Raw genomic sequence first — 60,361 nt, 5'->3', positions numbered from 1 at the left:
CCTTTTGGTTCCCTGATTTTTAACACTGGGGAGTTGATTTCATTAAAAGATAGTCTGAATAATTTGCATTCATAAGTGTTGGGAGTTTCCTTGCTTTGGGGGGGTTCTTCTCAACTGAACTTACTTTGTCCCCTCATCACCCACACCCACATTGATGAGGGGCAACACAGTGGCAGTATAAACAGCTGCTGTGACTCTGATTGGCTTTTCTGCTCTGCCACCCATTAGACAGAGTAAAGGAATCATCACTAGCCTCTGGCAGTTCTGTAAAAGGACACCATTAGAGAAGTGCCTTCGAGTCTTAGTGCCGAAGAGGGAAAGTAGAGGCAGGTGGCGCCATACAGAAAGACACTGCTATCAAAAGCACAAAAGTTCCTCAAATATACTTTGCTAAATAGGACACTCTTAGCTCTTGTCTTCTGTTTTACAGAGTGTTCCTATGAATGAGGACACAGGAGCCCTCTTGTCTGTGGTGTGCCCCTTTTCTTGGAATTACAGTTATTCTGACAGTCCCAGCACAGGCACAACATAATAGCTGCATCACAACCAATCCCCCTTCAGAAAAGAGGAAGAGTATTTCATGAGCGTACCCCTCGGTAAGCAGTAGCTACTGAGAGCCAGACAAGCATGCTCTCAAACCTGCTTTCACTCAAGACAAAAGTTCGGATTCATCAAGCGGAAAGGCGGTGCTGATTTTCAATGGTACAATTCAAGTAGGAGAAAAGACAACCACCCTTGGGAGTCAGCACTGCCTGAGAAACCGGCCGCTTAGAAACCTGGGCCACATACAGCTGCCTTTGCTTCCAACTGTAAAACAGGCAGAAGGAGGGGTTTGCTTCCCTCCCCCCACAGGAGGGCCAGTGAGAAAGTGTGTGAGAAGCTTGTGGAACAAGTAAGTCCCCACACATGCTGGTGAGCAGACTAAGACAGCATCCAAGGGAAGGAACTCAAGACGTGGCTGTGCTGATGCTCTGAGGGCAGGCCAGAAGCCAGGCAGAGGTGCTAGACACGAGGTCTCCTGAGCTTTGGTCGCAGAGTCTGGATTTTCCTTGTGAATGCCCTCCACTTCTCACAACTTTTCACATGCCCCATCTTTAAAAATAGACATTTGTTCTGTTGAATCACAGTCCTAACAGACTTTATTTGTAGGTTTTTTTTTTTTTTTTTTATAAAAAAAAGTATTTGATAACAATGAAAAACTGTACAATACGTGCTATGCTTGGGCAAAGGTATACAAATGGAGGCTTTTCAAAAATAATCCCTCATAACAGCAGGTTTTTGCTCAATTTCATAATCAACCATGTAAGACAGTATGTATATTTGCCTAGTAAACAATGACATGGTTCCATACGCTATGCTGACCACCAGAAAGATGACAGAGTCACAGGATGAAATAATCTAGAACTAAGTGAGCATCTTCAAGGTACGTTTAGGCTCAACCTAACTGTGATTCAGAAAGCCTTCCTGCTTTGTGAATAGATAGGAAGATCTTTGCACATTGTTGAGTATTCTGCACATACAGATGTCAAAAGAGAAAGTCATTATTTCATATGTATTTATTGAGCACCTACTGTGTTCTAGGCACTAGTAACAAAGATGAGTAATTTGATAAAGCTAACGCCACATTAATCTTAAAAACTTTCTACATGGTCTCTGGGACTGTGATAGCTTCTGAAGAAATCTGTGCTTTAAAATAAAATGCACTGCATTAAAGTGATTTTGTTGAAAAAAAAAAAATCTAAAATCTGTGAAGCCTCAAGGAAGCGTGGGGGAAAGACTAGATTGGGAACCTGATTCTAGTCTGTCCTTAAACACATTGCACTGCCCACAGGAGTCCCTGCTCTGACTCCTAGGGCAAGGTGGTAACAACTAACTCATAGGATATTAGAGCCAACAGGAACAGAGGGCCTGTGCTTTTCAAAGGCCTCCACTAAAGGAAACTAAGACAACAGCCTGAGAGCCTCGCTCTGCATCTTCCCAGCCCTGGACTGGTGCATGAGACGGATTCACAGACTATCTGGGAAGACTTATTGAGTCCTGGGTGAGGAAAATAACACAACAGCAGGGATGGCCCTAACTAAAAAAGAGGAGGGTGCTAACCAGGGTAAGAAATTAATTTTTTAAAATCACACATTGTCAAAGGGGAGCCTCATGTTTTCTCTCAAAGTAGTCTCTTTATGAAAGGGAGCTTGAAGGGGGTTTAAGGCAGACAGCCAGCCAGGTACAAAAATGAGAACTACCCCCACAGGGCCTGCTGAGAAGACTGTGACGCACACCACACAGGCCTTTGTAGTTCTTGCATTCGGCCTTGCAATGTCCCAGGCCCGACCATATAAGCACTAGCAATTACAAGAGACATGGAAAATCAGGAACAAGTGTACACAAGTGCCAGCTTCAAGACCCCTTATGGGAGGTAGCCAGCCTCTGGCTCAGAAATGCTAACGAAGTGGGTGTGTCCTTAAAGTGCAGTCAAAATCAGGAGTTTGAGATTTCTTCAGAGGCGTCCTCATCACAGATGAAAACCTAGTTTGCGAGCTTGGCCACCATTAGCCCCAGCAGACCTGAAGTTAAACCAAAAAGTGAAAGCGTGTGGAGCGCTGGACCTATTTGGTCAGGGCTGTGATCTCCTCTGACTTCAAGGCATCGGAGAGAAAGCTGAGCTCATTGCACAGGGTCTCATAGCGGAATGCCATCCGGATCTGCGCAACATTTGTCTTTCGGATATCATTGCCCTCTGGTCCTTCTTTGTAATAATTCTGTCCCAAAAACTTCTGCTTTTCCTGTGGGTCAAGAGAAAGACACGTGAGAGCATAATCATTGCTATGCCTGCGCAGGCAGCTTTGACATGAGCCCAGCACACAGACTCACGTCCCTAAAGCAGATCCGCAACATCTTCCTCCCACGGGACTCCAAATCTCCCTGGCCACTTGGTCATTCCCTTCGTTGTTGTGAAAGAGAAGGAAGGAGAACTGTAAAACGCATGGGTCTACACTGGGTGAGGAGCTGATGTCATGTGTTCCCGGAGAGACTGCATCCCAGAACAACTCACATAGCACTTGGGCCTTTAACTGTCATCTTCCCCAAGACCATGCAAGGCTGCCTCTTCCTGTTCAAATGGCATCCCCTGGGCAGATGTCAGGCTTTCAGTGCCAATTCTTAAAGGAGCCATCCATACAAAAGTGTTGCGTCTCCTGTGCACTGCCTGCTCTGAGCCAGCACTAGTGTAGGGCCTGGGGACATAGCGTGGAGTGAGCCTCTGCACTGAACTTCATCCAAAAGGGAAACTGAAAAGCACACAAGGAAATGCATGGCACTGCATGCTGTGGGGGGGGGGGGGGGGGAGAATAAGGAGAAAGAGGAGAGCAGCCAGAGAAGACGTAGAGAGGTCAGGTCTGAGACAAGTGGCAGCCAAGGTTTCTCCTGGAGACTGAGGGTCAGTGCTCGTGAGCTGGCTGGTTCAGCTTGTCACCCATACCAGTGCCTGGAAGACATCCCGTGCACAGTATTCTGTGTGCTCACTTTTACTGAAGAGGGGGGAGGGACAGACAACCCATCACACACACCTGATGTGAGAGGCCGCTCTGCAGAACACTGTTCCTGGCGATCTCACACAAGTCGCATGTGCTCAGCTTCCACACTTGGGCTGCGATGGCGTACTCCTCCATGAGTGCCTCCTGGTCCCCACCCCAGAGCACACAGTTAGACGAGACAACACCTCAGCCTTACAACGCTTACAACACACATTCTATCCCCCCCCCCCCCCCCCCCCCCGCCTCTGCCTTTCCTCTGCTTGCTCACACCGTCAACTCCCAGCTCCTGAAATCTGTTTGAGTACAACTGTAGGTCACCAAATGGAGATAACTCAGGCGCACTTGTGGCTCTGTTTGCTCACCAGCACCAAGCACCTAGAATGTCAGGAAGCCGGGGTCCTGCTCCCTTGTGACAGCCCTTATTAAAAGGGGGGCTCCTGAGATAAACATAGGAGCAAACAAAACCAGGATCTTTGAGTGCCCCAAGGCAGCAGCCTCTGACACTGACCCACAAAATGATGGAGGTTTTGACAGAAAAACAGAGTAAACTAACATTAAGAACAAGAAGGACTCATGTCAGGAGATGGTGCAATCAGTCCCTAAGGGCTGGGTTTAGCCAAGGTCCTGCTTTGTCTTCTGGCTGGGAACTGTTGGCCGCCCATCACCAGCCCTTTCTTTACCTCCCCACCGCCTCCAGTTGAAGATCTTAAGAGTGTGGTGCAAAGACCTCGGAGACCCAGAACCCTCTCGCCGACTCTGTTTGCCAACTATGTAGCTGTTGTGAGACAGGGGTTGCTTTCGCATGCTGTTGAGCAAATTGAATGCAGAGGCAGAGCTGGGAACCCAGCTGTCTCCTATTAAAAGAGACACTAAAGCCAACTGCAGAACAGTGCCACTCCTCTTGGGGGTTTTGTTTTGGGAAATAGCTATTTTCATAACATTTTTTGCTATTTATACAATATACTTAATGTTTCTGTTACTATTTTGGGGTGGGTGGAGGGGTGTGTGTGTGTGTGTGTGTGTGTGTGTGTGTGTGTGTGTGTGTGTGTGTGTGTGTGTGTGTGTGTGCGTGTGTGTGTAGTGGTGGTGGTGTTTGTTACTGTCATCAGTCTCCTGGATGTTTTTGCTTTGTTTTAATGCAGGGTTTCGCCTGTAGCCCAGGCTGGCCCCCAACTCCAGTGCCTGCCGCCTCAGGCCCCTAGTGCTGGGGTTACAATCATCAAACCAATACATTACTATTTTTAAAGGTGAAAGATTTAAACACTCAGAAGGGGCACCAGAGTTTGTAAGCACGTTTAAAGTGTCTCTGGGTTCTCACACCATGAAGAGCAACAGACACAACAAAGGCGGGAGGAAGCTCCCCGAAGGCTTGCACTCCAGGTGTAAAGGTCCGGATGCTGCATGCCTGAGGAAGCCCTGCCAGAACACATTGGCTTCCAAGCTTTGCCAGTCAGTGGCTGATCTTGTCAGCCCCAGTAGGATGCTCTGGGGACAGTTGTGGCTGTTCCCCATGTATGACATCACCTTTCCCTTCTCTCTTCCCGGAGACCCAAAGCCAGCTGTGGTGGCACATGCCTTTAATCACAGCACTCCAGAGGCATAGGCAGAGAGGGCAGATCCCTCTGATTTCAGGGCTAGCCTAGTCTTCACAGAACCTTCCCTCCCCTCAAAAGGGACAAATAACACTAAAGAGAAAAAACAATTGCCTCAACTTTTGAATGCTTGGCTTATAACCTAGTGGACCTATTAGACTCAAGCTCATTAGCTTATGGAAGAGATGATTTTATGCCCACCTTAAAAATAAAAAGGAACGCAACACAGAGTATTCTATTAACTCTACCAAGACCACGGAGATTCGTCAAAAAGAAAAGGTAGAGTGCTGAGAAAGACACCAGCCGCTCACCCTGTGTCTTCACCAAGCCACACTATTCCCAAAACAAAACTGAGCTATGGGCTGGCATCTTCCCAGTGGTGGGGGTAGGGGAGCAGGCCAGGACCCGTGCCTGCTGGGACGACACTGCACTCCCTCCTTTCCCCCCTCACCCACCCACCCCCCACCTCACCTTAGTGTAGTGGAACTGCATGGGATCATCGGTGGAGAGAGAGACATGAAGTCCCTTGTGCAGGAATTCACGAAGCGGGTTCTTGGAATATTCCAGAAACAGGCTGTTGTTGCTGAGAGGAGACATGGCAATGGGGATCTGCGCAAGGTAGTAGAGATACTGCAGTACAGGGCTCTGCAAAAGAACCAACGAACACTCAGGTGACGTGTGCGGGGGAGGGGGAGTGGTTGCCAGTGCTAATGGAAAGCAGAGGTTGGGCAGTGTCTGGACAGGCCTCTGCCAAGCCCAAGAAAGCTGGGGTGTCCAGACCCACCTTCCTCTACTGCCTGTCCCTCTCATTGCTGTGGGACATGCATGGCCTCATGTCCACTGTTTGTACCCACTCCAGCTTGTAGGGCACAGTGCTGGGCAGGAGGCCACATCTTATACCTCCACAGGCCCTCTGAAGTGGGCAGGCCAGGAGAACCCCCATATGCGTGGGAAACGTTCAAGCTGAGACTTTCATAGGTTTGCATATAAAATGGCCTCCATAGGCTCGTGTGCTTGAGCACTTGCTCTCCGGTTAGTGGCAGTATTTGGAAGGTTCTGGAGCCTTCAGGAGATAGAGCGTCACTGGAGGAAGCAGGTCACTGGCTGTGACTAGAAATGATAAAACTTGAAGTTTCATAATGCCCAGGACCCACTTCCTAACCATTTTCTACTTCCTAGCTGCAGGTGTGACGTAATCAGGTCTCACGGCACCGTGATGGGCTGTATCCTTTATAGTGTGGGTCAAAACAAGCCTTTCCTCCCCAAGATGCTGCTTGTTAGGTGCGTGGACACAGTAGTGAGGAAGGTAACAGGGCTGGACACAGTCTGGCCCCTTGGTGATGCAGCCTGTGGGAGGGAAGTGGCAGGCTTTGTGCTAGGGCAGTCTTCTGATACATACAAGTGTGGCCAGAGAGAGGACCAGAGCAAGGGGACATTTTGGAAGTGACCGATATGTAGGGAGGCTGAGCACCCAGATTCACAGTGACATCACCTGCACAAAGCTAAACCTAGGTGGCCGATGTGCCCACCACTGGGGACTGAGTCCTTTACTGAATGAGGGGCCTAGGAATGTTGCAGCAGAAAACAAGGGCATCACAGCTCTGCACTCAGCACGTTCAAATCAAGCGGTCAACAAAGGTGGGCTGGAGAAATGGCTCCACGCCTCAGCGCACGCAGCACTCCTGTAGAGGGCCTGAGTTCAGTGTGGGGCATTTAACCTGTAACTCCAGCTCCAAGGGATCCCACAGCAGCTGCTGCGGGCACCTGCACCCACTCATGCACAGACCCACACGCAGGCAAGCGTACATGCGCAAGCATAAGAAAAATTAGTCTTTAAAGGGAAAGAAAAAGAGGGCTGGAAATACTAAACAACTGGTAATGCTGTTTCTATAAAGCAAGTAAGGAGAATTCCATTTACGTTTTGTAAATCTAAAATGTAATGTGTTCCGTTATTCTATGGTTAAAAGCGAACCAAATTGCTTTTGTTGTTTCTCCTGCTTTAGTTTTGGTTTTTTGTTTTTGTTTGTTTTGTTTTGTTTTTAGTGAGCAAGAGAGATCAAGATGTTGGGTGGGGAAGTGGGGAGAAGTTGGAAGGGGAAAATAATACAATAAAAATATATTTTAAAAATGTAAATGAAAGTTTTAAGTGAAACCAAGAAGACTACAGCTAGCCCAGCCCTCCAGGCGCGTGGCCCTCCAGCACCACTGACCAGTGCTCTGACGGGGAGAGGATGGGAACCCAGTGCCCTGAGCCCCAGCTCCTAGGAGTGGCCCACTTACCTTCTTGAGGAGCAGCCCGTGGGAAATGTTGTCTGCAGTTAGGAAAGCAGACACGAGGTGGGTGATGGAGCCTGCCTCCCCACAGTGAGGCCGGAACAGGAAGGTGCTTAGGCCTCGCTCCCTGTGAAAGGAAGGCTCCAGGTCAAGACGTGCCCCTGGTTTACCCTGCCCACACCCCAGCCCAGGACCCAGTCTGGGAGAGAAGACCCCATGGCACAGTCAGCTGAATGAGTGCATCCTAGAATCAGCCCCTCCTACAACGCGGAAGCCAAGGGACTTCCAGGGCAGAGGAGACGAGAAACAGAGAGGGGTCCTGGCCTTCCTTCTCCCCTCCTCCCGTCCCTCCATGTGGCCGCCACCCACTGTGAGAAATCGAGTCCAACCTCTCTGCTATAGAAATGAGCAAAGGCGCAGACACAGAGTAGGACAACGGCAGAACTGGAAGGTCCACCTCCCAGAGCTCAGCTCGGGACCACCTCCACCCCCCCCCCCCCCCCCCCCCATCCCAGGCCCTTCTCTCAAGCCCATTTTAAACCTCCACACCACAAATTTGGATCGGCTCGGTGCTAGCCAGTGAGTAGCCACGCCCCCAAAGGAAGGTGAATGGAACATTAGACTTGCAGAGAAGGGAATGTGGCTGTGTCCCGTATTGCGGATATCTGGTATGTGCTGCCAGTATGTGCTTCCTCTGGCTTGGGGAGCCTGAGTCTGCTTCACTCTGACTCTCCTGTGCCTGGACTATGCACTCACATGGTAGTAGCATTTTTCCAAAGCACAAATATATGTGTGCAGATTGCTGCATAGCAGTAAATATGCATGCCTATGTGTTAGCATGTCCTAGGTCTCTCCTGTCTCAGGGATGTTTGTGCTGCTGAGCATGTACATATGAACACGTGTGTGCAAATGTAGGCATCACTGAACACACGATACATATCTGTATTGGCATAAGCCACCTCAAGCATGCCCACATGTATGAGCAGTCATGTGATAGAATTATGCATGTGGGTGTACACACTCGTGTGGAACACGGGCTCACTCCAGGGCCACTTCACCCACCTGCGGAGGTTGTTCAGCACCATAATGTTGGCGTACATATGATACAGGTAGTAGCTGTAGGGAGGGTTCTGCTCGCTGGTCCAGAGCTCCGGGCTGGGGCTCCTGTCCGAGAACATGTGGTCGCTGTGCTTGGACTCATCATCCACACTGTCAAAGCCTGTCACCTGTGCGGGGAGTAAGGATGCTCACTGACGCTGAGCCAGGGCAGGATGGGCCAGGACTCAGCTCAGCTCCCTGCAGTGCTCAGGAGCTCACACTCCTGTTAAGGGACCCTGGGTCTCTGCAGCCTTATCCCTCAAAGGCAGAGAGATAGGGTGCAGTACCTCAGGGCTTCCCAATGAACCCAGTAGGCAGGCCGGGAGAATGTCCAGCCCCTGTGTGGTGGTGGAGACAATGAAGACGCTGAGGCTGGGCCAGATGAGGGGAGGTCTGAGATGCCAGTGTTCCGCTTTGCTGTGTTCTACTGCAGGAACAGCAGCCACTGCCAACAGCGGCTGCAGTGGCATGCTGAGGGGGGAGGGGAGCCTACTTGCTATGCCGCGCAGCCACTACCATCCATCAAGTCCTCCTGGCCTTCAACTCATCAGCCAGTTAGTTCTCAGATGACACTGTGGGGGAGGGGTTGGCTGGAGCCTCCTTTTAAAGCTGAACGAACCAGGACCAAAGTGGTTTAGGAAGGCGTCTGAGTAGGATGGCAGGCTCTAGGTCCATATGGGCTCCGGAGCTGGATTCAAAACTATAGGTAGAAGATTCCTTTGGTATGTCAGGTGTGGCCATGAGACACCAGCTGGATGCCTCACAACAGATCTAGGAGCCCTGGTCAGGTGCAGCTGTGGCCCTAGAGGCACCTCTGCTCCTCTGGAAAGGAACCTAGGAAATCCTTTTTATCTATCAGGTGTCTCCAGGCCAAGAGCTGGTAACTCTTGCCTATGGTCACCCTTCTGTACTAGGGACAGACACAGCCTTCCTCAGCGTTAGCGGTGATCACTACCCTGAGAAGAAACGTCCCTACATCCCTTTCTTTATACAGCTTCTTGGGGTCTAGGAGCTGGGGTGGAAAGCAGAGTGGAAGCAGGAGGAAGCGAACGGACCCCACACCGAGCGCACTAGAGGCCTGCGGCAAGTCACTTACGTATTTGAGGAAGAGATGGAGCTCCCGGTGATCTTGGGGGTTGATGGTAGCCTTGAAGAGGGGCAGGAAGATGTTTTCCAGCATCTTCCCGAAGGTTGGCAGTATTTTCTTTGACCTAAATATGTCACTGGGGAAAAAAAAAATCAAAGACTTGCTTGTTAGGAGGACTTGGCCTTCCAGGTGGACCCCTGTCACCTTCTCGACGGCATACACACACAGAGTGGTCAGTGTTTGTAAACTTGGCATCTTCCTGTGCCCATCGGGGCATTGCCTCAAGCCAGAGGCCACTGAGGGTGAAGTCGTGAGGCTCAGGCTGGGTGAAATCTGATGAGCGAGTCCTCAAGTCTCCAGTGGCCTGGACTCTGTCTCTTGGCTCCTCTAAACCCCATGCCTAGCCCAGCTGGAGATGAGAGTGTCATTCTGAGTGACACACTGGGAGGGGTCAGGAATGTGGGACACCACCAGGTCATCTGGTGTCCCAGGCTCACCCAAATGAGAAGAAAGGGTAGCCCTCCACCAGGACTTTCTCACGTATGTATTCTTCAAAAGCAAGACTGATGTGTGCTGAGAACCAAACACCACCACCCCGCCCACCCCTCAACAGCACCCTCAGGTGTCACATAGGACAGACTGTGGTTCCCCAGAGAAGCCAGAACAGGCAAGGGCACGATACTCACTAGATCCGGGGCACCTGGATGATCCAACGCATGTTGGGTGAATAGACCTTATTCTGAATGAACCAGCGGGCCAGGCTAGACCACTCGTTAGGACTCCGACCATAGATGGAGAGGCGCGGTTCTGAGTACTGGTACTTGCTGTCCTCCAGCTCCCGGGCCACCTCCTAACACAGGAAGAACTGAGTCAGCCCAAAAGCCTCCCAGCTACACAGGACACCCCAATGCCCTGTGAGCCCTGGGATCCGTCAGCTACGGATCTAAATCCCTGGCATTGTCACGTAAGCACCCACTCCTCAGCCGTGGCTTCTCCTGGGAGGGAGCCAGGTCTGACATCAGCATGCTGCAGAACCAAGCTGGATAGCAGCTGTGTCTTCCCCCGGAGCCAGCCACCTGCAGCCAGCCAAGTTCAGGCGGCAAACAGACAGGGGTGGCACCAGGATGCTACATGTGCTTCCCTTCCCTTCCCTGCTGTTGGCCCATACAACACAACACACCTGCCCACATGCTCACAAACAGGAACCAGCACTGGCCTGTGCTGGGCAGTAGACAGAAGGGCCTTCAGAGAGAAAGGAAGGGACAGAGGCCATACATGCCCCTACATTTTTGGAGGCAGACGACATCAGGTCTCTGAAGAGGCTGAGGGCTCACTCACCTTGACCATGCGAGCAAAGTACTCTCCTCCCAGGTAGTTTTCAGTTTTCAAATACAGGTCCCGAAGCTCACTGGCCCCCACGGGGTTGTACTTGGAGTTGAACTTGTCAAAGCGGTGGAATGTCTGCCGGCCCTGTGAGGAGGGACCACCAGCCGGCTCCACCACATTTCTCTGCAGCTACCAACTATGTTTCTCCAGACCTTTACAAGGTGGCCACACTGGAAAATGTTGTCACCTCCCTCCCCAACCTCTACTGCTCCTATCTCTCTCTTCCTCACTTTCTTTCTTTTAGTCAGAATCTCATTGTGTAACGCAAGTTAGCTTTAAACTTGGAATCCTCCTGCCTCATCCTCCATAGTGCTGGGATTACAGGCATGTGTCACCAAGCCTAGCTCTACATAATTTTCTGCATGAAATTCGGCCATCCTGAGGACCATGTCCCCTCATTCAGCCATTGGACTCTTTGGACAGGGCACTAGATCCAGGGCACCTGCTCTGCAGTGGCATATCATGGGCCTGAAGCTCTGAGGAACACAGACCAAAGGGTACATGACCATCAAACAAATGAAAATCAGGAGCTTCGGGGCGGGGAAGATGGCTTACTAAGCATCCTACAGGCCAGATCCCAGAAACCCATATAAATGCCAGGCAGGCATAGTGGCCCCACATGTAATTCCAGCCTCAGGAAGTAGAGAGAGGAGACCCACAAAGAGGCTGGCTAGGACTAGCCATATTGGTGAGCTCTGGGTTTGATTAAGAGGCTGGCTAAGACTAGCCATATTGGTGAGCTCTGGGTTTGATTGAGAGACCCTGCTTCTATGAATGAGGTGGGAGAACCATCCAAGACAATTCTTGGCATCAGTCTCAGGCCTCCACATACGCACATATGTGCCACACATAGGCAAAAACATACATAATCTACACAAAAAAATGGAATCAGAGGAAAAATGAAGTTTTTACTGTGGCTTTTTAAGTCTGATAGTATTTACTGTGTGTATCTGTTACATCTGGGTTACTCGTCTGCAACTGGGTGCTTGTGTTACTTTCCATTTTTGAATGTTGAAGATAACACTGCTATGTGCACCAGTGTGCAAGTGTCTATTGAAGTTCTCATTTTCAGTGCCTTCAAGAGTATGAATAGGAGCAGAGAAGTCTATGAAATTCTATGGCTAACATTTTAAAGAACCACTGCGCTGTCTCCACCGCAACTGCACCATCATTTGGCATTTTAACAGCTTTGAAAATTAACAAGCTGCATGACAGTTATCACCTATAAAATTTTTTTTTTAATTTTTATTTATTTATTTATTTTTTACTCCTATGTGTGTGCATGCTTGGCTGGATGGGCGCCAAGGGCATGCAGTGCCTGTAGTGGCCAGAAGAGGGCGCTGAGTCCCTAGAACTGCCGCTATAGGTGTTAGTGAGCTAGCTACTGACTGTGGGTTCTGGAAACTGAAGGCCTGTCTTCCACAAAGCAGCAAGTGCTCTTAACTTGCTCTCTTAACCATCTCTCCAGTCCCACAGTCATAATTTTGCTGACAAGAAAATAGAAGCACAAGCGAGTCACCCAAGGGAACTTGGGTCCTATGTGATTGGTCCCCCTTGGAACCATCCCCCACTTTGCACCCTATAGTCTTCCTCTGACACATGTCTGGTTTCCCAGTCCCGTTATTCAACACCAGATTTCTTGCGTAGCCTCTACTACAAGCAAAGAAAGATGCTTCCCCAGCCTCCCACTGTTTTAGCACAGCTGTTGGCTTCCATGGGCAGAGCACTTCAGATGGAGGTACCCAGAGCAGAAGCTCACTTACCGCATGGACATCCAGCGAGTCCACGGTGAGGTCGTAGGGGTCCATGTGCAGGCTGTCGAACACCTGCCGCAGGGTGATCTTCCGACCTAGCTTCTCGGCCACGGTTCTGTCCGGCTCTGTCTGATACGTGTGCTTGATGAAGCGCAGCAGGTGCTTCTGATTCATGCAGGCCGCTGCATGGATATGCGTGTCCACCTGGAACGACACATCACCCACTGGGTGATGAGCTGGGTTCCCTTCCCTTGGGACCAAGGAGCCCTAACCCCCGATGGGGAGCACACGGGCACTACACGGGCAGTGGACACAGTACCCACCATCCCCCTTCTGTTTTTCCTCCAAGCCTCAGAGCTAGTCTCCCTCCCGGCAGCTCTGCCATCCAGCCTACATTGAAACAGCATTAAGATAGTTTTGTATTGGTTTATTTTTTCCCTCTTGACAAGTCCTCAGTGGCCCTTGCATCCTCAGGGGGAGGCCTAGCACTTTAACATGGAATTATGGCTGCATACAATCCTAACTGTGCCCTCCCTGCCACACCATCACATGTGGGAACCACCTGTGGCTGCATACAATCCTAACTGCCCTTCCTGCCACCCTGTCACATGTGGGAACCACCTATGGCTGCATACAATCCTAACTGTGCCCTTCTTGCCACCCCGTCACATGTGGAAGCCACCTCTACCCGCTCAGACACCAAGCAGCTCTATGCTGCATCCCGCTGCCCACGCTTGGCCCCAGCCTGCAGGGCTTCTTCCTCCCCACCAAGCTCATCTGTTCCATTCTTTCTCCTCCACGTGGACACCAACCCCATCCCCTGGGCACAGCCAATCCGTTCTCTCTTGCGCAGACAGCCTGGGCACTCGGTCCAGTCATCCGCGTTGATGGGGCACGTCCTCCTGACCCCTCTTGTATGCTTCTATCTGCCTGGGAGCTCTCAAAGACAGAGACCATGTTCAATGTGCCCACTTCAGCACTCACCCCAAGGAATGGTCCAAAGTACCAACGGAGTCAGAGGGTGAATGAATGAACGACTAAACTGGTGCTATCAGTTCCAGTGGTTCCATAACCATTGAAATTCCACCCTTCCCACTGACTTCTCTGGGAATCCCCAAAGCAGTACCCCTGTGAGAGTTAAGAGGATAGCTGCCACACCTTTCCCAGTCAACTCTACCTCACCCTGAACTTGGGGAGTCAGTGCCCCATACAGCAACAGATATCCAGACTGGAAGCCAACATGTGGACTCAGACCTCAGGGAAAATTCTTAACTCACAGATGGTCCCCCCTGCACCCAGTGGGAACATGGATTCCCCAGGGGAGGCCCCAGCAAGGGGTCCAGTGGGACCTCAGCATCCTTGTAGGATGTTTCAGGGCTTCTATATTGGGCTAACCTCCTGTAACATCAAGCTGTCTCTTCATCTCCGACCTCTCCTGTGCTAGCTCATTCTCACCCCAGAACATAGCACCTGTGCCTTTATTTAGGGGGAAGGAAGAGACAGAAAGAGGGAGAGGGGGGGAGGGAGGGGAAAGGAGGAGGAAGAAGAAGAAGAATAAGAAGAAGAAGAAGAAGAAGAGGAGGAGGAGGAGGAGGAGGAGGAGGAGGAGGAGGAGGAGGCCTGAGAAAGAAGAGTCTTGGGGTGGGAGGGGGCAGGAGCAGACACCCAAAGAGGGCATTGGATCCACTGGAGATTAAATTACTTGTGGTTGTGGACTGCCTGCCCTGAGTGCTGGGAACTGAAGTCCAGTCATCTGCAAGACACCAAGAGCTGTTAACCATTGAGCCATCTGTCTAGTCCCCACCTGTTAACCACTGAGCCATCTGTCTAGCCTCCATCTGTGCCTTTAACTTTTCTCTTTAAACCAATAATTCCCAAATGTGGACTATTAGCTGAAAGTTCCAGAACTAATTACCTATCTGACCTCTCTATTTGAAGAACTCAAAGATAGTTCAAATGTAAATACCTCCAAGAACGTACTCTCCGTCTCAGCCCACAACCCAAACCTGACTACCTCCCACAGACCAGTGTCTGAGAAATGACACATTCTGAACTCACATGTTCACCATGAAAAGGTGGGGCACACTCAGCCTTGTCACCCCCTTCTCTCAGCACCAGCCAATCCTGTCAGCTCTATCTTCCAAACAGATGTGCTCCAAACCCACTGTTACCACAAGAACTCTCACTCCTGAATCCAGAATGACCCCTTTCCTAGTCTTACAACGTCTCCCTTTGTCATTGTCAACTGCACCACCATCACACACATACAAGCTGGGGCTGATTAAAACAAACAAACAAACAAACAAACAAACACACACAAATAAACAAGCAAAAACCACACTGTCATTAATCTTAAGATATGGGCACTTCTCATGCTGCCTGGTCCTATCTCTCTGTTAGTCCATTCCTGCTCCCTTTTTACTATGTTTCACCTACAGGCTGTCACCTGGCTAAGCGGAGAGGTGACCTAGAGTCATGGTGGGAGTGCTGGGTCACCTTTCATAAGCCCAAGAAGACCAAGAAAGGTCACAAATCAGGGTGCTCCCAGACACCAGCCTGCACCCTAGAGCTGCAGCAGACCGGGCTGTCTGCCAAGGCTGGGGTGAGGAGGCACTGACCTCAAGCCAGGGAATGCTGTCCACAGCTGGTTGGTCATCTGTAAGACATGCCAAGCCAGACATTTGATCTATTGGACTTCTGTGCACATTATCCCAGCCAGCCCATGGTGTTGGGCACATTGCTCACTCCTCAGGGTCCTTCCTGCCATCAGTTTTTGACACTCCTCCAAGAAAGACAGAAACAACTCAAAGCTGTGAAGCCAGAAACATCACACAGAGGCTCCAGCCCTTCAGATCTGAGAGCAGACAGGAGGTCCACCCGGCTTAGCTTGCCGCAGTGCCGCCTACCTCAGCATGACTCCACACATTCCTCTGCAGCCCTAGCTATGTCTTCCAGCTTCCCAGTCACACACAGCACCTGTTGTGGCTCCCATGAGTCACAGAACACAGAATGAAAACATCCTGGCTATCCAGGAATCACCCAGTCCAAGTTTCAGAATCTCAAAGGCGACTCTTGGGAACTAGTCAAAAGGGTCTCCGTTTGGAGATTAGTGTCTTCAACTCACCAGAAAAATTGACATGAGCACTCTACTGTCACGTGGGACCCAGGTTCACACAAACAGTAGCATTTCAATGCAGGACTGTTTGATGTCCGGGACCTGAGCTAACACTGGCTATTCCCATGCCCACGGCAGACATGAGTAATCGATAATGGTGTTCTCTCTCTAAGCTTGAACAGCTTCTGGGAGCCAATCCCAACTGGTCAGGCTTGGCCCAGATGATACTTATGATGTCTCTGATATGACACTTTATCAAAGTGGGACAATGCCAATTTCTATCCAATATCCAACTTCCTAGTATCAGACACAGGCCTTGTTTCTTAACACCTGGCAGAAACACGTCTCAGGGTCCTGCCGGTTGGTGCTATCAATGCCATAACTCGTCCCTTACTGCCCACACAGACACATGCCATGCCCCAGCCTCCTGCCTTTAGAACCTGGCTCTCAACATGACAAACACTGAGGAAATGGGGGTGCCCCTTCCCTGCCATTGTAGATTGGTGAAGTAAAGCATCTAACACCCCGCAGGCCAGCTCTCCTGCCCTGGAGGACAGCCCAAGGACAGTCGGGAGCAGTCCAGGGATGGCCACAGGACCTAGGACAGCCAGCCAGCCAGGACAGTCAGGAGACAGACCAAGAGCGCCCACATCTGCGGAGGCCAGGGCTGTGCAGGACTGGGTCAGGGGTTTCAGCCAACTGCTCTGGTATGTGTTGAGTTCTCACAGTAACTGAGCCACCACCTGATTGAGCACCTAACCTCCCAGAGAGGAAACAGAGGCTATTGTATCTAGGCAAGCAGTCTAGCCAGGATCTTTCCCCTCTGCCCAGGCAGCTAAGACAATTATAAAAACCTCTCATAAGCCACAATCCCCACTCTCACTTCAGAAGCCTCTTGGTCCAGTCTGAGACTCCTGGCATCCTTTAAGGAGCCCACAGGCTTCCATGGGTCAGAACCTTCCCATAGGCCAGCAGCTTCCCCCTCCCTACCTGGGTGGTGCCTAAGTTCCAACCCCAGCTGCTTGCTCTCTTTCTCCTCCCTCTCCCCGTCTCCTGACACCTGTACATATTGCCCCCCCAATGCTGCTCTGTCTCTTTTTCCTTCCCTATACCACATACCATCTCCGACCTCTCCCTGAAAGCCACTTGTCTCTGGGAATTCTTTGTTTTTTCAAGACAGGGTTTCTCTGTGTAGCCTTGGCTGTCCTGGACTCACTCTGTAGACCAGGTTGGCCTGGAACTCACAGTGATCCACCTGCCTCTGCCTCTGGGATTAAAGGTGTGTGCCACCACTGCCCAGCTGTCTCTGGGAATTCTTATCAGCAGGAAGTATCTCTTGCTCCCCACCAGCCATGCTCAGCATGGTACCAAACTTCAGTGTATCCTGCTTACGTGGAAGAAAGTGGAAAAGCTCCAGGCCACAATCCTTTAACTAACACACACACACACACACACACACACACACACACACACACACACACACACACACCTGTCCTTGCTGTCGCCCCTACAGGTAGAAGGTACCAGAGCCACTCGGCCATTCTGGGGTGGGGAGGGGTGGGAGGGTTGAGGAAGAGAGGCAGAGACAGGAGCATCTCAGGGCTCTGTTTTAGGACACCGACTCCAAACTCCTAAGTCCAAAGAGGCCCTAACACTAAGAAACTGTGGTACATTTACATGATGAAATACTACTCAGCTATTAAAAACAAGGAATTCCCAAAATATGTGGACAAATGGATTGATCTAGAAATTATCATAATGAGTGAGTTCACCCAGAAGCAAAAAGAGACAAACGGTATATACTCACTTATATCAAAACACTAGTCCAAGGGATATGTACCATGAAAAACTTTACTTACCAAGAAAGTGGGTCAGAGGAGAGGACATCCTATTGAGACTTTAGGTGATAGAAGCATGGAAGAATGGAGAAATAGTAGGACCCACAGGGTCCTGGAAACCTACAAGAAGAACTTTATGACAGGCAGATCTGGGTCCTGGGGTCTTCCTCAAACTAAGGCACCAGCCAAGGAGAATATAGGCAGTAAACTTCGAACCCCTACCAAGACCTAGCTGACGAACAGGATATTCTCCACCGTTGAGTGGAGAGTGAGATCTGACTCTCACACGAACTCTGGTGCCCCTTTTCTGACCACGTCCCCTGGATGGGGAGACCTGGTGGCACTCAGAGGAAGGATAGCAAGTTACCAAGAAGAGACCGGATATTCTAAGAGCATATATAGGGGGAGGAGGTCTCCCTCAATCACAGACATAGGGGAGGGGAGAAGGGGGAAAGTGGGAGGGAGGGAAGAATGGGAGGAAACAGGGGAAGGGCTAACAATCGAGATGTAATATGAATAAATTAATTTAAAAAACCAAAAAACCAAACCAAAACAAACAAACAAACAAAAAACCAAAGAGGCCCTAACAGCTTTCCCTCTGAGCTGAGTCTGAACACATCCACCAACCTAAAGACCCCACTGCTAGGACCAATCAGCACGCTGTATTCTCACACTGGAGGAAGGGACTAACACCAACAGTGGCATACCGCCACAGACTAGAGTGGTACCATGGTGTCCGAGGCACAACCAAGGATGCAGTTTACCAGCCTCTCTTCTGTACATGCAGACCTTATCACACAGGCTCCTATGGCCGAGAAGTGTCCAGCCAGGAAACCTGATGCTCACCCAGCTCTGGCCCTGGACTGACTCAAGACATCTTTCCCTGGGCCCAATATGGCTTGAGCACTGGCCATCACGTACCTTCCTCACGTTATAGAAGTCTCTGTGGGGGTTACTCTTCAACTCCTTGAACTCCGACATTTCATTTAACATCTCATGAAGGCTAAACTTGGATTCCAGAAAGTTCAGCCGCCGGTGACAATAGGTTTTCCTGCAAGTTGGTAAGAGATAGAGACCGGAGTAAGAAATCACGCTGGACGTGACTTTAGCAAGCTCCAGAGACAGCAGTGATCCCAGGGTGGAGGAGGAAGAGCAGAGATGCCTCCAGCTTTCCTCAGACCTGGTTGAACTGGTCAGCACACACACGTGCTATCATTCCCGTGAGAGGACAGTCAAGACACAGGGAGGAAAGCACTAACTCTGGGACCCCGTGCAGGTTTTTGTTGTCTTATGTGTTTGGGCAATTAGCCCAGGAGTAACCATCCCGTGCGTAACTGTGGGGATGGCAACACCATAGACTGAAGTGCATGTTATGTCTGGCTGAGCAGAGCAGCCCCTCCCACTGTTCCTCTCCTCAGCCACCTCAAACCTTTAAAGACAGAATTCATTGATGCAGTCCAACTACACAGGACAACCTGCCTTCGTGGGGTACAAAGGCGCAACCACCCACCCGTGACCATAGATTCCTAAGACTAAGGGCGCCTCAACCCTTCCTGGGCAGGAAGAGGACATTTTCAGTGAGGGGCAGGTGAAGAACATTGGGACAGAAAGCGCTGTGTGACCGACTCCCCCAGGCTCCCCGCTGAGAGGAAGCACTCACAGTTGAGGGAGTTTTCCTCAGCAGGCCAGCAAAGGTGAGCCTGCTGTGGCCAGATGTCTCCCGTAACTAGCTCAGTTGCCCAGCCACACAGACTGACCACAGTTCACGCCACCCTGCTTCCTCAGAATTCCCAAACACCATCTGCCTTCACACCTAGTGCCCTAGGCCTCCATAGAGAACAGCTGTTTGGAGCTAGAGAGGTGGCCTGGTGGTTAAGACTGGATACTGTTCTTGCAGAAGAATTGAGTTTGATTCCAAATATCCAAATCACATCTGCCTGTAACTCCAGCTCCAGGGCATCTGACAGCCGCTGACCTCCTCATATGCAGATACACGCGCATGCGTGTAAACACACAGCAACAATAACATGCTGCAGTTGCCAACCCTTGGCAGTGTCATTTATCTACAGGAATGAGCCCCGGGGTCTCAGAGTGGGGAAGGAAGGTTAAGGTTGCTTTGTCCCGTGTCTGTCTCAAAAAGGAGTCTCCTTGACAACTTCTTAGACAGCAGTCACTGCTCACACCCCTGGCCAAGGAAGGCTTCCTAGAGTCTGTCCCTTCCCGCCCTGGGTGGGAGTTCTAGCCTCTGACCAGCGAGGACCAAGGGCTAGCCGCCCACTGTCCCTGGCCCTGTTCTCCTCTCTCAGAGACTAGGCCTGCACGCTTCACATTGGAACCCAAAAGGCAGGAGTGATCAAGGGGGCACATGGCACTCTGGCAGGCCCTCACCTTCCCCAAACCCCATTCCTAAGCTGCAGGTAACTGCGCCTTCACCACCGCTTAGCTCAGATCCCTGCCAGCTCCAGCCAAGCCCTCAAGCATGGGCAGCAACGCAAAGGGTGCCAGGCTCCTTGCATGCCACTTTCAAAAGCCCAGAAGCTAAAGCAGGAGTCTTTATCACTCCCTCTGCGTTCGCCCACGCCCTGGGCTGGAGGCTGGCAGCCCTCTGTGGTGCTGTCTTGCCTAAGGAGGCGGGTGGCTGCTGATGTCAGACCGCAGTGGCCACTCCCACACAGAGGCACCCATGTGTACAAGGGCAGGAGGGCCCGGCAGTAACAACTCTAAGGCCGTGCCACCTCAAAAAGGGAAATCCAGGGTGGGTTGCATGCACCAACGCCAGCTGCTCCTTCCCACAGCACCCGCACAATGAAAAGGGGGAGTCGGGGACACGGGCTTACGTGGGGCCATCGGTGATGAGTGCCAGAATATGGCTCATGTCCACAATGTAGGTCTCCAGGTCAGGGTAGGGCAGGCTGTGGGGCTCCTGGCGTTCCAGCATCGTCTGGTTGTCATACACAAAGAGCACGCCTCCCTGCATGCGGACCAGGTAGCCCAGGTTGGGGGGCGCATCATCCAAGCAATAAGGGTCTTCCTCGGGCAGTGGGGGAGGATGGAAATCTGCAAAACAGGATGAGTGATGGCCAAGTAACCCCGCCCTTGTGCACTCCGCCAGCTTCCCCGGTTGGCTTGTACCTATAACTTTCACCACTGTGTGAAATAATTTGTTCTTCGCACCTGTTTGTGTTGCTAGCTATTTAGTCTCTAGAGCAATCTTGTCCCAAGGCTGACACATCAATGCATGTGCATGCATGGATGCATGTGTGCATGTGCATTGTGTGTGCGTGCTTGTGTGTGTGCATGTGCACATGTACCATATGTGTGTGTTTAGCTTAATAAAAACGGACTTTACCCTTTTTTGCTCTTCTTGGCCCTTGGGAATGTTTTGTTTTATTTTTATTTCTTAGGGGAAAAAATAAAACACCTAGGTATTCTCCCAGTAAGAAAAGGGACCTTGCTGGGATTGTGGGGTGGGGGGGGCGGCGTGGCAGAGAATTATTGTCCCCTCTTCCCACATTTTTTTCTGAGCCCAAGGCAGCCAATATAGTTAGACAAGAAGCCACCCTGTCCCTAAAAGAGCAAAAGGAACAGTGACCAGGTCCTTGCCTCCCAGAGCAGGGACCGCCCTGTGTGGAGCCAGGGCGGAGTCTGCCCAATCCAAGCAGTAAAACACCTCTGTGGTTTCCTGGCTGTGAGACTCTGAAAGCCTCTTTGCCCCTGGCATCCCGACTCCTCACCTGAGACACCTCCCACCCAGCAGGCTGTAGTGAGGGCTGTAAAAGCACAAAAGCATGGGCAGGGAAGTGCTTTGTAAACAGGCATGCCCTGGACAAGGGTCACAGGGCATTGCTTATGATGGTCCAGCTTAATGGTGGTTTTTTTTTTTTTTTTAATGTTAGGATTGTGCAGAAGTGTGTCTGTAGGCCAGCAAAATACTCAGTGAGTTACTGGGCATTCAGCACTCTGTTACTAATTTGCCCAGCTGTAGGCCTCACAGAAACATTCTGAGCACCGTTAATGTGGGTTGGATGGTTAACTGCATTTTCAATTTAGGATATTTTCAACTTCCGATTGATTTACCGGGAGCACACTCCATCAACAGTCTGTAGCATCTGCATCTTGCCTGTGTCTGGCCAGGGAGTAAACACTAAGCATGAGCTAGCACTTTGCAAAACAGCTGCCTGCCAGGCAGAAGGAACTTTGGCTCCTGATTGGAAGAAGCACCCAGGGCCTGGGGCGGTACGTCCTGCCTCAGCACTCTGGAGCAGGCTGACCCTACGCTGTGATGGTCACAGAGATGACAGGACACAGCAGAGCAGGACGCTGAGGGCCCCATCAGGCACAGCAACAGGCTAACCCTCGGAAGTCTCTAGACAGTGCTAGCGGTTGTGTCGGGGCAGAGAGCTGAAAAGGCCTATGTGACGCCACAGCTCACCCACCCATAGACTGCATCGCCTTACCACACTCATGCCCAGGACGTAAGGGTCTTCTGCCATATTTTAAAGCACACAAGCATCTGATAATCATTGCTGCCTGGCCCCTGCCCATAGGGTCCTGTCTCTCGGGCACACAGGGAAATAGCCTTGGGAAGGCTGAGATCTACAGGGCCCCTCCTTGGTGATAAAGGGATGCTCAACACAGAACTGGACTGAAAACCAGGGACAACCTAGCACCCGTTACCCCAAAACAGCCAGGGTACTGGCCTGGATATGACCCTCAGGCCCTGATCTAGTCTTCACCCCTGGGTTTCAAGGGGGAAGGTCCCCATAACCCTTGTTTTAGTGACTTCATTTCCAGCCTCTGCTGGATCCCTCACTACATTGTTCCTCATCTCCCTCCCCTGATCTTGGCAGAATAAATATGGCTGCCATTTTATGTAACGCTCCAGATGCCAGATCTATGCTAAGAACTCCACACACATTCACGTAATCTCAACCAGGGGGCAGGGAGTGATTGCTGGCATTCTCATTTTTCAGACCGAAAAGCTAGAATTTAGAAAAGCAGTTTGTTCAAGGTCCAAGAGACTGGCACAATCCAGATACGCATGCAAGTGTGTTTCGCTTCCTCTGCCCAGGGCACATGGGCTCGGTGTGGGATGGGACCCATCCTAAACTATCCATTTGGCTGTGCTGTTTTAAATATACCAGGAGCCCTGGCTCAAAAAGCACCCACCACTGGTGGGAAAAAAAATAATGTGTGTGTGTGTGTGTGTTTGTGTGTGTGTGTGTGTGTGTGTGTGTGTGTGTGTGTGTGTGTGTGTGTCCCAAGCAACTCTTGAGTCAGGCTCACTTGCTCCCAAGACTCCGTACCTGGAAGGCCTTCTTCCAAAGGTACACTCTCTCCCTGAGGAGCCAGGCACTGCGCTGTGGTACGCGGGAAACGGTGGTAGGCGAGCCGTGCGTACTTCTCCCGGATCTTGAGGGCTTTGGCCAGGCTCTTGGCAGCCTGTTCATAGTCTTCCACAGTGATCTGCAGCAAGGAAGCGTGCAAGAAAAGGTCTGCCCACAAGCCCAAAGCAGCAGTGCTTAGAGAGATCCTGTGCAAGCCTGGCCCCTCCGTGAACCGGGCTTTCAGGACATTTCCCATCAGACTGACAAGAGAGGCTCGTTATGTGTGATCTGTTTACACAAGCACTGTGATTTATGCTGGGTACCCGAGTTCCTTCCAGGAGTCTGGAGTTGGGAATGCACTATGCAGATGTATGAGCAAAACTAAGGAGTCTCTACGAGCTTCCCTGATGGACGCAAGGTGTTGGTGCCTCACCGGAAGAGACCTATCCTGGTATCCCGCAGATCTCGCCCTGTGTGGATCTCTCCTTGGCTGACTTGCTCTATGTCCTTTCTGTAATAAACGGAGGCTGGGGGTACAGCCAGCTCCTGCATCCTGAGAGCCCTTCTAGCAAGTCCCAAAGCCTGCAGGTGGTCTTGTGGACCCAGACACAGGAGACACAGGAGGACAGACAGGGTTGCTAGGAGGGAGATGGGTATGCAGCCGGCACACCCCAGACTGGCCCCCAAGGATGCCGACTGAACCAGAGGCCTGCGGCTGCATCCAGCACCCAGAGCCTGGATCCTGTCCCTGGTAAGGATAACCAGCTGAGAAAAATCCATGGGTCCCCAGATGCTAAAAGCAAAGCACCCACGTTCTCAGGCTGCCGCTCTGCCACCCCCTAGCTGTCAATCATCTTCTGGCTCATGAGGTCAGTGGGGCTCTTAGTCACATGTTAAGCACTGGATGTTTCCATAGGTTTCACACTCAGAGATGCGCCCCATCTCTGGGGGCCTTCATCCTAGTCATTCAGTGAGGACGAGTGTCACAGACGTCTGGCTGTGCTTAATGAGATGCAGACGGACAAGCAGGACAAGAGAGGGGGGACACCTCAGGGCAGTGAGAAGGCTGGAGGAGCACAGTGAGGAAGGCTAGACCTGGGATTTTTCCTCCCCTGCTTCACAGCATCATTGGTTTCACCGAAATATTATGAGCCTCCGAATTCTGTGCACCTGCCTTCCAAGGCTCTGATATTCACATTTCTCCTGACTGCCTCAGGATATGCACATGGGAGGGCAGGAACAAGGAAGGAAGAAGGGCGGTAAGGGGCGAGCTCATACGCTCCGCTGAGCATGCATTCAGCCCACTTCTTCTATCCTCCTAGTCTGTTTTTCTGCTCACGTGCGCGAAGCGGTCAAGAGGCTAAAGCTGAAAGCCAGGAATTGGCCTCAGGGCCAGAAAACAACAACAACAACAACAACAACAACAACAACAGCAACAACAACAAAAACCTGCATTAGTTCCCATCTAAATTCCTATTCCCAAGAAGTCAAGGTGCATGTGGTACAACCACACAATGGAATACTATGCACTCATAAAGAAGAACAATAGTATGGCATCATAAACTAATATAGCATCATCTCAAAGGGAATTGTTCAGTAAGAAAGGCTTGTTCATGTTCTCATCAAGAGCCTCTCTTACTGGCTGAGGGATTTCTGGCCTGTATTTAAAGATGCTGACCCAAGCGTGTAAGAGCTAACTTTACACAAGTCTGTACTATCATAGTTTCCACTGTATGCTGGGAATGTTGGTAGCTTCAGTTGGCGCCCTTCTCAGAGAGCAGATTACTAGGCTGAGGAACACACAGAACCAACCGGGCACAGCCGTAATAAGCCACCCTGAAGTCCTTGGTCTTGCCCACCAGGATGGGGCAGCTCCCTAGACATGCCCACACTCCCCGAGTCTCCACTAGGGCCTCCTTTCTCCCCACGTCCCTGGGCCCCCTTTCCAACACACACACACACACACACACACACACACACACACACACACACACACTGGGCCAGGCCTCAAGGGTGGCTGGGACCTTACCCCGGCACAGTAATCTCCACTGATGGTGACCCGCTGATATTCAGGCATGGCATAGGATACTGGCCCAGGCTTGGAAGTGGCTCCAGGGACCAGAGGGCTTGCAGGAGACATGGCCGGACTGACAGTTGGAGGGCCCTTCCAGTCTGGTTGTGTTGGCATCTGCAGCGACAGAGACTGTGACCGGATCATCTTGAAACTCTTCTTTCTAAGAGGCAAGGACAAGGGACAGGAGCGACGTCAGCTGCTAACAGGAAGGCAGGAGGCAGGAGATTCCGCTGCTATCAACCACTGGTGCTGGGTACCACTAGGAAGCTTCTAGACGGCTGGGAGATGGCTCAGTGATAGAGCACTTGCTGCACAAACGTGAGAACCCGGGTTCAGAACCGCAGCAATCACACAGCAACTGGACACCACTGTGGGCGCCAGTAACCCCAGCACGAGTGGGCCCCGGGCCTCTCTGGCTAGTCAGTGGAGCTGAAACAGAGAGCTTTGGGTTCAGTGAAGAGACTGTCCCAAAAAAATAAGGCAGAGAGCAATAGAGGACGACGTCAACCTCTGGCCTCTTCACCTGTTCCCACAACTACACAAATGCACATATACACACAGTTCACGTTGCTTATAACTTCCCGCTCTTAGCCCTCCAGACACTGCACCTATCTATGGCCACACCTCACTGCGGAGGGTGGAGTCTGTATGGCCCATGGCACATGGCACTAGGTCAGTGCAACAGGCCAAAGACAGACAAACACAGACCACACGGCCAGGGGCTCCAATACCACAGAGCAAAGACGTGAGGGTGACACTGAGTCAGAGAGGCATCCCCCAGGGTGTGGACAGCAGACTCTCTTCAAGTAAACCAAACTCTAAGCCCTGACAAACAAAGTCTTCAAAAGATTGTGGACAGGGACACAAAGACACGACATTGTAGTTTGGACACAAATCTGGGCACAGGGACCGGGTAGGATGGGTGTGATGACTTTGTCAACCTCTTTGGTTAGGGCCCAGAGACAGAAAGGGCTTTTACATAAAATCACACAGCGAGGCAGTTGCTTTCTCCAGCCATTAGAAAGCTTCTCCTTCCTCAAGCCTGGCACCTGCCGCCATCCTGGCAGCAGCTGGAGCTGGCACGGATCTGCACGCATTTCTGCTATAGGAGAGGGGCTGTCTGGTGTGAGGCCTGGACCCCGGACTTGTTCTGGTACAGAAAGACAAATCACAAAGCTGGTTGAAAATGCTGCAAGTTCATGATTACTTGTAAGTCTGTTTGTGATGGCTTGGCTTCCCTTGTTAACAAAATAAAAACGACTCGATTGACATCACACCAAGTCTCGCAATCCCCAGGAAGGAAATTACTCAGCACTGGGATGATGTCATCAGTACACCAGGATGATGTCAATGTCACCACTACAGCTGGACTCACCCTCTAAACTGTAAGCAGCCCCAAACTAAATGCTTTCTTCCACACGTTGTCTTGGCCATGCTGTCTCTTCACAGCAATAGAAATGTAGCTAAGACATCCCTGGTGACACTGGGTGTAGGAAATCAGTCCATCCCCAATTAAGCCTCATGCTCACCAAGGGGCAGCCAGCTTCCTGCTGGCACCGTCCAGGTCTCCTCCCTGGCCAACCTTCCAGAACCCCATTCACCTCACTTGCTTGCCACAGGCCTCTCTGGTTCTGACTTGTCTGCCCTCAGGACCGGTGTTTTCACCTCCCTGAGACAAGGTGTTTACACCTGGGACGGGCGCTTTCTCAGGAGGTGCCTCCCCAGGGGCTTGCCTGACTGATGAACCAGGGCTGCTTCAGGAAGCAGAACCCCAGGAAATCCCGCCCCAGGTTTCCCCTGGCCTGCTGTCCTTCACCTGGAGCTGAGCCAACATCCTGCCCCTAGAAACACAGATGCCAGAGTGACCCAGCCAGTCTGTCAGTGTTAGAGTCACCCTGGGCACAGGGCTCCCGTTAAGGCATCTTTTGGACATCTTGTCTCTGCCTAGCTCATCTCAGTTTCTGTGTCATGCTTGTGCCTGTCTATTACTGTGCCATCATTCATCACCCTCTATCCCTCAGTCCAGCCTGGGAGTCTGGTCCAACCAAGGAGCAGCAGTGGGTAAATTTCTCAGGGGAGCAACAAGGCAAATGGGTAAAAACAAACAAACAAAAAAATGCAGGCAAAACTCTGAAGACTGCCTAAGTCAAGAGCCTGCCAGGCTTCTCCATGAATGCCCCAGTAGGAACAACCACATCTGTCCCACTGAGGAAGGCCATTCCCATCGGCTGGTACCCAAAGAACCCTCCTTCTTGACCATATTCACTGCGGCTCCAGCCAGACTGTCACCCACGGTGAAGATGTGGCTCAGTTGGTAGAGTGCTTCCCTAGAATTCATCAAAGCTCCCGTGTGCTCCCCTGTACCATAGACATCAGGCCTGGTGACACGCACACCTGCAATCACCAGCAGGTAAAGTTAGAAGGATCGGAATTCAAGGTCATGTTAGCTATTCATGGAGCTCAAAGACAGCTTGGGCTGCATGAGACAGACTGTCATACAAAAACATTCACAGGCTGAGAGCTCTCAGGCCCAGGGTTTGGTTTAAAATGCCTGGCCACCTCCTAAGGTGGCTGTCACCCTGGAGGAAGGGTGGGGGAATCACCATCAGCTCATCACTAAACTGTCACCAGGGAAGGAGAAATGCTGGTGTCCACTGCTGCATGCCAAATCGCCACAGACTTGACGTCTTGAATCCATGCCCATTTGTGACTTCCCAGTTCTGCAGTTGACAAGTTCATCTGGGATTGGCAGGGCCCCGAGCTAGGCCACCCAAGAGTTGCCCTGGCCTCTCTGATAAGAATTCACTTTTAAGATTAGTCAGGTCAGTTGGGCATGGTGGCGCACACCTTTAATGCCAGCACTCGGGAGGTAGAGGCAAGTGGATCACTGTGAGTTCGAGGCCAGCCTGGTCTACAAAGTGAGTCCAGGACAGCCAAGGCTACACAGAGAAACTCTGTCTTGAAAAACAAATCAAAACAAAAACAACAACAACAACAAAAAGACTAGTCAGGTCACATGGCGGTTAAGACTGAGACACCCCCAGTTTCTCGGTAACTTGGCCAGAGGTCACTTCAGTCCCTACAGACACTAGGCCAGACCTCTGTCTTCAGTCAGGAAAACCCTGTGTGTTCTGTGTGCCCAGACGTCCCTGTCCGTGCTTAGCCTGGAAAAGCACTGCTGTGAAGCCTTTGTAATTAGGTGTGGTCCACTGACAACTTCCCTAAGCTTAAGGTCAGCATAATTACAGGGCAGCTTATAGCCACTGAGTCTGGAGGCCAGACAGTGACATCTTGGAAGACACATTCAAAAAATTCTGCCTGCGGGGTGAGGAGAGATGGACCAGCAGGAAAAGTCCTTGGCATATAAGCATTAAGATCTGAGTTCAGATCCCAGAACCCTCATACATGGATCACAGACCAGTACACACACACACACACACACACACACACACACACTAGTACACACACATACTTAGTATACATACAAAAAAAGAAAAAATAATATTGATTAATTAATTAATTCTGCCTACAATGGACCAGTGGTGACTAATACACTAGCATCCACACAGCATGTGTGCATGTGAGTGTGTGCACATACACCATACCCACAGACAGGCCCCTCTCCCTTCAAGGCTATATGAGCCCTACATGTGTCATAATAATAAGGCACACAGAATTACCAAAAGCTTCAGCAGAGTTAGAGAACCAGGGGATCTTTGGTGCTCAGCCCTGTCTAAACAGCCTAGCCTGACAGCTCAATGACAGGGCTCTTCACGTACCTGAGTAGGGCATCAACATTCAATTAGTCATTCAGCAAACATTTACCGAACACCTGTTCCTGGCCAGGCCAGTGCGAGATACACAAACACTCACAGGGCCAAACAAAGTGTGACCTGTTGCCATTAATATAAAGCAGTTTGTCACCAGGGACTCAACTTTCTGTCCACAGCCGCATCTGTCGCGCCTTGTGCTAACCTCTAGAGCACCAGGGCTAGTCAGCTCCCTCCAGCACAGCTAGCCTGCCTCCTTCCTTCCTCCAGCCACCGGGCAGAAATACCCTGCTTGCCAAGCAGCTGGCAGGGTGTGCCGCTGCGAGGGCACGAATTCCATACCAAGCCTGGGGGCTGGGCTTGGGAGTAACTTCATCAGCCGCCCTAAGATGCATGACCCTTGTGGGGCCGCAGGGAGCTCCTGGCTGGCTAGGCTCTCGAGACAATAAGGTAACCCAGTATGTCACCTCCTTGTGTCTGCCCAGTGGCCCCACCTGTGCTATGGCCCTTCGCCACCCCTGCCATTCATCACGTCCCCACCCCACTCTGCCCTTTCCCCCAATGCCTTCTTGTGATATCTGATTCTCATCTTAAACCCAAGGCCAGAACTCTACATGGAGGGTCTTCTCAGAGCTTTCTGAAGCCTCCACCCTGGTGCATCAGCCCAAGGCCAGCTAGCCAGGCAGGGGCACCAATGCAAGCCTCTCACCAAACTCTCAGGAATGCACAGTGAAGCAAGGGGCCACTTTACAAAGCTGAAGGCCAGGCTCTGGGTAGTGGCAGGTACATCAAACATAACCCCAGGTTCCGTGGGCTCACCAGGACCACAGAGATAGGCCCGGAAAGTGGGACAGATGCTTGATGTGTAATGTGGTCGTGTCATGGGGTATTTTGGGATCCCAGAGGAGACACCTAATCCAGATTGGGCGTGGGGACAATAGAGCAGCAGGGACAGAGGGAGCGGAAGGAGGCTTTTAGAACGGCAGACTTTGTCGAAGCCACCCTGCAGCACGCTTTTTCATTTCAGCCATCCCTCTACCTCTGGGTAAGAAGCAAGACCCTAAAGTCAGAAGGCAGCAGCCAGTAAAGACTGGCTAGCCATGCACTCTGCGCGCCACTGAGAGGGACAAATTTCTCCACTTGCGTAGGCTCAGCTGGTCACTGAACTGTTCCACATGGAAATGGGATCGCTTCTAACCCCACCCACCCCACCCCCGTGTAAGGAGGGAGGCAGCTGAAGAGATGGCACATGCTGTGTGCCTGATGCCAGGCGTCCCAGCATGTGTGCAGAGGAGAACATGGAAGGAGCTGGCAATGGGTCATGCTGTGTGCTGAACTCCCTAATTGTCTCCAGACAACGTGTGGAGAGCACAGGGTGGAGGCCACTCACCCCATGGACACTCACTCCAGGTGACATCCAGGTGGTAGCAACCTGACTAGGAGAGAATGGCTTCCCCACACCCAGGAGCCTATCAGGTGTAGAGACTTGCTGCCCCGCCTTCTCTGTCTGTCTTGCTTGTGCGGTTTGTCCTTCTGTCCCAGACTGACCAAGGACAAACCCCATTTGCCTCAATGCTATTCCCGTGGCCTCATCACACTTTCCCTAACCCTTCCCAGCTGTCTCTCCTCCCAAAAGAGCCCAGTGGTCAGAGTGAAACATATTTATTTGTTTGTTTGTTTGTTTGTTTATTATATGCATGTTCGTGTGTATGCACATGTGTGAGGTAGGTATGCACGTGTGTGTGTATGTGTATGTGGAGGCCAGAGGGCAACATCAGTTGTCCTCCTTAATGGATCTCTCCACCTTGGTTTTTGAGACAGGATCTCCCACTGAACTTGGAGCTACCACTTCTGCTAGACTGGCTGGCCAGCAAAGCCAGAGATCCCCCCCCCCCCGCCTCCACCTTTACAGAGCTGCAATTGTAGGTGCACACAACCACGCCCAGCTTCTTTTTATTTTCGGGGGAGGGGGGGTTGAGACAGGGTTTCTCTTTGTAGCCTTGGTTGTCCTGGACCCGCAACTCACAGAGATCTGCCTGCCTCTGCCTCCCGAGTACTGGGATTAAAGGTGTGTGCCCCACGCTCGGCATCATACCTAGCTCTTTATGTAGGTGCTAAGGATCGAACTCAGGACCCTACGCTTTCACAGTGGCCTTTAAAAATGGCACCACCCCCAGCCCCCGCTTGTTGCCTTTTATATTAAATGTTACAATTTCTGCCCTTCATTGTAAAAGCAGATGAATTGGATGCCTCTGATAAAGCTTTATCAATAACTATGAAACTTAAAAAAAAATCATGCCCTCTGATTTAGTAAGCTTCGTAAAACAAAATAATTTTATGGGACTTCAGCTAAACTGTGCTCAATTCATAACATGTAGGCATTTATCAATTTTACTCAAAAGACTTCTCAGGAAGGCAACTGTTCTAAATAGCCAAATCCTTCCCCCAAGCCTGTCCCCTTTATATCCTATTTAAAAGTAACTGTAGAAGGCATCCTCCAATGAAATCCCTAAATCCTGGGCTCTTGGTCAGGACACACAGGACAATTTTTGAAATTCTTTCTGGATGACTCAGGCCACCCTCGTGTTGTTCAGTCACGATCTTAGAGACATTTTGTCCCTAGTCTTCTAGGCTTCAAATCCTCGTAGTGACTTTTCATAACCGCTGTCTCCTCCCTCAGTGCTGACTGTCAAACAAAACAATAGTGAACGCAGGGAGATGCTGCCAGAGCACGCTCAGCTATGAGGGGTACCGGCTGGCTCACTTAACTCTCCCGGGCAGGTCCTTTGACCATGTTCATGATATAAACCAGGAGACAAGATTAGGCCACCAGAATAAAATTCCCAATTGTCTCCTTCAAATCTGCCATGGTACTGAAAAGCAGGGTATACATGCTTATAAGAACATGTCCTAAAATAAGGAGACAAGAGAGGAGGTGGGAGGATAGAAGAGGTGACAGGTAAAGAGCATCAGGTTTCTTCTGGGAATGATGACAAAGTTCAAAGCCTGGGCATGGTGGTACATACCTGTAACCCCAGTGCTTAAAAGGCTGAGATGGAGAATCTTGAACTCAAAGCCAGTATCAGTCTCATAGCAAGACACCCTCTCCCTCTTCCATATGCATATACATATATGATATGTGTCACAGACATACGTAATTTAGTCTCATATATATTACATGATTATGTACATACGTATGTATGTAGACACACATGTAATTAAAGCTAGACTTTCTTGTGTGCACCCGTAATTCCAGCAAGGGGAGGCTGAGGCAGGCTGAGGTAGAAGGATGCTTATGAGTTTGAAGTCAGCCTGGGCTGTATAATCAGTACCAGACCGGCTAAGGACACAAAGCAAAGCCCTGTCTCAAATAAACAAAGTTAGTTAACTAAATTTAAATTTTAAAATAATAATATATTCTCAAATTGATCATGATACTGGAGACATAGGAGTAAATACACTAAAACCCAGTGACTTATACCCAGGAGATGGCACGAGAGTGATCTCAGTACAGCTGCAAAAGAAAAAGAAGCAGGGAAGGCAAAAACAGAACTGTGGAGATGACGGCACTGTCGCAAGCACACACGTTGCTCAGGAAATTTCCCGCCTTGGCCTCACAGTTGGCTGAGTTCCCACACACGGTTTGTAGGAGGTGAATCCTGCAAGTGTCAGGGTCAGATAAGGTAAAGAGTGAACCCAGGTCAGCACTTTAGCCGGTGTTGGGTCAAAAACTTCTAGGCCCTGACCAAGCAGTGTATTGTTCTTACACGTTTAAACACAGTAACATTTGGAATAAAGTCTCCACGGAACAATTATCCCGGCAAAAGTTCATGGATTGGAACACTGGAACTCTCCTGCATCTCTATAGCAAAAGCACCTGTGACCTTTAGCTTAAGAATGAGTTCTACCTGGGCCTGATGGCGCATGCCTGTAATCCCAACACTCTGGGAGGCAGAGGCAGGCAGATCTCTGTGAGTTCAAGGCCAGCTTGGTCTACAAAGCAAGTCCAGGACAGCCAAGGCTACACAGAGAAACCGTGTCTTGAAAAACAAAATGAAACAAAACCAAGAAGGAGTCCTATTGACTGATAAACAGTGTTCAAGATAAAGGCCTGGGGGGAGATACTTTGTAATAAACATAGAGATGGGTTCCATTTGTTAGGAGTGCCAAGAACATGGGGCCTCTTTCATACGGATGGACTCTAATCCCGAGAGACAGACAACACTCAGGATACCAGCCTAAGCAATGCTCAGTGTTTGGGGAGATTCGGGTGAAGGCTGGCTCCATAGAATAGCAAAAAGGCCACTAGGCTGTTAGGCAGCATCCACTCCAGCCTGCTGGGTGAACGTCAGTCATTTTCTTCCCTTGAGGAAAAAAAAAGCCTGCATGTTTAGCAATTCTGTTTTTTCTACTGCTTTCTGTAAACTGTGTCGTATATACATGTGAGGAAACGAACACAAGACCTGAGGAAGCACACGTCAGCCTCAAAGAGAAAACAAGACCCTCTGGCAAAGCCAGAGCTCTCCAGTCTGGGCTTGCCTCCAAAGGATACCTTCATAGGCAGCCCTCCCTCCCCCCCCACCCCCCCCGCCCCTTCAGACCCTCCTCCACCCCTCCCCCCCTCCCCCCCGCTGAGTCCTAGCAGAAACCTAGCTGCTGTCAGAGGCAGCCAGCTTCAATGAGTGGTCCAGCTGGCTGCAGATCTGGGCCTGACCCACAAAGTTAGCAGCCCCCGAGTTGGTCTCCAGCTCCCCCCCCACCCCCGGGGCTGTGTCTGAACCTTGCCCTGTTCCAGGAGCTGGCAGACTGCCAGGTGGCAGAAGCTCATCTTTCCTGCTCACAGCTCAGCTTCCGGCTTGTGCCTCCATCTTTGATGTAGAAAGAGCCGTGGGTGTTTTGTCTTGTCTAAATAAGAGAAGGTAGGCATGGTGTCATAAGAAGAGCCTTCTGCAAGCACCACGGGTATTCAGAGCAGCTGGAGTGTGGGACAAGGGTGTGTCCCAAAGTAGAAGCCCCATTTGGTGTCACAGTCGCAAGCAGACCCATAGGCTCGGGATCTGGAGACCTGCTGCCGCTTTCAGGCCTGTGTCCCGAGGATCCTTGTCACCACTTATCTCAGAAAATCAGGAGGAATCACTGATGGATGAGGAGCTGGGAAGGTGCCCTCCCTGGAGGTGATGGTGGTACCTGGATGGCTACATAAAGGCACCTCCACTGAGCAGGGAAGTAAAAAGAAGGACCTCTCGTGTGAGTGGATTCAGCCCCAGGGGCCCCTGAGATAGCTGACCCACAGTCAAGGGGCCAGGTGTCTTTCAGAAATGACACTATGGTTGGCTTTTCTCCACGTGTCATTCAAATGCAGCACCAGGGAGCAGCATCAGGTGTCACTCCAGAGGGCGGGAGAGTGTCCCAGGTAAAGTGTGGGCTCACAGGATATGCCCTGTCACTTACTGTGGCCCCGTGCAAGTTGACTCAACTTCCAAGAGTTCTGCTTGCTTAGTCAGCCACGTTGAGACACCGAGAGCACCTACTCTGGGGTTCATACGAGGAGGAAGAAAGGAATGCAAACTCGGAGGCCAAGGATTTGGCTCACCACCAGCCTGCAACAGCACTGGGTGCTATTGCTGCCCATCTCCATAGCAGGAAGCCAGGTGGCAACATTTCCGTGGTGAACTATGACCCAGGCAAGCCCTAAGCCTTTTACATATGCTAATTTATTCATTCTTCAATGCCCCATGACCACTGTCAACCCCACTTTTCAGATGAGGAAAATGTTGGGGCCCGAGAGAAGTTTCTTAATTTGCCCAAAGTCACAGAGCACGCTAACGAGTGGCAGAACCCAGCTGTCCTGGGCATGGTGGTAATGGAGGTTATGGAGAGGCAGGATGCTTTTCCTCTGCTGACACTCATGGATCTCCAATGTGGCCAAGGCCTAGGCTGGACCCTGGCAAGGCAGTGAGAGGCAGATACAGTCCCCAGGCCAGGGAGTCAAATGGATTCAAACCAGGAGACTTCCACCCAGCCGAAAAGAGAGAGTGCATTTCTAGGGCGTTTGCAGCCAGCTCTCTGGAGACCGTGGAGTGCCTTTTGGATAGAGTGTAACAAAGCTTCCATTTTGCCCTGGGCCTGGGCTCTGGTGGGAAAGCACAGGCTCCCTCTGCAGATGTCTATGGAAACTCGTCTCAGACACTTTTTTTTTTTAATTCCTGGTAATACCAATGCCAGGAACTCCTGCTTTCATTATGAAGGCCCAGAAGACCCTATTCACAGCACACACAAGGCCCTGCAGAGCAGTCAGCCCCTGAGGCCAGCCCTTGTTATGCCAGGGTGGTGTAGACAAGGGGGGCCATAGTCTGACTCCGTTGTACTTCCTGGGGTGAGGATGGCCCTAGGTCTGGGGCCATCTACCTCTAAACACAGGATGGCACTTAGGGGCCTTCAAGGGTACAAGGCACACGCGAGGAAAACAGAAACTGACCTTACAGATGGCCAGGCTCTGCCCCTGCCTTTTTATACAAGTATCAACTTCACCCACCCAAGGAAATGCCAAAATCCTATCCTGCTGAGAAAAAGGACGGTGAGGCTTAAAGGGAGGACCCCTGGGTGAGGGGTATGACTCAGACTCAGCCCATAGAAGGCTCACCTCACACGCAGAAAGCCCTGGGTTCCCTCCCCAGCACCACAAAAAACAGGTATGGTGGTGTGCGCTTGGAACACCAGAACTTAGGAGGTAGAGGCAGGAGGATCAAGAGTTCACAGCCAGCGTGGGCTACATGAGACCCTGCCTAAAAAAAAAAAAAAAAAAACCGAAAGAAAGAAAGAAAGTAAAAAGTAAAATGCGGACCTTGTGAGGGGTCTGTCCCAGAGTAGTGTTTAGAGTTCTTGGTTCTGAGGCTTTCTTAGCTGCTAAAGTCTGCAGGGTGCAGGACACACCAGGGCCCCACTAACAGCCCTGCTAGAGTCTCCCCGGCAAGCTTTATTCCTCTTTAATTCTTCTTGCCCAGGAAAAGTAGACTAGAGCGCATGAGAACTTCCCCCGGCCCCGTTGCTCTTCCCTGAGGTCCATATTATTTACCAGGAGCTCATGGCGAGCCTGGTAGGACTCTGCTCACCTCCAGCCACAGGGCAGAGGACTATTTCCTGTGACTGCATGGGGCAGCCTTGAAGGTGTCAGGAGCCATGGCTCTGATCGACTTGTCTCCCTGTCAGGCTGCCACATGGCCCAGCCCACAGCCAGCCTTGAAGCATCGACTAAAACCACACTCGGCCACCCCATTTTTAAACAGCGCACTTTCAGTCTCATTCTCACCTGCTCCTCCCCCAGCCCACCTTCCTTATGCATCCACCTCAGAGCACCTGTGCTGAGCTTGAGCCGTTTGTCCTCGGTCCAGTCTATACCCTCTCCTCTCTTTCCCGGGGGGGTGTCAGCTGGCTTCGGAACTACATTGGGCCGACCACAGGATCGATTGGCCTTCTGGACTAGATTGTGAGAGCCCAGAAGGCCCAGGAAGGGTGAAGCTAGGGACAGAGTCCTGCCCTTCACCTAGGCCCTGGAGGCAGCTCCCAGCTGCTGCCTGGTCTAGCTTTCCCAGGTGAGCTCAGGCCCAGAGGCAGCCTTAGCACATCACTCTATTATCTCTCTCACTTAGAGGTGGTGACTGCCCCCCAACCCCTGCATTTCATCTCAGGGAAAAGCGCTCCCTCACTTGTCTTCTCCAATCTCCATGAGTCATGGAACCAAGTCTTTACATTAAAATTCTATTTCACCCCTGCATTTCATCTTAGGGAAAAGCGCTCCCTCACTTGTCTTCTCCAATCTCCATGAGTCATGGAACCAAGTCTTTACATTAAAATTCTATTTCCAGTATTTGGGTGGTTTCTGTCTTTTGGCTAGACTCAAACTAGTCCAGTCCTTATCATAACTTGTCATTCTTTTATTAATTTGTACAGTTATTTCATTCTTGTCCCCACCCAGTGTAAGCACAAACTTTATCTATAATATACGTTGTGACATCCACTGTCACAGTACAGTGCTTGGCAAACCGGGAGGCATGCCAACAAAGCAATAAGAGCAAGTAAAACCGGTGTTTTACCTCAGTCCTCCAGTTCCCAAAGAGGGACATGTTATGTACAAATGATGCGTGTTGGCCACAATCGCAGCAGGGGAGCCCAGGAGACGGTTTAGTCAGTGAAGTTCCCATTGCACAATCACAAAGTCCCAGGACCCATGAAAACAGTTGGGCCTGGTGTTGTGTGTTTATAATCCCAGTACATGGGAGGCAGAGACAGGCAGTCTCCTGGAGTTCACTGGCCAGCCAGTCTAACTTAATCAGAGAGCCCTAGGTCCCAGTGAGAGACCTCCTCAAAATGAGGTGGGGGCTGGAGAGATGGTCTAACAGTTAAAAATCTTGCATCGCTCTTCCAGAGGGCTTGACTCAAGCAGTTCACAGCCATCTGTAACTCCAGATCCAAGGAGGCCAATCTCCTCTTATGGCCTTCTCAAGTATAAACTGCAACACACACACACACACACACTTGATGTTGGGGCTGAAGAAATGACTCAGCAATTTCCAGAGGACCCACGTCCCCTTTAAGAGGCTCACGACTGCCTATAGTTGCAGAGAATCAGACTGGCTCCTCAGGCACCTCTTCTCATACATGCACATAGCCACACATACCCGTGCGTGTCTACACATAATTGAAAATTATAGTAAAATAAATATTTCAAGACAAAACAAGGTAGACAACTTCTGAGGAGCAACACCTGAGGTTGACTTCTGGCCTCCACTTGTAGGAGCACATACATGCACACACACACACACACACACACACACACACACACACAAACTTGCATGCACATGAATGTGCGTGCACAAATACACACACAAACAGCACAACAGTGGGTTTTTAAAAAATCCTTTCAAGGAGGCAAAGGCAGCAAGGCACCCTTCAGCAAATACCTAGTGAGTCAAGTGTCCCAACTCAGGCCACACGAGTCCACACACATGAAAGCCGGTCATGGGAACAAACCTCTTTGCTGTTTCCACAGACTTCTGCTCCGCCAGCTCCTTCTGTAGCTCCCTCTCCTTGGCTTCCTTCTGCCCGATGGGACAGTCCTCAGGGACAGTGAACAGGGACATGACATCTTTACTGTCCTCTTCTCGAAGAACTTTAGCGAACACCTTCTCCGCCAACAGCCGGACATGCTCGTCCAAATCGGACATGTTCAACTTGGGGAATTGGCGAGGCATCTCAGCTGAAAAAGAAAGAACAAATGTGAGCTTCCTGGCTTTGTGGATGTCCTGAGTCCCCAGGGTGAGGAACAGAAGGCCCCTGACTCGAGGCCTGGTCCTCAGTCAGCTGTGGCTGTGGCGATGGAGACCCAGAGCAAGGCTAGCAGATGAGATTTTACAACTAGCTTCGTAAGTAACTGGCCGTGAAGTGCACAGGGCACCTCACATTTCACAAGCTGCAAATGCTCAGAAGTGAAAGACAGACCGATCATCTGGGCCCCTCAGTCTCTCCCACCTCGGGAGATGGGCGACCCCACCCTCCTAACCACTTCCCAAATTGAGAGGGTCAAGAGAGGGTTCAGAAAAACCCTTCTGCAGACTGCCAGGGGCCAGCAACACCACCCCCAGCCCAGGCCTGCTGCTCTGAGAAAGGGGGGTCCACATGCAGGGCTAACAGTGAACTTCAGCCTCATGTGAGAACAGGAGAGTCTTGGGAAATCCAGGAGCACCCTTCATGCAAGAAAAGAGGCTTTGTGCTGACAAGAAGGGCTCTAAGACCACAACCCCAAGGTTCCTCCCCCCCCCACACACACACACCTTCCAGAACTATCTAACAGGACATAGCAAACACATTAAAGGCTTTGAACAGTAACCTTCTTTACTCAGCTGAAAATGCACTTCCTCAAAAGGCATTTCCTATCCTCTTTACATGGCAGGTTCCTAATCACCTGGGCTCCCTTCCTCCATCCTCCTCACCCCTCCCTCCCTTCCTCCCTCCTTCCTCACTGTCCTGACCACAAGCACTAGGTGAATACACCTTGTCAACAGTCCAAAGGAGAGAAGCAAGGCTGAGGAGCAGGGGTGGAAGGGGGGCTCCCCACCCACCTATTACCAGTTCCTTTAAGTCTGTTTCATGACACGGTGGTTTTGTTAGCCAGGCTAGATGAAGGCAGGACGGGCCTTACTGCTGTCTGTCAAGGACAGGAAGCAATTACAAGGGCAGGGCTCATTAGGCCATCTTGGCTCAGTCACTCTTAAGCCTCAAATTTTTCTCACCTGTAAGATTAAGGCACAGTCCAAATGACCTCTAAGGCCCTCTTATTGTAGTGCCATAATTCCAGTTGGTTGAGAGATTTCCTGTGCTCGAGGCTCAGTGCACTGGCCTCTGTGGCATGCGGGGCTAATCCATGGCACACACACACAGGAAGGAAGGAAACAGATTGGTGAAGGCAGTCAGAGCCATGGCTGTGGTCTTGACTCCGAAACCAACTCTCCCCTCCCCCACACCTCAGCGACCTGCCTGTCTGTCCTGGGCCCCTCACTCTGTGGGGGAAAGGGTGAGGAAAGGCTGCCTCAGCGCCCAACCATGTGGGTCCAGGGAACAGCTAAGGACAGCACATCAGCCAGAAGCCTGGTCCCTGGTCCTGAAAACACTAATAATCTGAACCAAGGAAACTTTGGAGATACTTGTCTGCATTGTTTATACAAAGACCTTTCAAACGTCAAAATTAGATGCACACTTAAGAAAGACTGCTAAGAAACAAACAATAGGAAGACAGTACAGCCATGTTTTTTAAAATCATGTGAAATAATAGTAAATAAATATTTAATACATGCTGGGCTGTGGTGGTACACTTCTTTAATCACAGCACTTAAGAGGCAGAGGCAGACAGATCTCTGTGAAGTGTAGGCCAAACTGCTCTACAAAGAGAGTTCCAGGACAACCAGGGCTACACAGAGAAACCCTGTTTCGAAAAAACAAAACAAAACAAAAAAAAAACCCCACAGAATTAATACACAAAGCTTGTTGTGCTTTGATTACAGTGCTATAAAAATGCACTCCTCTATGATCAAGGCCATGGGAGTGTTACACACTCAAAGTGACCAGGTGGCAGGAGTAGCTATTTTGGTTCTGTTACTTTGGTTTTGTGTTTTTGTTTAAGATAGAATCTTGTTATATGGCCCAGACTAACCTGATATTCACTGTAGTCCAAGTTGACGTTAAATTCACAGCCATCCTCCTGCCTCAGTCAGCTTCCTGAGTTCTGGGATTCTAATGTATAAGCTGCTATACCCAGCAGGAATATCTTAGTTTAATAATTAATGCTACTGTAATTTCCTTTTGTTTTTTGAGACAGGGTTTCACTGTACAACTCTGCCTGGCCTGGAGCTTGCTATGTAGACCAGGCTGATCTTCAATGCATGAAGACTCCCCCACTTCTGCCTCCTGAGGCCTAGATTAACTGGCAAACATTAAGTGCTAGATTAACCTCCTGGCGAAGTTGGCTTTTTAAGATAATAGAAAGAAAATGGTTGACTTAAGATCCAACAAGAGAAAACTAAGTCAAAAGTTTTCCTCCAGGATTTGACTGTTGACCCACACAGGAAGATGCCATTGAGCCCTTTCTGCCTGGCTCCTACCTCTGCATGGAAGCCACTCTTTCCACCCAGCCCACACGTATGACCAGAGCCAGGCACACCACTCTGGCCACCCTCCGGAGGAGCATGGGGGACAGCCCTTACATCTGAGGCTTCTTACACCACAGCCCACCATCTCTGTCTCTGAAGGACTGTTTTCCTGTTCATCGTGTTCCTAACCCCTCTTCCTTGGCTTGAACCTGCCTTTCTCAAACTGGGCCCCCGTGAGAAGTTGATACAGGCTCCTGGGTAAGCACAGCCTGAGAGCAGTGATGGTGGAGACCCTACATCATTGCCCAGCTACCTTCCAGCTCCACCAGGCACACAGAAGACTCCAGGATCAGAGATTCGTGCTTCCCGGTGGGACCCTTTTCTCTTTCTCTTTTAAATTTTCATTAGCTTGCATTCACTGTATAAAATAGCAGGTGTCATTATGTCACTTTATACATGCATGTGATATACTTTGATCATTTTCTCACACACACACACACACACACACACACACACACACACACACACACACTGTCTCTTCTCCTCCCACTGAGACCCTTTTCTTCTCAAAGCTTGCATGAATCGGCTGAAGGAGTAGATGAGTGGCCCCCACATCACTGGCAAGGACTTTGGTCCAGGCGTTCATCAGGTCCCTGTAGTGCAAATGGACCTCAGAGCGCCCCGAACCCTGCAGCCTATCAGCTGCCCTCTGGCCATCCTAGACAGACACCCTGCCCTCCTCCCGTCTCAAAGCACTAGCACCTGCCAGGCCACTCTTGCCAATGAAAGCCCACTCTGCAGATGCCAAGTAGAGTTCAGTACCAGCTGCCCCATCATGCCTGGCACTCAGTCATTTGCCAATTGAAGCCAGCAGGCTTGTAAGGCTTAACTGTGAATTTGCCAGCACCGGTCAGCTAACGATAACAGCTTATCTTGCTACACACAACACCCTCTAATGAGAGAGTCAACAATTGTCCTAGTGTTAGAAAGAGCTAAACCGGCACCAGTTTCAACAAACAGCAACTTTGCACAGCACCATGGCCCCTCCAGAAAGGAAGCCCGAAGCCACCAAAATCCTGCCTTACACTAATAAACCTGTTCCCTCTTCCTGCCAGAACCTCAGGGCAGAACCCATGTCACAGACCTGAGCCTGGCGTCTCCATAAATGGTCCTGAGGATGCCACACACGGGCGGGCGATGTGCTGCCCGGAGCTGAGTCAGTGCAGGAGCAGCTAGCTGAGTCCTCCCTGCTGCGGCTGGGGTGGGAGGTCTCTGCTTTGCATATCTGTGAGCAGGAAAAGTCTGGGCTGGAAATTCTCCTGCGAATACGAAATGCAAATGGAAAATTTCCAAAAAGCCCTAAAGACCTCAGGTAATGCCGATTATCCAAGGCAAAATGGATGTAGGATCCTAAACACCACGTCCTGGCCCTGCTCCCAGCCTTCACCAGAAGAAATGCAAGCCGGCACCGCTGCCCTCCTGGGCAACCTCACAAGATAAGCTGCTCTCCCACCAATGCCCGGGCTCCTCTGAAAGCCGAGCAGGGACTGGTGATAGCATCACCTTGGCTGCTTCCGGAATGAACCCCACTTTAGGACCGATGAGACAATAGGGCTCACCTCATCAAGGGGATTCACCTCAGCAGGCAATGCTCTGTCCCCTCATGCAAAACAACCCTCCTGAAGGCAGCCTACAAGTCAACAGGGAACCCAGAGCCCAGCAATACCTCCTCTGTCCCCTCCCCCTCAAAAAAGAGGAAAGAACTATGAACTGCTTCCTCCTTGGCCAGGAAAGAACAGAGCCCAGAGTAAGGGCAGCCCCAAGACAGAAGCAGGCAGGCAGCGGGGCTGCGGCTGAGGCAGAAAGTCTTATCCTATTCTTCCTTTTCTTCACTAAAAGAATCGAGCTGGCGCACGCCTTTAATCCCAGCACTTGGGAGGCACAGGCAGGCAGATCTCTGAGTTCCAGGTCAGCCTGGTCTACAGGGCCAGTTCCAGGACAGCCAGGGCTACACAGAGAAACCCTGTCTCAAAAAAGAAGGGGGAGGAGAAGGAGGAAGAGGAGGAGGAGGAGGAGGAGGAGGAAGAAGAAGAAGAAGAAGAAGAAGAAGGAGAAGGAGAAGGAGAAGGAGAAGGAGAAGAAGAAGAAGAAGAAACACACACATACACATCACTGGCCAACCTGACAAGCTCTGCCAGACTCCCTTCAAATACACACTTGACCACACTCGCAAGTACGCATACCACACTCACAGACAGACACACCCCTCACCTGGCCCACCCGAGCCTTTGCCTCCTTACCCCTTCTTGTCACTACTCACAGTATCTTCCCAGAGTGCACACTGGATTCTATCACTGTCCCTTCTTAAGTGACCCACAGAGGACAGCACAGACACAGAGCTCTGTGTATGCCCTGTCCCCAGGCTGTTAGGAGCACAGGGAGGCTCTGGAGAGACACACAGCCTTCCAGTGACTTCGACAAACTGTGTGGCTCTAGGAAATTCCCCTGAGTGAGATAGCTATTTCTACGGCGCTGTTGAAATCCTGGGGAGATGAGTCCAGAAAGGACAGGTCAGTTGTTTACCAGGAGGCTAGCTGTACCCTGTCTTGGGCCTGAGTCACCGCCTCATGTCCAATCGAGAGGTTGTGCCTTGCTGTTGCTGTGCCCACACTGTAACGCCTGTGAGCCCAGCTGACACATGACTCGCTGCTGCTGGGCTTCAGCAACCTGGGAGATTACAGTCCACCTGTCCACACCACCGTCCCACAAACAGTACAGACAGCAGGTGACACACAACCTGGAAGGAGGGCAATGTTTATTCACTAAATAAATAAATAAATAAATAAATAAATAAATAAATAATTCGATGTGCTTAGTGCATGGGGGAAGGGAAAGTTCAGTAGCTAAGACTGCTTCTTGCTCTTCCTGAGGATCTGCATTCAGTCCCGCCATGTACCTCTGCCCTTTGGAAACACAGACAACAGACAGACACACACACACACACACACACACAGAGAGAGAGAGAGAAGAGAACACATCTACACACACACACACTTGTTGCTCTGTCAAAAGACAAGTGGAACAAATCGTTCTCACTCTTGGTATTTTGGGAAGGGGCCCATGTCTCTAAGCCCAACACATTCAGGTAATCTTGTTCTCCACCTTTAGTGGAACTCTGGATAGCCTAAACAAAGTACATCTGTAGAATTCAAAAGGGAAGACGAGCTGAGGACACAGTGTTCTCTTAATAGGGATTCCCACACAGTTTCTACTAGCAGATAAGTCACGTGACAAGCCAGCCCTGCAGTAAAGAAAGCCACTTAACACATTTCACTGGCAATCCCACCATGGGGAAAAACACCTATTAATATCTCGTGGCATCAGAGCTGGGAAACGCCTTCCATGGTCTTCAGTTTCCAATCCAGAGAAAGCTGCCATCCTGAGGGCCAAGCTAAGGGTGTGAGGCCAACTCCACCTGGTCCTCACAGGGCAGTGAGGAAGCTCTGCTCTGACGACAAGGGTGGGAACACTGGCCAAGGGTCCTTTAGAGCTAAATGAACAGGAGGGCAGCTCTGTCTCAGGAGGACCAGCAACGTTCAGGACCTCACTGTTTACCTTAAGACTGGCATATTGCTGTTAGTGTGGCCCACATGCCTCACTGAACTGAGAAGTGCTTATCCCCTGCTCAAAGCCTGTGTGTGTGTGTGTGTGTGTGTGTGCGCGCGCGTGTGTTACACATGTACATGTGCGCTCATCTGAACATGTGGAGGCCAGAGGTTGATGTCTGCTTCACACCCTGCCTCCCCATACACACACACACACACACACACACACACACACACAAGTTGCTCTCCACCTTATCTTCCTGGACAAGGTCTCTTCACTGAGCTGGTCTCTGCTCAGCTAGCCTGGCTGAAGCTTCCAGGATCAGACTGTCCTACCCTCCTGGTGCTGGGGTTATGAGGTGAGCATGGACACACCCACTTTTTATGTGGGTTTTAGGTGGTTATGGGGTGAGCACTGGCACACCTACTTTCTATGTGAGTTTTAGGCTCTCATGATTGAGCATCAAGCATTTTATCCACAGAGCCACCTCCCCAGCATTCTCACTTCCTTCCTCCTCCCTCATGAATAGATTTCAGGGTACCCTATGATAGCAAGACCCCAAGGATCGTGGGTCTTGCATCTCCTACTCCAGAGACCAGAGTGTGTTTGCTTTTATCACTTAATTGCCCCTACATGGCAGCAAAGGCTGGAATCAAATTAGATCTCATGATGAAACAGGCCCCTCTGCTCTCTAAAAGCAAGGGACAGGCTTGCCTAGAGGGGCCATTTCCGTCTCCTCTCTGAGATGTGTGTGACAAGGGTTGGGCACTTGGTAAATATCACCTCCACACATATCATCTGTCTCATTTGTGATTATATCCCAGTGCTAAGACACTCTGCACACACACACACGGTGAATAGATGTTTACATAAGACAGCGAATGCCTGAATGGTCTAAGCAGAGGTATTCTCCCTATGGTGATCTCAGCAGCCAGCTGCGTGTATGGTTAGGAACACGGACTCAAGCCAGACTATCCAGCTTTGGATCCTGTTCTGTCACTTATTTATGTGGCCTTGGGCAGATGATGAAACTTTCCGTGGCTCTTTTATTCCCTATAAAAGAAGAGTAATAAAAATAGCAATGCCATGAGGTGCCATGATTAATCCGGCAGCACATGAGAAGTGCTTAGGCTCACCCCCAGCTCGGCACGTGTGTTTGGCAGGTATTATCTGTCAGCATCATGCTCTTCATCAGCGTCATGAGATTAAACACAAGAGAGTCCAGCACGGAAAACGGATGTGACTACGGCTCCTTTCATTTGGCATTTACCAGAACCCATGGTGGAGCTCTCCCAAGTCCCTGCCTGGGTATGGAGGAGACAGAAGCCATGTTTAAATGTGAAGCCAGATTAGAATGGGGGAAAGTCACACTCTCTGTCATTGCTACTTCTTAGTGACTGTGCTCATCCACGACTCCAGCCATCAGCCTGTGCCCTCATCAGTTCCTCATACCGTGTACTAAAAGGCAGCCATTGTCTCTTGTCCTAGAGGTGCAGTCAGCGTGTGGAGAAAATAGGAGGTTAATATACTTGGCAGCAGTACCAGGCCACTGAACTGCTTTAGGGGGAAAAGTATATTCCTGCTTAATTCTAAGCCCTCATTTCACTTGCCCAAGATACTGCCAAAATCAGAATTGACTAGAGGCCATCTGAAAAGTAACCCAGCAAGAGAAACAATAGGAAAAGCAAGCATTTTACCTCAAATAGCATGACATAGGTGAGAGGCTGTTCACCTCTACCCAGGATTTCAGGTCTGAGGCTGGGCTAAAGATGAACAGGACTAAAAGGTCACAGAGTCTCCCACCAACCCATCTAGAGAGGACAGGGTCCTACCAGCATCTTCAGAGCAAGCCAAGTCCCTCCAAGTTGCAACCTGGACAGGCCAACACACCCAACCCTACAGTCAACATTCCCACAGGTGGAGCTGATGATGGAACTGGAGCAGACTGAGGCTCTGTGTGCCTGGGCCTCACCTACACTCAGCATTGGCTCTGTATCCATGGGAACCATGTATGTCTTCTTGGAGGGTCCCTACTCAGGCCACAACTGCTCAGGACCACTATGAACCTAGTGCTGTCAGCTTTTACTTAGCAACTTTGTTTATTTCTCACCAAGACGCTTCCAACTACACAGTTTGGGGACGTTCTAGACAGGAACCGTCTCCTAGATCACAGTTCTCTGTCAGCCTAGACCAGCCAGCCATTAGCAGATCTGCTCGCAGAGCAGCTGCAGAAAGTTCAAGGGTGGAACCAACCTACCGGAGCACAGGGCTGCACTCCTCCTTGCCCAGTAACTGCAGAGGTAAGAAAGGAACCTAAAAGGACTCATCACACTACCATCCCGGCTATGCTAGAAGTCCACCCCGGCCGAACACACCCCGCGGGTCTCAGGCACCTAGAAACTTGTCCAGGAGCTCTAAAGTCAGCATGTCCTGCGTCTTTTAATTTCCCTAATTATCGTGAATCTGATCTAAGCCAGGAACCCGGGATGGTACAGGCTCACCGGAGGCGTCTGGAGCTCAGGCCACGGCTGGGTTGGGAAAGGCGGGACAGGGAACAAGCTCTGGGGGTGGGCGCCCCGGAGGTTCGGGTCTCTGAGCACATAGGGGACTGGACGGAGGGCGCCGGCCCAAGGTCAGCGGCGCAGCATCGCGCGCACTCACCGGGTTCGGAGGGCAGGGCCATGGGGGGCGGGGGGCGGCTGCAGGGTTGTAGCGCAGGTGCTGCGCCTGGTGGGGCGCACAGGGCAGCGGCCGCAGTGCACTGACGCCTGCAGGGCCGGGTACGCGGAGCTGGACCCGACCAGGCCGCGCTCGCAGCCGGTGCCCACCCCGCAGGAGCCGGCGCCTGGAAGGGACTGAGCTGAGCGCGTTGCGGCAGGGCCCGAGTGGCCCCGCAGAAAGAGCGCCGGCGGCCTGCGCAGTGGGATCGCACACTACCTGGAGGACCCGCAGCTACCCGAGGCGCTGGGCCGCGCTGCCAGCAGGAAACCTATGCACCGGGGCGCGGTGGCCGCCTTGTCCTCGGCCGGAAGCGAGCCCGGCTCCACCCGGGCTCCGCGGGGCCGCAACACAGTCCGGGGTCAGATGCCAGCAGGGATGCCCGCTCTGCTCCTTACTACTACCAGTCCAGCTGCAACGCCGCCGCCTCAAGGTGTTTGTCCACCTCCTTTCCCCCTCCCAACGAGGATTTTCCCCAGAAACGAGATTTTAGAGGCTCCGCTACTCTCCTGGACACTTACTCTCCGGAGCGAAACCGACCAACCAGTATTGGTTTTCCCAAGGTGTGGGTAGGGACCCTTGAATCACCTTCTCGCCCCTCCTCCCAACACACACACACACACACACACACACACACACACACACACACACACACACACACACCACACACACACACACACACACACACACCACACACCACACACACACACACACACCACACACCACACACACACACACACACACACACACACACACACACCTTCCCTTGCTCTCCAGCTTTTCTGCAGTCTGGTTTCTATGCCCGCCCTCGAAGTCCCGAATGACCTCCAAGTTGCCAAGGCCAGAGGGAGCGGTCTGTGCACCCTGGTTCACCTCTTCTCAGTACCAGAGCCTGCTGACCACGCCTTCCTTCCTGGAGCACAGCTCCCAGAGTTAGCACCCTGTCCCTGCTGCCCTCGCACTGGCACGCTGGCTTCCGGAGGCTTGGGTGACTAGTTTCTCAGCCTCTAAGGTCTGATTTCCATTATGCTGCTCCTGCTCCAGTGAGCCTCATGATTCCAGCTCCCGGGATCATTCGAGAAGCTCACTCAGAGGATCTAGGCCCACCCCCGTGGTTTTAATAGCCTCCTGCCTGCTAGTAGCTATTGAACCCCACCTTAGGCCCAAGATACTCCAGAGGACGCATCCAAACCAGAGGTTCCCAGGCTCAAACCCTAATGGCTTACCTGTGTTTCTAGTTTTGGACTGGTGACATCACCAAGTACCCACACTTTAAGCCACATTGGGGAGACATCCTGGACTTGTGTCTCTTTCACCAAGTTATTGCCACTACGTTTTTTCACTCATTTCACGCCTGTCTCATTTAAGCACCAAATTTTATTCTTTCTACTTCATAGCCGGATGCTTACAAATCTACTTATTTATAAATGATACACACATGACTGCTAATATACATTACAGAGCACACTAAAAAGTGTTAAAAGGTGTGATAAAGATGAACCAATAGTTAAAAAAAAAAATTAAATTAAAATAAGACAGGGGCCTCACTATGCAGCCCTGGCTGGTCTGGAATTTGGTAAGTAGACCTTCCACTGCTTCTAGAGGGATTAAAGGAATGGGCCAGGACGCCCAGAAAAGTATTTTCTTTTTAATGAATAGTATGCAGCATCTTTTTCCTTTCCTCTTTAAAATTGTCTGTGATCTGCTTGGTGAAAGAACTGTGATTAAGCTAGTTTTGCCAAACCCTGGTTTAACAGTTAATGAGACTACAGTATGTGTGTCTAAGTTCAATTAATAGCAGCAGTTGGTTTAATGGTTACTGTTTTGGGTTTTTTTTTAAGATGTATTTATTTTATGTGTGTGGAGGTTTGGCTCCCATGTCTGTGCATACCTGTGTGCCCGGTGCCTGAGGAGGGTAGAAGAGGGCGTTGAATCCCCTGGAACTGGAGTTGTGGGTGTTATGAACCCCTGTGTAGGTGTTGGGAATAGAGCCTGGATCTTCTGTGAGAACTAGTACTCTTTTTTAAAAAATATTTTATTAATTTATTCTTGTTACATCTCAATTGTTATCCCATCCCTTGTATCCTCTCATTCCTCCCTCCCTCCCATTTTCCCCTTACTCCCCTCCCCTATGACTGTGACTGAGGAGGACCTCCTCCCCCTGTATATGCTCATAGGGTATCAAGTCTCTTCTTGGTAGCCTGCTATCCTTCCTCTGAGTGCCACCAGGTCTCCCCATCCAGGGGACATGGTCAAATATGGGGCACCAGAGTTTGTGTAAAAGTCAGTCCCCACTTTCCACTCAGTTGTGGAGAATGTTCTGCCCATTGGCTAGATCTGGGTAGGGGTTCGAAGTTTACTGCACGTATTGTCCTTGGCTGGTGCCATAGTTTGAACAGGACCCCTGGTCCCAGATCTGCCCATCATAATGCTCTTCTTGTAGGTTTCTAGGACCCTCTGGATACTTCTATTTCCCCATTCTCCCATGTTTCTCTCACCTAGAGTTCCAATAGGATGTCCTCCCTTCTGTCCCACTTTCCTGGTAAGTGAAGACTTTCATGGGACATGCCCCTTGGGCTAGTGTCCAGATATGAGTGAGTATACACCATTTGACTCTTCCTGCTTCTGGGTTAGCTCACTTGTTATGATCATTTCTAGTTGAGAACTAGTACCCTGGACTGGTAGCCATCTCTCCAGGCCCCCGGCTGCTCTTATTTGTTTCCTAAGACGATTCACCACACAAAGATAAACAGAACTCTGTCTTTGCACTTCTTAAATTATAATTCTGCTTAAATAGCACCTCCCAACTTTGTAGATGTGAAGTGCTTAGGAAAACTTCTGTCCCTGAAGTCAGTGTTCTCGGTGAGGGTATCACCCCCTGTGAACATTTTAAGATTATAAAAAGTATGCTCTGGGTGTGGACATTTCTAGTCTGGACTGCTGCCTGGAGCCATGTTGACATTCAAAGACTGCAGAGCTGGCCCACCCCTGACCAGCTGCAGCACTTGAGAGAGGTGCCCCCTAACCCCACCCCAGGCAGTGGGGTGGCAAAGCAAGAGAGCTGGCCCTGGCGGTACAGGCACAGGGGAGCTGGTGGGCTGACCAACTCGGCTACCACCCAGGCCAGATCCAGGGCTTTGAACTGGCCCCTCCTCAACATCTCCCACGGAACTGCTGGAGCACGTGGAAGGGCCCAGTCCTGCAGAGCCAAAGATGCAGAGTCTCCGTGACACAACAACAGAGGAGGCTTTAGCATTGATGACGTCACAGAAGCTAGAAGCCTTGAAGCAGACCAGTGCCTCATTGCAGTAAACATTTCCAAGTACAAATAAGTTTGAACGAAAGAGTTTACTGTGTGACATACAATGACACACCACAGCTTCCATGATGAGATGTTTTCTGTTTGTCTATATGTTTGTTTTGTTTTCTTTGGGCGGGGGTGTTGCAAGGGCAGAGGATAGATGTATAGCAACAGGGACATGAGTGGGATTGGAATCCAAAAAGAATCAAATAAAAAGTTCTTAAAAAAAAAAAAAAGACAAACTATACTTTCAGAGCCGGGGAGATGGTGCAGTCAGTAAAAGTGCTTTCTTGAAAGCATCAGGTCCTTAGTTTGAGCAAATATCCTGACCCTGCACCACATAAAAAGCCAAGGGGTTGATGTTCCCCATAATTCCAGCACTGCAGAGGCAGAGGCAGGAGGATACCTGGGGCTTATTTGCCAGACTGTCTAGACAAATCAGCAAGCTCCAGATTCACTGATGACTGTGTCTCAAAAGCTAAGATGAGAGCAATTGAGGAAGACTCCAGACCACCTCCGGCTTTGACACACACATGCAGACTGCTACAAAGGGAGAAAGGTACACATTTCATTTTTCCATTGAACTTACATAACAGGAACAGTCCAAATGCCACTTTTTGTAGTGCATTTCTGTCACATGATTCACTTATTAAAATACCTCCTTTTTAAAAATCTCCCTTATCTGAAAGATAGTGTGTGTGTGTGTGTGTCTGTCTGTCTGTCTCTCTGTCTCTGTCTCTGTCTCTCTCTCTCTCTCTCTGTATGTGTGTGTGTGTGCGCCCATTCCCTCTTGTAACAGTTACCATTAAGCAGAGTTCAGCAAATTAGGGACATTTGCCCTTTGTGTTAACAAGACACATCTCTAAATTCCATGGCTATCAAGTTCTTGGACCTGAGACAGTCAGTGAACTTCTGAGCAATAACCAAGATTTCCTGTGTCCCCAGACATTTCATTATGAGGTATTGTAAAGCTTCTCCTGTGTTTTAAGGGTATTTCTTTCTTTAATTTTATTTTATTAATTTATTCATATTACATCTCAATGGTTATCCCACCCCTTCTATCCTCCCATTCCTCCCTCCCTCCCCATTTTCCTCTTACTCCCCTCCCCTACGACTGTGACTGAGGGGGACCTCCTCCCCCTGTATATGCTCATAGGGTATCAAGTCTCTTCTTGGTAGCCTGCTATCCTTCCTCTGAGTGCTACCAGGCCTCCCCATCCAGGGGACATGGTCAAATCTTAATCACTTTACTGACACACAGTGTCCTTGTTCTCCCTTCAACTTCACTGTGTCAGCTTGTCAAGGGAGGAGTGACTGGTGGGTCTCACAGAGCAATCTGCAGACAGCATGGCGGTCCTCACCATGGGATAAGTTGAGAACACACCCTTATTTTATAGACTGGAATTTACAGATGTTATCATCAGGAAGCTTGGAATCTTCTGGGCAATCAGGATCTCTCAACAACTGTAAACTGCCCTGGATCTGCCCAAGAACAAGCCTTTCAGCAGCAAGACATGGAAGGAACAGGGGCTCAGGACTCCTTAACTCTCACGGCTGAACCATTCCCTACTGATAGATGCGTGAGATGGAGGAGTCACTCCCTTGAATTGTTAATGCCCACGGGTGACCCTGCCAGGCTCTAATGGATATCGCCAATCCAATGGGCATACCGAGGGCCCTTGTAAACTAAATGCAGCAAAGACAAAATCAAGTCATGAATCTGGGAAAGGGACTAGCAGGGAGTAGGATTGAGGCAGATGATAGGGATGAGAGGAGTACCCAGAATGCATTGCATATGTTCAAAATCATCATAGAGCTAACTTGGTTACTAGAAGAGAGGGAACATGGTATGCCAGTTAGCAACTTGACAGAAATATGGACACATCTAGAAAGAGGGACTCTTAATGTTTCCATAAGATTGGCCTGTGGATTTTCTTGATTAATACTTGATGTTGGGAGGGCCTTACCCACTGTGGGCAGGGCTATCCCTGGGCTGGTGGCCCTGGGTGCTATAAGAAAGCAGGCTGAGCAAGCCATGAGAAGCAATCCAATAGGCAGCACTACCTTGTGACCTGCACCTCAGCTCCTGCGTCCAAGTTCCTGCACTGACTTGCCTGGATGATGGACTATAGGCTGAAAACCCTTCCCTCCCCAAGTTGCTTCTGGATATGGTGTTTTACCACAGCAACAGAAACCCTAACTAAAACACACGGCAAAGACAAGATGAACTATGCTAGCAACCTACACCCAAGCCTATACTCCAGGGCCTGCACAACACACCATGTATTCTAAATTCCTTTCTTTGACTTTTCCACGATGTTTCCCATATTCATTTCAATATGGCGCCCTTTATATACAACCATCTTCTCTCTGGACCAATACAGTCACTTTAACCATGACAAACAGAGTGGCTGTTTTCTCCAATGATGCCACCTGACATTCTGCCTTTCACTCTTAAACAAGAGCCTCAACGATTTCCATGGCCGAGGACAGGCCACACAAAGGCCTGAATTCTGTGGGCAGGGGTAGAGGAAGAAAAAGCAGAGCTATCTCCTAGAAACTTGTTGGCTCTGTCAGGGTTCCGAGTCTGCTGCTTATATTACCATCTGTCTTTGGGCCTTTTGCAGGGCTCTTTCCAAACCACCCACCTCTTATGAGAACAGCTGTAGCAGAGTCAGATAGAAAACCCGCCTATCCGCTGCTGGGATGGAAGTCATTTGGAAGATCTTGCCTCCTATACTTGAAAGCACCTGGACTAGGGTCCCCAAGCTCTCCCCCTCACCCCCACCCCCACCCTCACCCCCGCCGCCTGTGTAGGGTGGACATCAGACTGTGGGCTGAACTAGAGTGCCTATGTGAATTCATTTGGTAAATATTGGCGTGAGAACTCTATAAACAGAAATACATATAGTTTCTTTATTTTCCGTCTATGTTGCTGGGTCATTCTGCAAACCCTACTCTAAAGACCATTGATTGCATCCTTCTCCTCCACTGCCTCGGCTCAGCCTCTGCCAACACAGCCCCCTCCCCGAGACACCCAGCCCTCTGCCTTCCCTAGCAGCAGCCCAAACCAATCTTTTCTCCATGCTTCCGTTTCCAGGGGATGACGTGTTGCCTCAGTGGTTCCTCTCCTCCAATGAGCCGTCCTACTCATCAAGGTACCCATGATACACTGCGAGACTGAGGCTTGCCGAAGCAGTTTTAGATGCTAAGAGCTGCTTCCTTCCCACATAGCCATGCTCTCCCCTGGACAGTTGCCCCCGCCCCCACCATGAACCCCCCGCCCCCCAACACACTCAAGATGGATGTGGTGCTTCCCCAACACCTAGGATCTCTGTTTCCTTTCCCAGCTCCCTGTGCTAGAAGCCAAAACGCACGCCCCAGCCACAAAAGGGGGCCGTAGGGAAAGTGTTCTGCTTCTGCGTGTACTTCAAGGTGCTTTGACCAGCTTCTGTCAGTTCCCAACAGAACAGCCTCGGGGCTGCTACTAATTGAACGGAGTGGACTGAAATCATGGCATATGCTCTAACGACAGGGAAGAGACAGAGCAGCAGTACTACACAGTGGTTGAAGGAAAAACTGCCCAGGGCAGTGGTGTCGGCCCCTGTCATGGGAGGCCGTTGCAGTCTCCCACACTCACCTGAGATGCACACTGATTCCTTCTGAGGACTTAAGCTCCTTGGAGACAACAAACCAATCTGAGCAAGCTGGCATCTGAGTGGCAGAGGGCAAAGCGATCTTTTCACTAAAAAACCAGTCTCTGCTTTGTGAGGCCGGGTTCTAAGAAGAAAACAGGCCAATCTAAGCACTTTAGATCTTGGTGTGGAGAATTTGGCCCTGGTCACAAAGCACATCCTCTTGGGATTGTGACAGGGAGTGGGGAAGGGGTTCACAGGTATCACCAGAGACCAGGACTGGGAGAGGAAGAGGTCGCAGGGGGGCTCTGTTCAGTCTTTTTGGGACAGAGATATTTGGGCTTAGGCCCCTCACTTCTCTCTGGGTTGTACTGAAGGAGATCAGTGACTGGGGATTTGGGGCTGGAGCCCACAGTCCACGCTTCTCTTTGGTCTGAGAGCTCAGAGGGTGTTCATGCTCTTTAGGGACCATGCCCAACACACATATGGTTTCTTCGATAAATGAAATCTAACTAAATTAGGAGCCCCTTCCCCATTCAAGAACGGCCTGTTGTCACTGCATTCCCTCTGAGACTCAATCCAAAATCAAATAAACAGGAACAGAAACCTCAAACACTTTGTTTATTTGGCCCTTTCTTGGAACGGCCCTGGATCATCAGCCCTCAGTCTCCACTATCTCTGACTTTGTGGTTGAAAAGTTTGGTTTCTAATTCTAATATGGTTCCTATAATGTTTGGGACTAGGGAGAGGGAGGTGTGTAGAACTCAAACAAGGCTAGGACCTTTGCTTCCTAGAGCCCTGCTCACCATATTGATCAGACCAGCCACCATGCCACACACATACATATTCCCATTAGGCCATATGAATTCCCAGCATTCCTCCTTATAGTTCCAATCTTGGGCCATCCTCCTCCCCATAACTTGGCTCAGAACTGTGTATCTAACCATTCAGCAAACAATAAGAGAAGGGTTGAACAGAAACAGAAGTGTCTAACTGTCCTGTCACACACTATTTGCATCACATTTGGGTGGCAGGCTCCAGAAGGCTGGCCGCTACCAGTCCATCGTGTACATGTCAACACCCGCACAATCCATAGCACTGTGGTTTGTGCCAGGGACGCCTGGAAGAGGGCCTGCTTAGGTTGTACCCGAGAAAAGCATATGGTTTGAGCCCCTGAAATCCTTTAAGAATGAGGTTATCGCCTCATGAATAAAACAACTGTGGGTGAGGGAAAGACTTGCTTAAGACTTTGATGTGGCCAGACAGTAGTGGCACACATCTTCCACCCCGCACTCAAGAGGCAGAAGCAAGCAGACCTCTGAGTTTGAGGCCAGCCTGGTCTACAGGACGAGTTCCAGGACAGCCAGGGATGCTGCACAGAAAAACAATGTCTCAAAATGGCAAACAACAACAACAAAAACAATTTGATGTGGTTTGGGGGGGGTGGGGCAGAAACACTTTTAAGAGCCTGAGGTTCTGGTGAAACAGCGTCTCTGTACAGGACATGTGACTTATAAACTCACAGCAGCTGTGTTTGTCAGCACGCGATCAAGCCAGTCAACACTTCAACCCAAGGGAGGGAGGGGGCTCACTAGCCCGGACCCCTAGTTTAAGAGCTATTGAAGCTGAAGGCAGCAGGGGGAGAGTCAGTTTTCTTTAAGAGTTGGTTAGTTGTGCACTGGTAGGTGGCCCCACGTCCAGCACAAATTGGACTCAATAGTCATTTTAAAAGGGAAGGAGGCATGAGTGGGAGGTTGGGGGATAGTTCTAGAAGGAGTTGACTGGAAGAGTGGGAGGGCGAATAGGCTCAAAATTCATTGTATGTATGCATGAAATTCCTAAACAACTAATAAATATACTACATTAAAATTTTTTTGATATGATAAGGGCTAGGGGTATGGCTCAATTGGTAGTGTTTGTCAGCAAGCACAAAAGCTGGGGTTAACACAGCATTTACTAACCAAGTGTAGGCGTCACATTCCTCTAATCTCACCACTTGAGAGGTGGAGGTAAGAGTGTCATGAGTTCAAGGTCATCCTCAGCTACTATTGAATTCAAAGCAGCCGGATGCAGGAGGCCCAGTCAGGGAAGAGAAGAAGGAAGGAAAGAAAAGAGTGAGGGAAGGGAAGAAGGAATCAATTTGATACAGAAAATAAAATACAAAAAACAAAAACAAACAAACAAAAACAACTGAGGAAAGCAGGCATAATGGCACAGGCCTATAAACCCAGTGCCCAGATGATAGAGTTCCAGGCTAGCCTGAGCTCACAAACCAAGACCCTTTTCTAAAACAAACAAACAAAAAGTTATCACAATTACACAACAACATGAGCTCAACCAGCACTGCTGAATTGCACATGTAAAATGGTTAGAAAGGTAAATTTACCTTAGAGATGTTTTTCTATGATAAAAAATTATAAAATAAAATTAGTTTTATATCCTATTATGACTCATGTGCCTTTTTTGTCTACAAAAAATAATTTGAAAAAAAAATCACAAAAACGCAAATAACATTAAAGCCAAAACCTTGAAAAGGAATTTTAATGTTACCTCAGGATTCCACTGCTTCTCGCATCATTAAGCGTGAACAGGGCAGAGCAGATGGCTACTTCCCACAGTCCTTCAGGGCAAGGATGCAAGGCTACTCTGGCAAGTAGAGCAGGAAGAAGCACCATCCAAATAGGCCAGGCCAGGAACAGGAGGGCAGAGCCAGAGAAAGAGCAAACTCAGAAATGAAGACTCAACTGTCACTACGACACAGGTCCTCAGACCCTGGACTGCACTGCCCAAACCCCAAGAGCCCTCAGTGAGCAAGTTTCCATAGCTCATCGCTGTCTAAGGGATGGGTCCTTGGGATAAAGAAGTAAATCCATTAGGATTCACAGGCATTTATCCCCTGTCAGCTGCTCCCAAAAAATGAGGCCCTGACTTCGGCCATCTGCGAATTTCCTGTCTTCCCCTAAACGGCACATAATTCCTGCTCCAACCGGATCAACTCCCCATCACCTATGGCAAAGTGCAGCTCTTCAGATATTTTCATTTTCTTTTCTATTGTTTGTTTGATTGATTGAGACAAGGTCTTTCTTCATAGGCCTAGTTGTGCTGGAACTCTCTGTGTAGACCAAGCTGGCCTTTAACTCAGAAATCCACCTGTCTCAGCCTCCAGAGTATTAAAGACATGCACCACCCTGCCCAGCTCACAGCCTTTCTAAATAAACACAGTGAATACTTGTGCGTCAACAATTTAGTATTTCACAATGGTCTTTGGCAGCTAGCTTCAGCTGACGGTAACAGACCTGAAATAAGTAACGACCTAAACAATAAAAGAAAACCTTCTTTTCTTAATTAAGAGTTGAAAACTGCATACCACACCATAACCCCCAGGCTCCTTCCAGCCTGTTGCTTTGCTCACCCTCATAGCAAACAGATTTTGTTCTTCTGGAAATGTCAACAAGGGAGCCTTTAGCCATCACAGCTGTGCTCCATGGAGCAAGAAGTAAGGAGGGGTAGAGATTTGGAGGCAGATAGCATGGTGTGTGTGTGTGTGTGTGTGTGTGTGTGTGTGTGTGTGTGTGTGTGTGTGTGTGTAGACGCCAATGTCACTCAAGGGCTGATCCCTTCCTCAAGGTCTCTCCACGTAGTTTTTGAGACCCCAGGACTCACCAATTTGACTGGACTGCCTTGACAGAGAACTCCAAGGGTTTTCCTGTCTCCATCTCCCTGGTGCCGTGATTGCAGACACACAGTGAGTTCCGTGCCTGGCTTTTGCACATATGTCCTGGCTGATCAAGCTCAGGTTCTTTTTTTTTTTTTTTTAAAGATATATTTATTATTATGTATACAGTTTGTCTGCTTGTAGGCCAGTAGAGGGAATCAGGTTACATTATAGATGGCTGTGAGCCACCATGTGGTTGCTGGGAATTGAACTCAGGACCTTTGGAAGAGCAGGCGGTGCTCTTAACCACTGGGCCATCTCTCCAGCCCCAAGCTCAGGTTCTTATGCTTGCATGGACAGTACTTCACTGACTGAGTGGCCTCCTGAGCTCCAGACTAAACCTCACTGCAGGAAGCCACCATATTACCTTCTCACTGGCCGCTCACAGTTACTCTGTAGCCCCACTAACTAATGGCATATGTGTTTTGTTTCTTGTTTATAACTCCGCTGAGGCACTTTCCTTTCCGCATATAACTGCCACTGCTTTTCACGGCTAATTTGGTTGCACCAGGCCTAGAGTCCCTTATGAAAAGAGGCAGAGGAGAATGCCAAGCCAAGGCAGTCAAGCCATGTTCACACCTCCCAACTCCCCTCAGCTGACCTGAGTGTCACTGTGTCTGCGGAGTCGCAGACGCCACCATGAGATCCAAAGCTAAGTGAAACCATTTGGCAACTTCTCTCATGCAGTGAGGGTTAGGTCTGAGTTGATCAAAGCCCTCACTGCACTTCCTCACACAGCTCTGATGATACTGGCATCACACACTCCCTTTCCACTCTAGCTATGGTGGAAGGAAGTTTTCACTCAGAGAAATTCAGATCGCACAGACCTAAAGTCACCACCATCAGGTACTATGCTTTCCCTCCTTTCACTGAGGAGGCCAGTGTTAACCAGGTACTTGGAAGGGCCTTCAAACACATGGTCATCTATGAGGCATTTGCAGAGCACCCAGGACCTCAAGGGGCAATGGAGGGTAGAGTATAGTTCTTGCCTTCATGAAGGTCATCAGCTAATGACTGAGACAAGACATCAAACAGCCACCCCAAACCATGATGGAGAGAGGGCCATGAACAAAAATATGAGAGCGAAGCCTCAGGCAGGAGAAAGAAGCGCCTGTGCCCTGGGACAATGCATGCAAACAACACCTGATCTCATTTTGTCTCTCTCATGTATTTGTGACCTGACATTTTGTTGAGCTCCTGCAGTCAGGGCTGGGTTTGACGTGTGTAAAAGTCTTGCTTTGCTAAGAGGAAGTGCTACACAGCCTGAGTAAGCAAACCCACATCTACTGCTCCAAGGCAGTGTTGTTCAAAAACCAATGTTTCCAAACCCTGTCACCCTTCCAGCGTTCGTTAGATCTCTCACAAATATGTTTTTAAATTCCCCTTGCCCATTCTCCCTGGGGCCCCTGCTATTTTCTGTGTGTTTTCAGATCCTTCTGACAGAAGCATTTCTTCCATGTGTGGAGACACTGAAGCCAGAGGGGGTAGTGTCCTCATGCCTAGAGCTATTTTATAAGCACCCCAGTTCTTCCACTGTGGTTCTAGAGATGCCCACTTATGAAAATGCTCCGGGGTCAGGCACACCCACAACCTTCCCTAATAGGCAGCCGCTATAATTAATAACCCATGCTCCCGCTCCCCCTGAGCCTGGCCTTCTGTCAAGCCATTCTCCAGAGAGCAAATGCCACGGATCTAGCTGAGGTGACTGGCTCTGGGCTGCGAGCTTACTGCAGCAGCCTGGCTCTTGATATCACCACTGCATCTGTGACGGTTCATTCCATCAACTTGATTGGATCGATACATACAGTGCTTCTAGGAGAGTATTTCCAGAGAATGTTAATGCCACGCCTTCTCCTCCATGACTCTGTAGCCCCTGACCCCTGAGTCAAAACAGTCCTTCCTTCCTTCTTTCCTCCTGTGGCCTCTCTTGTCAGGCGTCAGACAGCATGAATGAAAAGATAACTCTAAACCTTAAAGCAGCAATCATGTAGCTGAGCCCATCTGCCCCTCTCATTTTGTCCTTCGCCTCAGCTGAGGACCCCCAAACAGTCCTGAGGGTCACCCCTTTGCCCTCAGACTTTCCTTTGTCTTTTCTTTTTTTTCACAGCTGGTGAGTGGTACCCAGTCAGGCTGAACACTGATGTCACAGACAGTTCCTACTGCAGCCCCATGTGAAGGCCTTTGACCTCCTGGTCCAGCTCAGCGGGCCTTAGCCCATCTTGAGGCTCACACAGCTGTTTGCAATCTATTTTCCAGAGTCTTCCAAAGAGGGAGGGGAGGGGAACAGGGACTCTTTCCCCAAGGCTCCCCAGTCTCCTGTGGTCACTCTTACAAAGGATACACAGCAGAGTGGCCCTGTACTCTCACAGAAGTTTCCATGAACTGCCTCACATTGCATCACATTCCATTACAGTCACCTCCCCTGAGGCTGAGCTAGAGCAAGTAGAATCTGCAAAACCATAGTCTTCAAGGGGCTTCTACAGCAGCCGTTCTCAACCCTTCTCAAACTGCGACCCTTTGATATGGTTTCTCAAGTTGTGGTGACCCCCCAACCATACAATTATTTTCATTACTACTTCATAACTGCATTTTGGCTACTGTTGCGGATTCTAATGTAAATATCTATGGTTTCTGATGGTTTGGGGGTTCGCGACCCACAGGTTGAGAACCCCTGTCCTACTGCTTTTGACATATAGTCTGCAGTCTACCTGCTGCACACATAACCCTGGTGCTGAAAGCATCAGGTTCTCCCAGCATGGTCATGGCCCGAATACAAGGGACATATTTGTCTGAGTAGTCACCACACAAAAGTATTCAGTAACGTCCTCCTTTCTGACCAGCCGAAATCATGCCATCCAGTTTGCCAGGGCGGGGCTTGTCATCTGTTTCGGTGAGGGTT

At 50.2% G+C, this 60,361-nt stretch overlaps 1 protein-coding gene across 6 annotated transcripts; it reads right to left on the bottom strand.

The window, feature by feature from the left end:
• Positions 1–1,165: 1,165 nt before the first annotated feature.
• Ampd3 (adenosine monophosphate deaminase 3) lies at positions 1,166–47,657 on the bottom strand. Of its 6 annotated transcripts, none has more exons than XM_051149224.1 (15): positions 47,637–47,657; positions 37,876–38,101; positions 25,031–25,235; positions 22,981–23,140; positions 20,512–20,731; positions 18,596–18,725; positions 12,731–12,925; positions 10,920–11,051; positions 10,268–10,431; positions 9,591–9,717; positions 8,459–8,622; positions 7,403–7,523; positions 5,594–5,767; positions 3,564–3,674; positions 1,166–2,780 (listed from the first exon to the last, which is right to left on the bottom strand). In XM_051149224.1, exons 2-15 carry the CDS (start codon positions 38,094–38,096, stop codon positions 2,604–2,606), a joined length of 2,301 nt encoding a protein of 766 aa, XP_051005181.1. In that variant the 5' UTR covers positions 38,097–38,101; positions 47,637–47,657; the 3' UTR covers positions 1,166–2,603. The 6 variants fall into 6 exon arrangements, with proteins under 6 accessions (XP_051005181.1, XP_051005179.1, XP_051005176.1 ...); XM_051149222.1 differs by lacking the exon at positions 47,637–47,657 and adding an exon at positions 47,031–47,157; XM_051149219.1 differs by lacking the exon at positions 47,637–47,657 and adding an exon at positions 46,755–46,864.
• Between the last annotated feature and the right edge of the window lie 12,704 nt (positions 47,658–60,361).

Source organism: Acomys russatus, chromosome 7 (genome assembly GCF_903995435.1).
Source record: "Acomys russatus chromosome 7, mAcoRus1.1, whole genome shotgun sequence".
Taxonomy (NCBI): domain Eukaryota; kingdom Metazoa; phylum Chordata; class Mammalia; order Rodentia; family Muridae; genus Acomys; species Acomys russatus.
The sequence above is the reverse complement of the archived record's forward strand: the minus strand, read 5'-3'. Positions and strand labels throughout refer to the sequence as shown.

Bases quoted from the DNA above. Each gene is read 5' to 3' on its own strand.
- Ampd3 (XM_051149219.1), bottom strand. From the start codon at position 46,776: ATGGCCCTGCCCTCCGAACCCG. The intron at 38,102-46,754 runs GTGAGTGCGCGC...TTTCTTTTTCAG, and splicing joins GGCCCTGCCCTCCGAACCCG to CTGAGATGCCTCGCCAATTC. The intron at 3,675-5,593 runs GTGAGGTGGGGG...GGTGGGGACCAG, and splicing joins TGCAGTTCCACTACACTAAG to GAGGCACTCATGGAGGAGTA.